This window comes from Antechinus flavipes, chromosome 4 (assembly GCF_016432865.1).
Source record: "Antechinus flavipes isolate AdamAnt ecotype Samford, QLD, Australia chromosome 4, AdamAnt_v2, whole genome shotgun sequence".
NCBI lineage: Eukaryota > Metazoa > Chordata > Mammalia > Dasyuromorphia > Dasyuridae > Antechinus > Antechinus flavipes.
In genome coordinates this window covers 328,377,045-328,449,133 of record NC_067401.1, presented here as the reverse complement: position 1 = coordinate 328,449,133, position 72,089 = coordinate 328,377,045, and the positions used below count along the sequence as shown (strand labels likewise).

At 33.8% G+C, this 72,089-nt stretch overlaps 1 long non-coding RNA gene across 1 annotated transcript; it reads right to left on the bottom strand.

Moving 5' to 3' along the window:
• Positions 1–37,403: 37,403 nt before the first annotated feature.
• LOC127562278 (uncharacterized) lies at positions 37,404–57,935 on the bottom strand. Its single transcript, XR_007953646.1, has 4 exons — positions 57,860–57,935; positions 49,600–49,686; positions 48,620–48,730; positions 37,404–37,637 (listed from the first exon to the last, which is right to left on the bottom strand). It is a non-coding gene; the product is annotated as an uncharacterized LOC127562278 (long non-coding RNA).
• Positions 57,936–72,089: the final 14,154 nt, after the last annotated feature.

Sequence of the window (72,089 nt, the reverse complement as noted above, 5' to 3'; positions counted from 1 at the left end):
CTTCCTGTAATTATAGAATTGAGCAAAATTAAATTGCCCCATGGGGACTGAGTCCATGGCTTCAATATATTCAAAATTAAAAGTTCTTTATTTTGATAACATTTTTAAGATTATAAGGCAAAATGATGTAATGAATAGAGAATCCTCCTTGAATATAGGAAGATGTGTATTCACAACCAGCCCATGAGATATAATACTAGCTATGTAAATTTAACATTTCAGTGTCTCAAAGAATTATCTAAAACAGGAATGATGAACTTTTTTTTATGCTTAGGGTCATTTGGATATTTATAATAGCATTCATGGGCCATATAAAATTATCACATGAAAGAACTTAAGTAATGGGAGATTTTTGTTCCTGCTATTGCCTTGGCAGGGTCAGACCAAATGATTTTGCCTACCTTATATGGTCTACAGGTTGGACTTTCCCACTCTTGCTTTAAAATTGTTAGTTATAATTGAATGCTATCTCCATCAGTGGATGGGAGATTTTGCATTTTGAGTGTTTTAACACAGATGAAATACAAAAACCAGATTAAAAGAAATTGTTTGACCTCATTTTAACTAGAAAATTGTACTGTGGATCCAATTGATAATACTATTCATAACTTATTTCCTTATAGACAGTTAAAGTAGAGAATTTAATATACTTCTAACATTGGGATTCTATTATGTGAAAACTCTATCCACTGAAGAAAATAACAACTGACAATATAGGTACAGCTTAGGGAGCTTCCTGAGACATAGAAGTTGACTAAATTTTAATTGTCAGAGACAGGATTGGAACTCAGATATTCTTGATACCAAAATTATATTTACTATGTCAGCCTGTCTCTACCATGAGATACTATGCTATTAGAATTTTTAAAAAGAGCCAATTATGTCTCTCCACAAAATTTAATATACCCAGAATTATTCTGAGTTAAAGTGGCATATTATAATGGAAAGAGCATTGAATTTTGAATGATCAGAGTATATTTGAACATCCATTCTGTTACTTAGCTCCTTTGTAACATTAGCTCATTTATCACCTCGATTTTCTCAACTGTAAAATAAATTATTTGTCCTTGATGATCCTAATGTCTCTTTTGGCTCTATGGTCTTATAGATTCTGTGACATAGTGAAAAAATCCACCCAGAATAGTATTGTCAGCTAATACATAGGATATTGTAATTTTTCACCTGTGCCTTCCAAAGATCAAATTCAAGGAAAGCATACTGATTTTCATTTTTCTCTTGATCATCAGACCATGAAAATGATATGAGGAATTGCTGAAAAGCACAATTTTCTTACAGATATAAATTTCTTTTGGATTTCTGAAAGCTTTAAAAATGCAATATAGTTTTAAATGGAGTACCAGAGTTCCCCTACAATTTAAATGTGAATTCTCAAACAATATGATCAACAATATGAGCTCATAGCTTATAAAAATGTTTTCCTTATGACAATCCTGCAGTATAAGAAAAAATGGATGGAAGGAAGGAAGAAAGTAAAAAAAAAAAAAAAAAGGAAGGAAGGAAGAATATGTGTTAGTTGAACCTGAAGGAATGATAGCTAAAAAAATAAAATTAGATGAGAGAAGAATGTTCTGGGAGAAAGGGAAAGAGAGAGAGAGAAGTAGAATGGAGTAAATTATCTGCCATAAAAGAGGCAAAAAAAGTTTTTGCATTAAAAGAGAAAAGTGGGACAGGACGGAGAGTGAGTGAACCTTACTCTTATCAGAATTGGCTTAAACATGGAATAATATACATAGTCAATTGAATATAGAAATCTATCTTACCCAATAGGATAGTAGGAGGGGGAGAGGATGAGAGAATAGTGGGTGATAAATATAAAGATTAGGGAGGCAGTGCTCAAAAGTAAAACAGTTTTGAGGAAGACAGGATGAAAAGAAAGATAGAATAGAATAACAGAGGGGAAATACAGTTAGCAAGTGTAATTGTGGAAAAAAGTATAGAAAAGCAAGAAATTTCCTGATAAAAGCCTGATTTCTTAAACATATAAAAAACTAAATAATATATATTTTAAAAAAGAGCCATTTCCCAATTGATAAATTACCAAAGAATATGAATAATTTTCAGATCTCTATAGCTATATGAAAAAACATTTCTAACTTAGAATTGATTGGAAAATTGAAAATTAAAAAACAATTCAGAAATATTATCACAAACTTATTAGACTATCTAACAGCACCAAAAAGCAAAATGATGAATGTTGGAAGGGATGTTGTTCGTGCAATTAGGACCTGGTTCAACTATTTTAATTTAAAAATTGGAACTATACCAAAAAGCCTATAAAAGCATTTATACCTTTTGATCTGGTAATACCATTATTAGTTCTGTTTCCCAAAATAGATTTAAAAAGGAGAAAGAAAAGTCTTAAATGAGCAAAAAATGTTTATATCAATTATTTTCTGATGGCAAAGAATTGGAAATTGAGGAAATGCCCATAAGTTAGGGAATGGCTAAAATAATTGTGGTATGTAATAATGACAGAGAACTCTTTTGTTTTAAGAAATGATGAACAAGATGCTCTCAGATAAACCTCCATGAAAATCTCCAGAAAGACTTTCATGAGTTGATGCCATAAGAAATGTACAAAGTAACAGCAATTTTGTAAGATAATCAGTTGTAACTGATAACTGTTCTCAGCAATACAATGATCTAAGACAACTCTGAAGGATTCATAATGAAAAAATGCTATCCATACCCAGAGAAAGGACTGATCATATTTGAATGCAGACTGAAGCATATTTATTTTTACTATATTTTTCTTAAGATTATTTTATGGGGGTGTCTTTTTCATAGCATGACTATTATAACAATGTTTTGCATGACTTCACATATATATCCTATACTGAATTTCTTGTGTTATCAGTGGGGAGGAGGGCAGTGAGGAAGAAGTAAGGAGAAAAAGATCTTGAGCTCAAAGTTTTATGAATTGAAATAAAAAATAGATTTATATATAGCTGTGAGAAAATATAATACTAAATTTAAAAAAAGAAATTGTCCAAAAATAGGAAATTTCTTGCTTTTCTATATTTATTCCAATTCTTAACAGTGTATTTTATATGTAAGTACTTATTAATACATGATTTATTAATTGATTTAAAAAAATTGTTAAATATCTTTTAATTCTATCATAACAATTACTCATAATTTTCTATTTCTTTGAAATAGAAGTTTTCAAAATGTAAAGACCAATTTAAAAATTGAGAATCTCAGGAACAGGATGACATAAATGTCTGGACCATTGCCCTTTCCATTTCTGTAATTAAAAAAAAAAGAAAAAAATTTGCAAAGCATCTAAATAGAAGCATAGATACTGTTAATTTGTCAAAAGGTCAATCAGCTCATGAAAAATATAGAATTATAATTTTCTCATCCACAAAGAGGAAGATAATTGATATATGTTCTCAGATAACCCTATAAAATACATAAAAACTCAGAGAAATATTTTTGGCAAAAATAAAGTTATCTTTTCTAATTATATTCCATCCAAAATGAATTAAGTAATAACAACATAATAACAATAAATAATAATAATAATAAATAAAATGGAAAGTTCCTCATGATAATTGAGAACACTTATTTGTCACCAAATATTGTAAAAGGATAATCCTTAAGGAACCAGTACTTAGTGACCCATGGACATCAGATAGATAAGTAGTAGAAATTATGTAGCATATTAATTCAGATACAAAAAGTTAGAACTTACCAGATGCCATAGAGAAATATGACCTGGCAACTAGAATTAAGCATCAAAAGTTCAATATCTTCCATACTAATAAAACCCCCCACAAATCTCTATATTACCAATACAGTCTTCAAAACATTGTGGAGAACTTCAACAACAAAATGAAACAGAATTGGATCATCACAGATAGTTCTTGCCTACAATTACATAGACATACCATTGATCACAAAAAATTAAAGAGAATCTTTTTTTTTAATCATCTGTCACTTCCAGTGTTAAAGAAGTAAATTAAAAGAATTAAATAAAACCTTTTTAAAATTTAAATGGGTAATGAAAGAAACTAAAATCATGAAGAAACAAAAAGAAGTAAATATTATTTTCTAATCAACTTATCAACTACAGGAATTGTTTGAAAATTTTTTTCAATAAGATAAGATCGTCCTATAGCTTGAAATCATTATTAAATTATCAAAAAGCATCCTTTTTTCTATCTGTACAATATTCTGTAGAAGATTAAATATTTTTAAAAAGCAATATAGCAACTTTTCCTTCTAAGGACTATTTCCATCTGAAATCCATAAAACAAGCTGAGAATGAAATACTAATGAAATCATTGATAATGATAACACATAATATTTATATAGAAACTTAAGTTTTTCAAAGCACATTACAAATTTTACCTTATTTGATCTTCTCAACATCCTAGGAAATAAATGTTATTATAATCCCCATATTAAATATTAGGAAACTTGGGGAAAATATTAAATAACTTGATCAGGCTTACACAACTGGTGCCTGTGTCAAGATTTGGAATCAGGTCTTTTTAATTCAGGATCCAGCAGAGTAGCTTATTGTTCTACCTAGGAATTTTCCAAATTAATGGAAGAAATTAAAAGCATATAAGAGGATGAGAAACATGTGTTATTATTACTTATTATAGAACAAAATTATACATAATAATGTTAAACATAATTATTATGTAATGTTGTATTTCAAATAACAATTATCAACAGCTATCTTTTCTTATGGAAGCTTCTTCTAATGTTATCACAATGTTATTTGGAATCAAAAAGTGAAAAAAATACCTTAATGGGAACAAAAGATGAATAGATATTAAAGGTTTTAAGCTTGAACCCAAAGGTCAAATAGAATCTAAAAATGAAGTCAATACTTTAAAAAATATTTTTGTTTTTCAAGGAACACTGATCATAAGATTATTAGTTGATCAAATATTTACTAATATATATTTGACATATCAAAAATTGGCTTAGGAGGCAAATGGTGCCCATAAGTTTAATACTGGGAAGGGGGGTAAGGAGGGAAAGGAAAAGAAAAGTATAATCTGGGGATAATAAGATGGCAGAAAATAAATTTGTAGTTTTAACTACAAATGTGAATGGGAAGAATTCTCCCATAAAACAGAGGCAGATAGCAGACTGGATCAAAAGCCAGAATCCCACAATATGTTGTTTGTAGGAAACACATTTAAGGCAGGGCAAAACAGAAAGTGCAGGTAAAAGGCAGGAGCAGAATCTATTATGATTTAGGTGACGTCAAAAAAGTAGGGGTAGCCATCCTTATCTCAGATCAAGCAAAAGCAAAAATCGATCTAATTAAAAGAGCTGAGGAAGGAAACTATATCTTGAAAAAGGGTAGTATAGACAATGAAGCAATATCAATACTAAACATATATGCACCAAATGGTGCAGCATCTAAATTCCTAAAGGAGAAGTTAAGAGAGTTGAAAGAAGAAATAGCAAAACTATAACAGTGGTATATCTCAACCTTGCATTCTCAGAATTAGATAAATCAAACCACAAAACAAATAAGAAAGAAGTTAAATAGGTAAATAGAATATTAGAAAAATTACTTATGATAGAACTTTGGAGAAAACTGAATGAAGACAGAAAGGAATACACTTTCTTCTCATCAGTTCATGGAGCCCATACAAAATTGACCATATTTTAGGACATAAAGACCTCAAACTTAAATGCAGAAAGGCAGAAATAGTAAATGCATTCTTTTCAGATCACAATGCAATAAAAAGTACATTCAACAAAAAGCTAGGGGTAAATAGACCAAAAAGTAATTGGAAACTGAATAATCTCATCCTGAAGAATGAATGGGTGAAACAGCAAATAATAGACATAATTAATAATTTCACCCAAGAGAATGACAGCAATGAGACAACATATCAAAATTTGTGGGATGCAGCCAAAGCAGTAATAAGGGGAAATTTTATATCCCTAGAGACTTACTTGAATAAAATAGAGAAAAAGAAGATCAATGAATTGGGCTTGCAACTTAAAAAAGCTAGAAAAAGAACAAATTAATCCCCCCCAATCAAATACTATACTTAAAATTCTAAAATTAAAAGGAGAAATTAATAATATTGAAAGTTTAAAAAAAACTATTGAACTAATAAATAAAACTAAGAGTTGGTTTTATGGAAAAACCAATAAAATTGATAAACCTTTGGTAAATCTGATTAGAAAAAGGAGAGAGGAAAATCAAATTAGTAATCTTAAAAATGAAAAGGGAGAACTTTCCATCAATGAAGAGGAAATTAACAAAATAATGAGTTACTTTGCCAAACTTTATGCCAATAAATTTGATAACCTAAGTGAAATGGATGAGTACCTCCAAAAATATAGGCTTTCCAGATTAACAGAGGAGGAAATAAATTGCTTAAATACTCTCATTTCAGAAAAAGAAATAGAACAAGCTATTAATCAACTCCCTAAGAAAAAATCCCCAGGACCAGATGGTTTTACATGAGAATTCTACCAAACATTTAAAGAACAATTGGCCACAATGCTATATAAATTATTTGATAAAATAGGGAATGAAGGAGTCCTACCAAATTCCTTTTATGATACAGACATGGTACTGATACCCAAACCAGGTAGGTTGAAAACAGAGAAAGAAAATTATAGAACAATCTTCCTGATAAATATTAATGCTAAAATCTTAAAAAAAGATATTAGCAAAAAGACTACAGAAAATCATCCCCAGGATAATACACTATGATCAAGTAGGATTTATACCAGGAATGCAGGGCTAGTTCAATATTAGGAAAATTATCAGTATAATTGGCCATATTAGTAACCAAATTAGCAAAAATCATATGATCATCTCAATAGATGCAAAAAAAGCATTTGATAAAATCCAATATCCATTCCAATTAAAAACACGTGAGAGTATAGGAATAAATGGACTTTTCCTTAAAATAATCAGTAGCATCTATTTAAAATCATCAGTAAGCGTCATATATAATGAGGACAAACTGCAAAATCATCAGTAAGCATCATATGTAATGAGGACAAACTGCAACCATTCCCAATAAGATTAGGAGTGAAACAAGGTTGCCCACTATCACTGTTATTATTCAATATTGTACTAGAAATGCTAGCTTTGGCAATAAGAGTTGAGAAAGACATTAAAGGAATTAGAGTAAGTAATGAGGAAATCAAATTATCACTCTTTGCTGATGATATGATAGTATACTTAGAGAACTCCAGAGATTCTACTAAAAAGTTATTAGAAACAATCCACAACTTTAGCAAAGTTGCAGGATACAAAATAAACCCACATAAGTCATCGACATTTTTATATATCACTAACAAAATCCAATGGTCAGAATCACAAAGAGAAATTCCATTTAAAGTAACTACTAAAATATTTAGGAATCTATCTGCCAAGGGAAAATCAGAAACTTTATGAGCAAAATTACAAAACACTTTCCACACAAATTAAGTCTGATCTAACCAATTGGAAAAATATTAAATGCTCTTGGATAGGGTGAGCAAATATAATAAAGATGACAATACTACCTAAACTAATTTGTTTAGCGCTATACCAATCAGACTCCCAAAAAACTGTCAAACTGGCTAGAATGACAGGGAAAGATAATGTGGAATGTTGGAGGGGATGTTGAAAAACAGGGACACTAATACATTGCTGGTGGAATTTTGAATACATCCAGCCATTCTGGAGAGCAATTTGGAACTGTGCTCAAAAAGTTATTAAATTGTGCATACTCTTTCATCCAGCAGTGTTACTACTGGGCTTATATCCCAAATAGATTTTAAAGAAGGAAACAATATCTGTATGTTCAAGAATATTTGTGGCAGCCCTTTTTGTAGTGTCCAGAAACTGGCAACTGAGTGGATGCCCATCAATTGGAGAATGGCTGAATAAATTGTGGTATATGAATATTACGAAATATTATTGTTAGTAAGAAATGACCAACAGGGTGATTTCAGAAAGGCCTGGAGAGACTTACACGAACTGATGCTGAGTAAAATGAGCAGGACCAGGAGATCATTATATACTTCAATAACAATACTATGTGATGATCAGTTCTGATGGACGTGGCCATCTTCAGCAATGAGATGAACCAAATCAGTTCTAATGGGGCAATAATGACTTGAATCAGCTACACCCAGCAAAAGAACTCTTAGAGATGACTAAGAACCTTTACATTGTATTCCCAATCCCTATATTTTTGCCCACTTCCATTTTTTGATTTCCTTCTCAGGCTAATTGTACAATATTTCAGAATCTGATTCTTTTTGTACAGCAAAATAAGGGTTTGGACATGTATGCTTATTTTATATTTAATTTAAACTCTGGAGAGCAATCTGGAATTATGCCCCAAAAGTTATCAAACTGTGCATACCCTTTGATCCAGCAGTGTTACTACTGGGCTTATATCCCAAAGAGATACTAAAGAAGGGAAAGGGACCTGTATGTGCCAAAATGTTTGTGGCAGCCCTGTTTGTAGTGGCTAGAAACTGGAAATTGAATGGATGCCCATCAATTGGAGGATGGCTGGGTAAATTGTGGTATATGAATGTTATGGAATATTATTGTTCTGTAAGGAATGACCGGCAGGATGAATACAGAGAGGCTTGGAGAGACTTACATGAACTGATGCTAAGTGAAATGAGCAGAACCAGGAGATCATTATATACTTCAACAACGATATTGTATGAGGATGTATTCTGATGGACGTGGATTTCTTTGACAAAGGAATCTAACTGAGTTTCGATTGATAAATGATGGACAGAAGCAGCAACACCCAAAGAAAGAACATTGGGAAACGAATTTCAACTATTTGAATTTTTGTTTTTCTTCCCAAGAGGAGACAGAAACTCTAAAACTTTTAGTGAGATGGAAGACCTAAGCCTTATTATATGTCCTTTTGCTATTCTCTTCACAACCTTGGCCACTATTTTCTAATATATTGGTGTACCTTTAAAAATTAAAAAAAGCAAAAACCCTAGAGACTTGCCATCTGCATTACTTGCCTTTCAAACTTCTGGGCCTTCATATCTACTCTTCATATAAAGTCATTTGCTTGTGTTTTCTTTTTCAATTGGAGTGTACTCTCATTGAGAAGAGTAATTGTTTCATCTTGAAATTTTAAGTACCCAACATCCATTGCAATATCTGACATATATTAAGCATTTAATAGTTTCTTTTTTGTTAATTCATGCATTCATCTGGCTGATCCTGGCTCAGAATCAAAAAGTTCAATGTTTTAAAACCTGCTAGAAGAATCAATGAATAAATATTTATTAAGCATCTATTATAAACTAGCCATTGTCTTCAGAGCTGAGAACACAAATTTTAAAAAATGAAATAATCTGAAGTGTTTTTTTTTTTATCACTACTAGGAAGGAGCATACATTTTGAAAAAGGAGAAAAAGAGATGTGCATATATGTACATATGGATAAATACATATAAAAAGAAAATACAAAGAATTTAATGACAAGATAATTTGTAAGGGAGGCATTAGTATTTGCATAAAATGGGTCAGGAAAGTCTCAGTGATATCTAAGGTGCCTCTAAAATCATAATATATCCTATGACATGATCTCTTAAAATCTCTGATGCAATTCCTTCATTTTACAGATTATTCTTTGGTGCATAGCACTTAAGATCCAAGATAGAATAGGAACGACAATGACAAGGATGTTTCAAGTTTGAGGAAAATTTTGAACCAAAATTGACTTCTTAGGAAGTTTAAAGCAGATCACTTAACTTGCACTTGAAACTATTTGTCCCAAGTTTTAAATTCCATTATAAATAAGAAATGACAAAACATAAAAAAAAATCTATTCTGAAAGGAAAAAAAAATATTACTAGAAATATTTCAAGAGGCATAAGAAGAATTGAATTGCCAGATATTATTTCTAGATCAAAGGTTTTAAACTTAGCCTCTTAAATCAGAGTTTGACAGAAATCATTGTCATCTAAAATATTCTTCTCACAATTGTACTAGCATTATTTATTTAATTATTTTCTAAGTTCTGATATTCCCTGTAAAGATTAAATTTATACATAGTACTTCCAAATAACTTGTTTTTCCATGTCTTTGGAAAAAATAAAATGAAATGAATATAGAATACCCTATAATCATTTTGGCATGGTGTCTTAATAAAATGAAATTTACAAATCTTTGTTTTGTTTTCTGCTGTCAATGATGAATTTGAACTCATAAAATTTCAAATCTCTCTATGGTTTACTTTCCATCATTCTAATTCAAACATTACCAGAGAAAACCTAAGTTCTTCCCTCTTTTCCTGCAAAGGAAAGAAAAAGCTGGAAGTCACTAGGGAACATAACTCATTATCTGATCTCAATGTTTTAAAATCTAGCCTAAGTGCTATCCTAAGCTTTTTATCATCTTCCCAGAATTTGTTTCTTCTCAGCAGCTACAGAGAAGATAATGTAGATATGTGGAATAGTATCTTTACTTATACTGTGCCTATTTTAGATTTACTGATTTGTATGAATGTTGCCTCCCCCACCATGGAAAAGTAAGCTCTTTAAGAGAAGAGAATTTTATCTGTCTTTGAGTGTATTTGGACTTAACATCATACAAATATTTTATAAATTTTAAAATTTCCTTTTTCTTGAAGTTATCTTAAACATTGAAGGCTATTTGATGTAATTGTGAAACTAAGGAGCTAATATATTACAGAATTTCTATTCCAAATGAACTCTATCCTAAAAAGTAATCATTCAAGCATATACAGCTAAATTATTTAGTCTCATCTCTAAAGCAGACAGACTTAGACTTTCATATCATGAGTACCAAACCTACAACTAACCATTTGGTGCTGGCTAAGAAATAGAGTGATGTATCAGTGGAATAGATTAACTACACACAACACAATAATCAAGAACTATAGCAATACAGTATTTAATAAACCCCCAAACTCCAGCTTCTGGAATAAAAAATGCACTATTTGACAAAATTTCTGGAAAAACTGAAAAATAACATATCAGAATCTCAGCATAGACCTATATCTCACACTTCATACCAAAATAAGGTCAAAATGAATATATTATTTTGGCATAAAGGATGATATCACAAACATTAGGAGAATAAGGGATAATTTACCTATAAGATCTTTGGAGAAGGGAGGAATTTATGATCAAAGAAGAATTAGAGTACATTGTGAAAGGCAAATTTTGATTACATTAAATTAAAAAGGGTTTGTTCAAACAAAATCAATAGAAAGAAAATTAAAAGGGAAGTACAAAGCTGGGAAAAAAGTCTTTACAGTCAGGTTTTTTGATAAACATCTCATTTCTAAAATACATTTAAAAATTGTGTCAAATTTATAAGACTCCAAGTCATTCCTTAATTGATAAATGGTCAAAGTATTTTAACAAACAATTTTCAGATGATGAAATTGAAGTCATCTATAGTTATATGGGAGGAAAGTGATAGAGAAATGCAAATTAAAACAACTCTGAGGTACCACCTCACACCTCTTATTTGATTAAGATGACAGGAAAAGATAATGATAAATCTTGGAGAGGATTGGGGATATCAATACATTGTTAGTGGAGTTGTGAAATGACCTAACAATGACTCTCTTCAATACTGAAATGATTCAAACCAGTTCCACTTGTTCAGTGATGAAGAGAACCATCTACACCCAGAGAGAGAACCATGGGAACAGAGTATGGAACACAACATAGCATTCTCATCTCTGTTGTTATTTGCTTTCGTTTTGTTTTCTTTCTCATTTTTTTCTTCTTTCTTGATTTATTTTTTCTTGTGCAGAAAGATAACTGCATAAATATGTATACACATATTGGATTTAATATGTATTTCAAAATATATGTATTTCAACATAACATGTATTGGATTACCTGCCAGCTAGAGGAGGAGGTGGGGGAAAGGAGGGGAAAATTTGGAACAAAATGTTTTGCAAGGTCAATGTTGGAAAATTTACCATGCATATGCTGTGTAAATAAAAGGCCTTAATAAAAATAAATAGGGGGCAGCTATGTGGCTCAGTGGATAGAGCACTGGCCCTTAAGTCAGAAGAACCTAAGTTCAAATCTGGTCTCAGACACTTAACACTTTGTAGCTATGTGACCCCGGGGCAAGTCACTTAACTCCAATTGCCTCAGTCAAAAATAAATAAATAAATAAAAGATAAAAATAAAATAGACAGATAAATAAATGAAAAAGAAAAAAAAAGATATAATCCAACAATTCTGGAAAGCAATCAGGCACTATGCCTAAAGGGCTATAAAACTGTACATAAACTTTGACCCAGCAGTGGCATTTCTGGGTCTGTATCCCAAAGAAATCATAAAGGAGGAAGAAGGACTCACATATGCAAATATATTTATAGTAGCTCTTCAATTGAACTGTAATTGTAAGTAATTGAATTATAAAGTAAGTAGATTTGAATTGTAAAGTAAGTATATGCCCATCAACTGGGAGATGGCTGAAGATATACCACATATACAAGTGGTATATGAAAATAACGGAATATTGTCGTTCTATTAAAAAAAAATGATGAACAAACTGACTTTAGAAAGGCCTGGAGAAATTTACATAGATTGATACTGAGTGAAAGTGGTTCAGTGATTTAAAGCAATTCCAATAGACTTTGGACAGAAAATGCCACCGGCATCCTGAAAAAGAATTTAGAAGATTGAATGTAAATCAACACATGCTATGTTCACTTCTTTTTTTCCTATTTTTAATTTGTCCCATGGTTTTTCCCTTTTGCTTTGATTTGCTTTGATTTTTCTCTCCCAAAAATGATTCATAAAGCAATGGATTTTATACATAAATAATTATAACTCAAAAAAGCAATTATAACACTAACAACTAGAAGGTGGAATAAAATATTTTTTTCACAACTCCAAAAAAATTTTTCAAATCATGAAAACCAGAAATGCAAATTTTAAAGATAAAAACTTCTGGAAAACTTGATGAAACTAATGGTACTCCTATGTTAATGTTTTACTTTTTTTTTAAATTTGTATTTACATGGGTCTCACATATCTGCTGTGCTGCAATATAACAGAAATAATTCAATTCAGTTAAACAAGCATGTATTAAGATTATACTGTGTTTGGGGTATTGTGCTAAACACTTGGGACCACAAAGCATAAAAGAAATAGTTTCTGCCTTTTCTGAGCTTATATTCAGATACCTAGTAAAAATCCATTGGCAATACTGTTGTAAGATTAAAATATCCTCAAAAATGAAGAATTCATGAGATTTATCAAATTGTACTCTCTGAATGTTTTGTTGAATTAAACTGAACATAAACTAAATACTTGTGTTACTTTCATAAATATAAGATTCTGTTACTTCTAGTTTTTAGTACAATATTGACATAATGAAACATTTGAAGTCATTATTCTTTCCAGCCATCTGCATTACATTCCCTGACAAATCCCATTATAACCAATTTCATAACAATGCAATATCTGCATGGGAAATAATTACCCAAATACCCTTTGATAATTTACTTATTTCAAGCAATTGTTGGTCTAATATCACCCACAATTATCACAAAATTTTAAGAGTCCTTTGAAATTTGTTGAGAAGGTTTAACTTATTAAGCAGAAGTCTCCAAAATGATTCCCAAATATGATCTAAATGGATTAAAGAATTAATTTATACCACAAAGAATTTTTGATTTATCTTGATTTTAAGGTATGTCTAAATATGAACATTGATAAGAATCATATTTCTACCAAAAAAATCTCCATTTTTATTTTTAAAATGAAAGATCACAAAATAATTCTGGCAAATTGTTTTCATTTTCAACTTTCAAAACTATAATAAACTTCAAAAGACTTCTTTCACTATCCAATGCCCTAAGAACCCAAAGGATTGATTGTTCATAATCATCTTTCTTAATGTTTGCCAGTATTTATTTATGTTGTTTATCTAGAAGTATAATGAATACACCACATTCTCTTCCCTTATATTAGTAAAAATTTAAATAGCTAAAAAGTTACTATAGATTCAATGCCTCTTTTTTAGGTATTGTAGGACAGGAAGAACCTCATAGGCATCTTTCCATCTGTTAGCTTAGGTAAACCCTAATAAGTACAGTTAGAAGGTAACTGCATAATAACAATAAAGTGAAAATAATGTAATTTAAAAGATGCTTTTCTGGATTCAGGTTGTTCTTCCATATTGTAGCAATTCTTTCATTCGAAGAATTCTCTATCAGGAGAACGCAATCTAAGACTATGAGGGCTGATCTTGGTGTAGGATCTATATATATATATATATATATATATATATATATATATATATGGCTGAAGCAACCCAGATTCTGACCAACAAGCCCTGATATTCTTGGTCGTCATTAGGCTCTAAAAGACATTTCTTAGAAAAGCCATTTCTGCATTGGTGGTTCCATTCAAATTGTATCTTGGCTGGGTTCTAAGGTAGTGCTATATTCTTTTAGAAAAAAAATATTTACTGTTCCTAGTATTTCCAAAACTGTTGGAATCCTTACTAACTGCTAAGTAATTAGAGTTGATCTAATCTTACAAGAAGTTGTTTTGGCCAGAACCTGAAACAAGGTACTAAGTAGAACTAATCAAGACAAGGCTTGTGTTCCCACCTTTACTCAAAGTCCACACCTTAAAGCTCTTTGGGCCAGAGAGCACTATGGGAGAAAACCCATAATCCCATTCTCTCAGAAGGTTCACATATAAGTCGAGACAGCCATTCCAGAATACATTTTTTCCTCTTGGCTGGCTGATCGCGCTAGACTCAAGAGAAACGACTCTGCTGCAGAGAACACTTTTGACGGACTTCAGTGGAGCTACGCCAGAAGCCCTCTCTCCGCGGCAAATTGGTGGCTGGGCCCCCCAGAAGGAGATAAGAGAGATCTTCCATCTCTGTTGGAGGCAGAAGAAGGCAGAGGCAGAGGCTGAAGGACAGAACCTTTGGATTTGGAGACATCCAAAGGGCTCTAAGCCTCTAAACCGGCTGTCCTCTGAGAACAAACTCCAACATTTGAACTCTTAACATTTGGCGCCCAAGCGTGGGAACCAAGGACCCTACTTTCATTGAAGAAGTCTCCAGTGACCAGGAACTGAGTGAGTACAACCTTTTTTGGCTGAAATGGGACAGATCCTAGGTAAAGATTCTCCATCCCCCACCCCAACCCCCCCAACCCCAGACCCACCCAAGAGTGGTGCTATAGAAAGCCTGCTTAAGCTGATAGAAGATCAAGGGCTACTTGTAACTTGGGGACAGACAGCTAGACTTCTGGCTACATTAAAACGCACCTCCCCTTGGTTCTTAGAGGAAAAGCAAATCTCTCTAAAAAACTGGGCATTGGTTGGTCAACAGATGTCTGCATATAACAATGAAAACGGTCCTCGTTCAGTTTCCATTGCAGTGTTCTATTTATACAATACAATACAGATGGCCTTAATATACCGGGATATCCAAAGGGGGAAGCCTGAGATAAAGGAGGAAGACAAAGAACAGATTAATGGCCATATCCCCACAGGACAGGGAGACTTAAGTGAGGCTCAAGGGTGGGGTGAATCTGAGGCAGCCTCAGCCCCACCTGAGGAGCAGGTAATTGACTCTCCTTCATCAACTCCACCCTCCGGGATGGAGGGAGGAGGGGTAGTGGGGGGGGCAGTGACAGCACCAGCACCTCCCCCCCAGCATCTAGCACCTTCCCCCCAGCATCCAGCACCTCCCCCCCAGTATCCAGCACCTCCTCCCCAGCATCCAGCACCTCCCCCCCGGCATCCAGCACCTCCCCCCCAGCATCCAGCTGCTCCTTTGAGTAGATTACAAAAGGGACTAATTAAGGCCAGAGAAGAAGGGAAAAATGTATCAGAATTTCAACACCACATTTTTCCTGTAATTCAACAGTTTAATTCTTCAGGTCAAGAAAGTAGAAGATACTCACCTTTTGATATAGAAATCCTCAAAGACCTGAAAAAAGCTTGCACTCTTTATGGGGCTACATCAGCTTATGTTAAGATGCTATTACAAAATTTGTCTTTTGAAATCTTGACCCCTAATGACTGGAAATCGATAGCAAAAATATGCCTAGAACCTGGACAGAACTACTTGTGGCTTTCTGAATATAGTGAACTCTGTAGGATACAAGCCCAACAAAATATTCAAAGTGGAGTTCATACTGCAATCACCTGTGACCTACTAACAGGTACAGGTCCTTATGCAGATGTCGCAGCACAAATTGGTTATTCTGTAGCAGCATATCAGCAAATTGCTGATAATGCTATCAAAGCGTGGGCTTCTCTTCACAATAAAGACGACAAAGGGGGGGCCTTCACAAAAATAACACAAGGGCCAAATGAACCCTTCGCTGACTTTGTGGGACGCTTGCAGACAGCTATCATAAGAACAAATGGAGAAAATGCAATAACAGACATCTTGATAAGGCAACTTGCTAAGGAAAATGCTAATGAGGTTTGCAGAAGAATTATACTAGGACTGCGCAAGGATGCTCCTTTAGAGGAACTCATAAGACGCTGTGCCACAGTGGACACAGGTGCCTTTTATAGCCAGGCTATGATGCAGACTTCCCAAAATCCAAACATGAGAAGACAGAATCCCTCTTGGCAAGGGACTTCCAGAGAGACTCGTAGATGCTTTCAGTGTGGAAAAGTAGGACATCTGAAAGCTCAATGTTGGTATAGAGATAGAATGGGAAGACAAGGTGGGAGAACAAGACCCCAAACCCCATGTCCAAAATGCAACAGAGGCTTCCATTGGGCCTCAGAATGCAGACAGATTCAGGGAAACGGGATGAGGGGCCCAGCCCCAGGGCCCAAGGCAAAAAACACTTGGGGCATGATGGCAGCCAATGGTGCACCCAGAGAGTGCCTAGAAGTCCAGTACCCAGACATGGCCAATCAACCAGAAAGCCATATGATGGGAGAAGGGGATTACACAGTCAACCAGCCAGGAAGCAACCTGATGGCAGAAGGGAATTACAATTGGGGAGAATAGAGCTGTATGCAGCTGGGACAACTGAGATACCCCCTGGAGAGGTGAAATCTGTTCCTCTCCAGCCTATGGATCCCTTACCTCCAGGCACAGTAGGCTTGACCATTTCACCTTCTTGTATGTACAAAACAGTGTCCATCCACACACTGATGTGGGAAACTGGGGAATGTGTAGATAATATCCCAGTCACTAATACAGGTAGTCAATGTGTGACTTATCACCCAGGAGACGTAGTAGCATCAGGGTTACTCATACAGAATCCTAATAAGCAGCCTCGTGATAGTCACCCAGGTTCTGACTCCAGACCACAAAAACCAGAAATATACTGGACAGCAGCAGTAACGGCTGACCGACCTATGCTCACTATCTATATAAATGGCCTACCATTGGAAGGATTGGTAGACACAGGTGCGGATCGTACAGTTATTAGAGGTGCCAGTTGGCCCAGTCACTGGCCAAAGATTAAAGCAGATACCTATATGTCTGGAGTAGGAGGATCAATAGCAGCTGAAGTTAGTGCTGCCCCTATGAGATGGACTTTTGAAGGCATAACAGGAGTTTTTACTCCTTTTATAGTTGAAAAAATCCCCATCAATCTGTGGGGAAGAGACGTTTTACAACAATTGGGGTTAAAAATGAGTACTTCGGTTTTTTAAGCAGGGCTGCTGTTGAAGGCCTGCCAACACTTTCACCTATTCCTATCCAATGGAAAACTGATACACCAGTGTGGATAGAACAGTGGCCCTTAAGTAGCGATAAAATTCAGGCCTTATTAGATATAGTACAGGAGCAGCTTGAACAAGGGCATTTACAACCTTCTCTAAGTCCTTGGAATTCACCAGTGTTCGTTGTAAAAAAGAAATCAGGAAAATGGAGGATGCTCACTGATTTAAGAAAAGTGAACGAACAGATGGAAACTATGGGAACTCTTCAGCCTGGACTTCCATCTCCTACTCAGCTTCCTAGAGAATGGCCTCTTTGGGTTATAGACATCAAGGATTGTTTCTATTCCATTCCTCTGGATAAGGAGGATATGAAGAGCCCAGTGTCAATTTAGCTGAGCCTTATAAAAGATATGAATGGACGGTTTTGCCACAGGGTATGAAGAACAGCCCCACTATGTGTCAAATGTATGTTGCTGCTGCTCTTGCTCCAATAAGAAAAGCATTTCCAAAAGTTATGCTATTACATTATATGGATGATATATTGGGTTGTGCACCTGAGGAACAAATTCTAGAAGCATGTCTACAAAAAACCATAGAAACACTAAGATACTACAAACTTCATATCGCTACAGAAAAAATTCAAAGGCATGCTCTTTTTCAATATTTAGGATATGAAATATATCCTAAGGCACTTACACTACAAAAACTGTCTTTAAGAACAGAGAGGTTGAACACCTTAAATGATTTCCAAAAATTAATAGGAGATATCCAATGGATGTGTCCAGTATTAGGTTTAACTACCAATCAATTGCAACCCCTATATGACATTTTAAGGGGAGACACTGCTTTAAATTCACCACGCCGGCTTACAAAAGAAGCTCAAGAGACCTTGAGAGAAGTTGAACTGGCTTTATCCAATGTAGTTGAGAGAGTAACTCAAAAACCCTTGGAAATATCAGTTTTTGCTACGAAAGAAGCACCCACAGCAGTCCTTCATCAAGGAGACAGTGTGATAGAGTGGGTGAACCTCCCAGCACAACCAGAACAAAGCCTTACGCCTTACCCAGTGCTTGTGGCTAGAATTCTATTAAAGGCCATTAAGCGAGCAGTACAATTATCTGGGACAAGACCTGACAAGATATATACCTTCTATACAAATGCACAAATTAATGTATGCTGTGAAACCATCCCAGAGTGGCAGATTTTATTGGCCATGGAATGTGTTGGTGTATTACTCTGCTGATGCAGTGATTGACACAAAACAATTCAGGTTCAGAGGATAAACTCTTTGAAATGATCTGAAAGATTTCTCCCTCTCAACAATTATTTGGTTGTTGAGGACAAGATAATCACCTGATTTTTTCCCATTTAATATCAGAATACTATTGCAGAACTTGGACTCTTCTGCTATTGTTTCTCACTCCCACTGTTTGATCCTTTTTTTTTTCTATCAATGAAATTATCCATTATATCAATTTTCACATGCAAATCATTATTGGTAATATTCTAACCTACTTATACTGACCATAAATTTTTCCATTGATTTTTCAGGCACCTACAATTTTGATAGATACTCAGCCATGTAGAATTGCTACAAGAATATTGATATCAAAGAGTAAGAGTTTTGCAACAGTGAGCACATTAGGATAATTGTGGAAACATTACACATTATCTCAAGTAACACAGTGCTGTTTCATAAACCCATTTCATTCTGGTGTCTATTTGTTTGCTTGTTGTGTAATAATAATAGCCATTGTAATAATTATCTGATAGCCAGCATTCTTTTTATACTTCTCTCTTTTACTGAGGCAGCTAGTGGATAAATGCTGGGCCTTGATTCAGAAATGTCTGAATCTAAATGTGACCTCAGACACTTATTATTCATGTGATTTTGGAAAAATTCATTAATATGTTTTCCTCAGTTTCCTCAACCAGAAAGTGGACATAATAATAGCACCCATCTACCTCCCAATTTGTAAGAATAAAATGAGATTATGTTTGTAAAACACAATACCTGGCACATGGGCATTACATAAATCCTGGTTATCAGCAATTAGAGGGAAAAAAAGGAGGAATAATTTTTAGGCTGGTCCTTGGATTGTATTTACATTTTGTTAAAAGTTTTTTTTTTTCCAAAACTTTGGGACTCCATTAAACTTCCTAGAACTTGCCTTTGGCTACCATTGCTTTGAAGAAACTAGACTGACCTACACAACATGATAAGGCATCACAGTAGGATTTCTATTAATTATCAAATACTGCTTTACATTCCAAATATCTCTAATTTTCCAGTTTTCTTTGATATATGTGATATCATTTCAGTTCTCATATACATACATGTGTGTGCAGATCTATTTGTGTTTAATGATAGTCTCTACAACAGAGGAAGGGAAGAAAAAAAGAAAAAAAAGTTACATGATAACTTTATTATATCTTAAAGGAATAGCAAGTTGTAAATAATAGATATAGAGTTTCACATACAATCATCTTTTCTATTATATTATGTTATGAAACAAATTGGTAATATGCAGTTTTACTGCAGGTTTTTACTGAATGAGAAAAGATAAGTAAATCATTTTGTAACATAAAATGCCATTTATTTTTATCATCACCATCATCATCATCTAGTATATGAGAAAGCTGAGACTCAGTTTAGTTAATTTCCAAAGATAATTACAAAGCTAGTAAGAATCAGAATTGATTCATATCTGAGCCTTATTAATGCAATGCAAGTGCAGTGCTTTTTCTATTGTACTTTTAAAAGAAGATTGACTAGATTTTTCTATTAATTTGCCTACAAGTTTGGACAGTAAGAATCACATTGTTTTGTAATACTGTTAAACATGTTAACAATTGACTAACTACGCATGGTTACTAAAGCAAAATTAATTTCAGAGACCATTCCCTTAATTTCAGAGATCATTCCCTTAAGGTCATTTAGCCAGTCTCTAAAAGCTAAACCTCATAGATGAGACTGTCCTAATCCTTGTGATATATGTTCTGTGATCTGAGGCAGAACCCAGCCCAGCTTGAAGATTTTATTTTTGTTTATAGAATAAACAGAATTAAATCTAGATAAATTCCAATCCTAAAGCATTAATCCCATATTCTTGCATCCTTCTGTTGCACTCTGGGGTAACCCAGCTTATGAAGGAGAAAACCAAACTGAGTAATCTATATAGATTTGTACTAGAGATACAAATGCAAGCAAGAAAGATAGTCTCTATCCTGAAAGAACTTATATTCTAGTGGAGGAAGAACACACACACACACACACACACACACACACACACTACCAAAAATAGTACTTTGGAAATGGTGGGTGAGAAATGATATAGAGGTCTTGTTCAGATAAGAAGAATCTGGTATCTCTTTTCCTACTTTTTATGATTATTACCTTTGTGTCCAAAGCAAATCATTTAAGCTCCCTGAATGTGAATTTCTTAATTGGTACAATAAGAATGCTGGACCAAACATCATCTCATATCCACTGAATCTCTAGATCTAGTCCTAAAGTCCCATTCATTTCTAAATCTATGTCATAAACAGTGAGAATATATTTCAGTTTCATTATATTTGGGAAAAGTAAAGTTCATTGAAAAGATGTGAAATGCTCAAAGTCATGCAAGATTAAATGATAGCACCAGGATTAAAACCCAATTTATCTAACTCTAAATCTTGCATTCTTTGCATTGAGTCATATTATGATATTTATTTTTGTATCCTCCATAATAACTAGAACATAATAGATAGTCAGTGACTATAAATTAAGTAAATAAACCAATATAAAGAATCACAGAAATCCCTTCCTCTTCATTCTTCTAGCTATATCTCACTTTATTCTCTATCCAGAAGAATACATCAAATCACCCTATTACATCCAGAAGTAACTCCACCAATCTTTGACTAACATGGGTGTGTGCAGCTCAAACCATATATGCCATAATATAGCTTACTTAGTTACTTAGTTCTTTGATTTCCCTCCTCTTCTAGGCTCTGAGATCAAATAAAAGAAAGTTCACAACTTATTATTTTTATCTGCTATTGTACCTAGGAGAATATATTGCATATAGTCGGTACTCAGTAAATATCTGTAAGGTGAATTTAAAATAATAGTAGCAGTATACCACAGAGAGACTAAAACAATTTATAGGCAACAATTTCTGAGTTATATCAAATATAATTTCAGTTGTTAAAATATTTTTTAGCTTTATTTTAGTCAATTCAGAACTGAATCCTGGAGAAAACTATTTTAATTATAATTAATCTATTTTTATTTATTATATTTCTTTGTTTATGTTTATTATACATTACATTATTATTTATTTAGTTCCCATTAGTAATTAATTAGGAATTCTGTGTAATAAAGTATTTCATATGAACCACATTACACTTGGAAGAAATCACAGATTTTTGTAGTTTGGGGAAATATCCAAATAACACATTTTACAGTTGAAGAAACTAAGGCAAGATAAATAAGTTAATTAGACCAAATCACACACTTGTTCTAGTTACTGAAAAATCTAGCTTTAAAAATTCATCCATCCGGCACTACATTATCTTTCTTTTCAGGAATAAATCTTTGCATAACCCTTATCTGTAAATAAGTGACAAACTACGGGAAACACTTGTGCCTATTTTTGCCTGCCTCAAGGTTTTCCAAAATGACAAATTCTCTAATGATTAGTGACATAATATTAAATATATATTAGCTCATCTTGGATAAATTTTAAATTGACACAATACAATCTCAAAAGCTGAACAATGAAGTGTGGGCATGTATTCTAATTTCATTTATAGGGTGAATTTCTCTCTTTCTCTTTCTTTGTATATGTATATTATATGTTTATGTATATATATACATGTATATATGTCCAGGCATGCAAAGACATACACTCTTCTGACTGACAAAGACAACCACAACAATTTTTTTTTCATTTTAACCAAGTTATGATTTTGATTACAGCATTTTGATCTGTTCCTTATTTGCTTTACTAAAAATATAGGTTGCAATGAAACTGTAGAATTCCCTGTGTATAAAAAATCTTAAATCATGTTTCTATTTTTTTCTAAATTATAATAAAAATAAATTTTTGTGATTTTACTTTCCTAGTAAAACCTTTTGGCATGTTTTCCTTGCTTTAAAATTCTTACACAATTTCATAGAGTTTACACACACACACACACACACACACACACACACACACACACACCATACACATGCAAAGAGACAAATCCATTTTACTTCTTACAACTGAACAGCACCTTTAGGCAATCCATTCTTCTGTATTAGTGCCACCATTATGTTTTATAAGTGACACATTATTCACTATCAATGCCATAGTTCACTGCTGGAGAGAAATGGGAACATCAAATTAGAACACAGTTGAAGTCATGGTCCTGCTAACGAATTGTGCCACTGAATCACTATGGAATTCAAAAACATTTGTATTGAATTTAAAATTTTAGTCATTAAGAACTAACAAATATATCTGTAAATAAAATAGAAAATTGTAAATGAACCTAAAAAAACATTTGTTCCTCTAAATATAAATGGATTATCCTACACAGACAAGTGGGAGTTGTCTTATTCTTGGCAAAAAAGCCCACTTCTTAGCAATATATTTCTCCAAATCTTGAAATTACATTAAATCTTTCAATATGATACAGCCTCCCATCAATTATCTCAGTTAAGAGAGTATTCGGGAGAAAAAAAAAAGCCTTTATACAAGAAACTCTCTTTTCAGGTGTTTCATTAGCCAGAAGTCCCTTTCAGCTGACACTTCCATATATCTCCATTATAATGGTAATTAATATTTATAATGATGACTGCAGGCCCAGAATTCCTTTATGATTTTTTAAATGATCACTCTTAATATAGTTCTGGTGTTTTATATTTTAGGATCATGTATTTAGATCTTCAGACTCCAAATGCAGAATTACTTTTTTCCTACAATCCGTGTCTTAATTATTTTGTCATAATTCTTTGGAATTTAGAAAAATTATGCATGGTGTTTATGCTAAGAATCTATCTATTTTTTGGTATCCTCATATCTACCTCCTCCCAGATATTGACCTTTTATACTTTGGATTTAGCCTTCCCATATATTTGCATCTATCCTGTCCCAAGACAGGATTGACTGTGTCTTCTGATCCTACTATGGTGACAAGCCATTTGGGAAGGCAGGATATCTATGACCTGGCCATATGAGGACATACTGTCTCAGTTTGCCTTTCTACATAAGGTTCATGAAACAATTGTGGAGATAAATATTATCCCTCCATATTGAGATGAAGATAAAGTGATCAGAGATAGGCAATCAATATAATTAAAGGCAGATTTATTGTGTTTTACCTGCAAAGAAGCATAAAATCCCATGACTAAAGTATTCATAAAAAACAGCCAAGAAACAAGTCTATGTTACATAAGCTTTCACTTGCTTCCGCAGAGGGTTTGGAAGCTTGCTAACAAAGAACAACCCCAGAAATGAGAGAATTTAGGGGAATAAACTATCATAATTATCTCATTATACACTTCCTTCAGGTCTTCGCCTGATGTTCAGTTATTGTCTCTCTAAAGTGATGCATTCTCTGAACTTCTATTGTCATATAGATTGAAAGATAAACCATTGAGGGATAGCTAGATGGTGCAATACATAGAGCATTAGCCCTATATTTGGAGTACCTGAGTTCAAAGATAGCCTCAGATCCTTAGTAGCTATGTTATCTTGAGCAAGACTCTTCCTGCCAATTGTCTCCAAAACAAAGACATGCTATTGCTATTCCTAACTCTATGCTTAACGGCTATCTATATTAGACTTGATACAGATTGAAACAAGAATTTTGTTTCCAAGGCCTACTCCCTGTTATATTTTTTCTGGCTGTACACCCTCTGTTCTTTGATAATTAAATGGAGAAAGTAGCATTCGGAACCTCTGCTTTCCAAGGAATCTGAGATTGAGATGTTTCTTTGTTGTGATCTAGTTCAGATGGATCTGAATCGGTCCCTGTTCGGGCGCCAAAATGTGGTGAGCATTTTCTTCTCAAAACTCAGCCAGGTGATAAAAGTTCAGATCTTTTATTATCTCCAATATAGCCTGGTTAGCTTAGAGGCCTATCTCTCTGCTTGGTTCCAAGAGCTCTCTCTGAATGTCGCCAAATCCAAAGGTCTGGTCCTTCAACCTCTGCCTCTGCTTTCTTCAGCCTCCAGCCAGCTCCACTCTTCATGTCATTCCGGTGAAATCTCGACTTGTAGCTTCTTCACTCTGAAGAACTTCCTTGACTGGCCCATTGAAGCTCTATTTATGCTCCTTCAAGAAAGGGATTGTGGGTTTTCTCCCATAGTGCTCTCTGGCCCAAAGAGCTTCAAGGGAGCTGTGAACTCATTGAACTCCAATGAGTAAAGGTGTGAACACAAGCCTTGTATTAATTAGTTCTACTTAGTACCTTGTTTCAGGTTCTGCCCAAAACATCTTCTTGATCTTGATGGTGAAATTAGAAATATTTTTCCTTAAATTTTTGTTGTATAAAATTGTGCATATCCTTTGGTCTAGCAGCATCTCCACTGGGTCTGTATCCCAAAGAAATCATAAAAAGGGGAAAGAAACCACACATGCAAGGAAGTTTGTAGCAAGTTTTTTGGTAGTGACAAGGATCTGAAAAATGAGGTCATGCCCATCGTTGAGGAATGGATGAATAAATTATAGTATATGATTGTAAAGCTCTATGCAAAATGATGAGAAATTTGACTTCAGAAAAGCCTGGAAAGATTTGCATGGACTGATGTTAAGTGAAGGGAATAGAATTAGGAGAACAATGTACACAGCAACAACAAGATTATGTGATGATTAACTCTGATAGACTTGGTCCTTTTCAACAATAAGATGATTCAAGGAAATCCCAATAGATTTGTGATGGAAAAAGCCATATGTGTCCAGACAGAAGACTATGGAGACTTAATGTGGATCATAGCATAGTATTTTCACATTTTTTTTGCTATTGTTTGTTAGCTTTTTTTCTTTTTTCTTTTTTTCTTTTTCTTTTTTTTTAGTCTTTCTCATTTTTTTCTCTTTCGATTTGATTTTTCTTGCATGGCATAATAAAAGTCGAACTATGTTTAGAATTACACGTTTAACCTATACTAGATTGCTTGCTGTCCAGGGGAAGGCAAAGTGGGGAACGAGGGAAAAAAAATTGAAACATAAGGTTTTGCAAAGGTGCCTTTGTATGCATTCTGAAAAATAAAAAGCTATTATTTTTTTAATTGCCCCAATGTCTTTGACCATAGTATCTTTTTTAGAATTTCCAGAAATCTTAGAAACAATATTCAGACATTATAATCTCTGCTATATGTCCCTTTCCTGGACTAAATGACTCATATGAAATTTAATATTTTAATGCATATGACCTTCCAAAGAACTATGTTTCACTGGATAACATGATCATCATTGTTTTTCCATAGCTAGAAATCTCAACTCCTAGTTAACAAGAAAATAGCCTATACTTTAATCCCTCTATCATTGATCAAACCAAACCTACCTGGAAATTTTATCCACCCGCTATTATAATGCACAATGTTTAATGGCATAAAGAAGAAGGAAGGAACAAAGGAAGGAAGGAAAAATAAAAGAAAAAATAATAGATGCTAGTTAGATAGGTAGATAAAAGCATAGATACACATAGTTAGATATGATACATATAAAATTTTTATATGGCATATGTGATTTTTTGAAGATAACTCTAAATATTCATTTTGGATTTCAAATCTAATTTCCAGATTGACCCCAGCAATGATAGTTTAAGGATACTATTTAAGTGAAATTTTCCTTTTGTAGTATAATATAATGTAGCTTATTTCCTAGTATTTTGAATAAAGGTCATTTTTTTTTATTCACAATTATTAATAACACAATATTAGAATTAGTAAAATCACAATGACATAAAATTTTAAAATATATGTGATCATTTATTTTTTCTTCACAAAACATTTTGTTTATTTGTTTATTTATTTGTTTTTAAAATATTACCACTTAGAAATATCTCCTTGTTCACTTTGGCAGTTACAGCCACAGGAGCAATATATCTCACTGGAAATTCTCCACTCTCAGACATATAAAGATGAATAAAAAGAAAGTGGTCAAGGACATCATCATTGTGAAGATGCCATCCCCTCTGGCATGGCTGTTGTAAGAATTGGAGGCTATGTGCAATCCCCATGACTTCTTGAACTTCAAAATCATTTTTTTCTGATAACATTAATAATGACTGTAAGAGGAGATTCTACAAGAACTGAAACAGGGCCAAAAAGAAAACTGTCACCAAATATTACAAAAAGTAGCAAGATGATTACAGCAAGAAACAGAGAAAAATTTCAACAACATGAAGAATACTGCAGATGATCAGACCTCACTCAGATATGCCTGCTCCCTCTGAGGGAGAAGAAGCCTCATCTGTATCTGAGCAACTAGACTGGGACCATGAGAAACTGAAGTAGCAAGTGTTTGTTTCTATTAGATTTGCACTAGATGAAATAATTGTCATAATTTGAGTGATCAAAGTAAGGATTACAAAGATGTCACTAGCCACTGACACTCAAAGAAAATAGCCTGAAAAACTTACTGGGACCTATATTAACTAGGCTATGTAGAAACTCAGTCTGCCCGTGTGACATTTTCTGTGGCCTGGTTAAATCAGAAGGGATGCCACTATTGCACTAAAATCAACACAAAGAGCAACAAGATTGGCCAGGGCTATTAGATCAAGAATAGGAAGTTGATCATAAACAAACAATATATTCATTGATTACAGTCTAAGACCATTAACACACTGGAGGGAGGCATTAGAAAGCACTGACTTTATAATGCTCTTAGGTTGTTTCATTGAGAATAAGAAACATGTCCTCACCCTGTGAAAATCTAGAATACAGTATGGATTGCATCCTGAAGAAGACTGACTTAAACTTTATTGATACCACTTCCAAATTTGTCCATAGTTTGTTCCAAACTATAGAAGGGAAGAAAGTTTAGTGGGACCACTCAAATGACTGTGTTGATAAAGATGAAACTGCCTAATTGGCCAGGTCAAATGTAACTAGTAAACTCTCAATGAATTCAGATTATTTTCTAAGCTAAAAAAACTTACTATTTACTTCTCTTGGGCCTTAATTTCGTTGACTCTTTTAATATTAGCTTTGGTGCTAGCTTCAGAGTAAAGGGGGCATAATAATTAGAGTGACAGAATCATGAACCAAAATAATCACTAACCCCATTTCCATTTATATTATCTCCAGGATAAAGGATAAAGTTTTCAGGTTAGCCTATAAAACCCTTTACAACTTTGCTCTTTCCTTTCTCTCCAGTTTTCTTTTGTTTATTTCCTCTATGAACCAGTGACACTGGCCTACTTTAGCCTCCTTCTTATTCTCACAAAAATATATAAAGTCTCTTGACCTTTTTTGTTAAATGTGAATTACTATTCCACAGCCAAATATCTAAAGTCTGATTTAGCATCAACATATCCCAAATGTTACCTCCTTTATCATTGATCAGACTAAATCAGCAGAAACCTCATTCATTTTACTGTTATGATGAGTACACTCTGCCTCTTCACCTCTACCTAAAGGTTTGTCTGACTTCCTTCAAAATTCATCCCTAATACCACCTTTCAAAGCCCCTTTTCATCCCAAGCAACTTTAATGTCTTCTCTTTAAGATTATCTTCTATTTTCATTAAATACTGAATGAACATGATTGTTTTCACTTCATCTCCCACTTTAAGATTTTATTTCTTTGAAGAAAGAGATAGTATATTGCTTTCTTTGTATTTTCAGGATTTAGCAAGTGTTGGCCACAAAGTAACTGTTGAACTTAACTGACTTTTGAAAAAATTAATTTTTTCTACAAAATGAGATAAGTACAAGATAATTTCCAAGGTCTCTTCAAATTCTAAACCCTAAGGGCTGATGGTGTATTTCATTTTGAAAATGCTAAAAATAAAAAAAAATTACAGTTAATTTTGTAACATATTTTTTTTTGTAAAACACACATTCATGTACACTTATACATATACTAAATGGAATAGCATTTAAATTTTACATGTTAGGAAAAGAATCAACATTGGCATTTAAGATCCATTTACAATCATCTGAAATGACCGGAGGCAAGCATTTTTGAAGGATCAAAGCTGAGCTGGAGCCAATTTATAACCAAGAAAAAATTATCACTTATATTGTGAAATTGTGAAATTGGTTCTTTAATAAGTTTTCCATAATAAGAAGTAGAAACAAGCATCTTTAGGCATGAGTAAGTCTTCCAAGTCCCTAAGACAATGTGGTATACACAGTGGGTGCTCAATGAGTATATGATAATGGGAATGATGCAGCTGCTCCATTGAATATATTCTCCCTATCAAATAAAAGTAGATACACAGCATGTCTAAATAACTTTGCCTGGCATGATAAACAAGAAATGTGAGCATTTTTAGTGTCCTTTCATAAAACCAATCTGATTACACTGAATAAATGGAGATGATTTTATTATTTGGCTCAAAATATAGTTGAGAAAACTTATTCTAAACCTACTCTGAAGAGGTAAAGAAAGATATAATCAACCCAAGATCAATGACTGTTCTGTTGTGCGATGTTGGATTTTTGTTGTTTGTTCCTTTATAGAAAAGGAAAGAGATGCTGAAATAGTTGTGATTTGGACTGGATCCCATTTAACTCAAGGGGATGTTGCAAGGAAAAAATTAATTAACAGATACAAAAAGTGTTTTAAAACAATTTTTGAAGTGCTTTACAAATATTTATTATTATTATTATTATTATTGTATATCAGGGGCAGATATAAATTCACATTCACTTGAATCCAAGGCTGGTTCTATTTCCACTAAACAACATTGTCTCTCATTCTAACAGTGTTTCTTCTCCTTTTTTTCTTCCTCTTCTACCACCAACATCTTCCAGAACTATCACTTCTGCATTAACAAAATGGTTTTGAAATCCTCAGTCCCTACACTATTATTGGAAAAAAAAATTTGTTAGGGCCTGGTCTTGATGTTGATATACATGCTTAGGTGTAGGGTTTTGATTTATAGTAGATTGAATACCCCAAAAATAATAGAATAGTAGTTGGAATTACCTTCAAGACAACTAATCATTTACAAGAGGAAAAAGAGTAACTCTACTCCAACTCCATCACTAAGTAGTAGCAATCCACAAGTCCATTTCATTGTAAAAGTAGGTAAAATTAGAAATGATGCTAAGGAATTCCAGTCACATAGGGACAAGCCATTCAGAGAGAGACAGAAACAGAGAAAGAGAAAGACAGACAGACAGAGAAAGAGAGAAGGAGAGGAGAGAAAGAAAGAGAGAAGAGCTCTGAGAGACAGAGAGAGAGAAGCAGAGACAGAGATAACAAAAGAGAGAGAGGGAGGGAAGGAGGGGAAGAGAGAGAGAAAAGAGAGAGAGAAAGAAGAGAGAAAGAGAGAGGAGAGAGAGTGTGTGAGAGAGAGAGAGAGAGAGAGAGAGAGAGAGAGAGAAAAGAGACAGACAGACAGACAGAGAGAGAGAGAGAGAGGGAGAGAGAGATATTACACAAAAACATTAGTGCTCTTTTAAGTGTTCAGTGACCAAAATAATCTTTCATTGATTAAAGACTTCTGTCTGAATAAAGATTTTTAAGGATAAATAAGGATAAAGAAACAACAAGTTTGTTTCTTTTTAGACATATATTAGGACCTTATAATGTAGGAATTCTTAAATTACTTTCCATAAATACCCTAAGGCATGTATGGCTAGATTTCAAGGGCCTGTGAATTTAGTAAGCAAAAAATAATTGCATCACTCCTTCAATTACAAACTTGTAAATATAAAAAATAAATCACAAAAGTATTAGCAGAACCTATATATAACTTTGTTGCCAATAGAAATGAATGACAGATATTTTAAAATCATATTAAACATTTTTGCAAATATCTAGAAATATATTTTATGCTTCTTCATAATTGCTACATTTATTGTACCACCTCTAGATCTTACTACAGACTATAGCATCTTAATATAAATGATTTTTTTTCTAAGTTCATGTGTGAACATTTTTATTTTTATAACATTTATATAGCATTTATATTTCTTATGCTTAGTCTATTGCCTGATATTTGTAGTAATTATTTAATAAATTCTTCTTGTTCTATATATTTAATTTTGTATTTAAAATATTATTCTGAGGTGTCCATAGGTTTTACCTGACTAACAAAGCAAGTTGTTGCACAAGAAAGTATTAAGAACCATTGCTTCAAAGCTAATAATGTAGTTGTTTACAATATTTCCAAAGGTGGCTATAATGTCTTCTCCAATATACCATCCGATTTCCATGACAGTTTTCTATCTAGAATGATTTCTCCTTCCTCCATCTATTTAAATTCTACTGATCCTTAAAAATGCACAGGATTCTCTTCCCTTCCTAAAGCCTTGCTCTGCTCTAGTCGATGGTGATTTATTTCATTTCTGAATTATTTTTATGTATAGTGTGTGTCAAAAAAATTAGCAATTATAGATTTGAAAAATTCTAAGATTATTCCACATCTTTTAGTTATGTCTAATGACTAAAACACAAGCTAGAATATTATGGTAAAGAAAAGATGCATACAAGCTTTATACAAAAAAAAAAATTAAGTGAGGACAAGCAACCATTAAATGAGTGAATCATGATGCTACTTGATCAGAATATTGAAGAAAGTGAGTATTTCATCAGTCAGAACTGTGGAATAATTTCTATGATTGAATGGAGGCAGGAGAAACAAATGAAATCAATGAACAGAAAATGAAGGAGTATGAAATATGGCTGAAATGGAAGTTTGGAGACAAATTATAAAAGTCCCCAGTTTTAAAAAAAAAATTAAGCACTTGAATTGATTATTTAGCCAACTTATGAGCAGAGAATAGCATGGATAAAGAATTACATTGTGAAGATTATTTTTGCCATCAATATAATGGATTAGAAAAATGAAAAACTAGAGTAGAGTTTCACTATCTTTTTTTGTTGTTGTTGTGTAGATCCCTGTGATTACTTAATAAAATTTATGGACTCTATCTGAAAATAGTTTAAACATGTAGAAATAGATGTATTTCATCACTTAAAATAACTATATTTACCTATTATAATGCATTTTAACTGTAATTTGAATAGTAATAGGACAAAATAATGATGATGAGGAGAACAAAGATGATGTCAATAAATTAATAAATAATAATTTAATAAATTAAAGATTAAAAACTTATCCTAATCATACTCCAATAAAACAAAGTTTCAGTTTATTTTACATGTATAAATAATATTTTGTATTCAGATTTCTATAGTTCCTGTGTTTACCTCAAGTATTTTACAACTTTTATAGTTTTGGTATAAACTTTCCCTTAGAATTCTTCATGGAGGGCTTTGTTCTAATTATACATAATGGTAATGATTTGTGGCAATTTATTGTTTTGTACCTCCAAAAGTAACTATTTAGTTTTAATTTGTAGGTTGATTTTTTGCTTTTTTCAAAATGATTCCTAATCTCATGTACAAGAAGCATATTCTCTTCACTTTTCATGTTTAACTTCACTTTTCATGTTAAATGCTAAAAGTAGCATTTCTACTTATTTTTAATAACAATGGAGATAACAGGAATCTTTATTTACCCTATATCTTCGTGGAAAGGGCTCTACATTTTCTCCAATACTTGTGATGTTTATTTTTGGATATATATATATATATATATATATATATATATATATATATATATATATATATGGATTATCCTTGATATAGAAGTGTTTCCCTCTCACTTATTATAAAAGTTGTTGTTTGAAAACCAATGCAGACAATTAAAAGGGAAGCAATAAACTGGGAATTTTTTTACATTAAAAGGTTCTGATAAACACATTATTTCTAAAATAAAAATAAAATTCAGTCAAATTTATAAGCATCCAAGCCACTCTTCAACTGATACATGATCACAGGAAATGAAGAGACTATTTTCAGATGAAAAAATATGAAACCATGTCTAGTCATATAAAAAGGTGCTCTAAATCACTATTGATCAAAGAAATGCAAATTAAGACAAGTCTGATGTACCATTACACTCCCCTCAGATTGGCTAAGAAGACTGGAAAAGATAATGATGTGAAGGGGGGTGTGGGAACATTGGAACACTAATACATTGTTGGTAGAGTTCTGAACTGATTCGGCCATTCTGGAGAACAATTTGGAACTATGTTCAAAGGTTATCAAATTGTGCATATAATTTGATCCAGCAGCATCTCTACTGGACCTGGTCTCTTTATCTTCCAAAAAGATAATAAAGAATGGAAAGGGACCCATATGTGCAAAAAATATTTGTGGCAGCCTTCTTTGTAGTGGCAAGAAACTTGAAATTGACTGGATGCCTATCAATTGGAGAACATCTGAATAATGTATGATATATGAATGTTATGGAATATTATTTTTCTACAAGAAAAGATCAGCAGGATTATTTCATAGAAGAATGGGGAGACTTTTATGAACTGATGCTAAGTGAAGTGTATAAAATCAGGAGAGTACTGCACCCAGAAACAACAAGATTATACAATGATCAATTTTTATGAGCATGGCTCTCTTTAACAATGAGATAATTTAGGTCTCGTGATGAAGAGAGTCATCTGCATCCAGAGACAGGACTATGAGGACTGAGTGTGGATCACAATATAGCATTTTTACTTTTTTTTTGTTCTTATTAGCTTGCATTTTGTTATCTTAGTTTTTTTTTTATTTTTGATTTGATTTTTCTTGTACAGCATGTTAATTATGAATATAAATATAAAAGAATTGCACATGTTTAACATATAGTAGATTACTTGCCATCAAGGGATGGAGAGGAGATAGGGAAAATTTGGAATGCAAGATTTTACAAGGGTAAAGATTGAAAATTACATATGCAAATGTTTTGAAAATAAAAAAAAGCTTTAATAAAAAAAAATTTGTTTGATGATGAAGTTCTTTATTTGACCGTATTTCTAGATGAGGTCATGTTTGGACTTTGTGGGTGTTTCTTTGTAAGCATTGCTTTTTAATTTTGCTTTATATTTCCATTTTTTTCTGTTGTATAACAAGTATTTTACTTAATCAACTTTCTATGAAAAACGGTTTTTATGTCATTTCTTTTTGTTCCATCTTCCAGCTATTTACTTTATATTCCAAAATTTTTTTGTGTTCTTCAAACTTCTTTTTGATTTTGTTCAATAAATTTTCTTCTTCTTTTACATTTGTTGCATTTCAAGTCTACAATTCTCTTTTTCACATCATCTATTGTTTTGGGGGTTGTCTTCATCACTTAAATTCTCAAATATCTTTGTTATATTTGAGAGATCTATTTCTATTATATTTTTGTTCTGATTTCTCCCTTTATGTCATATTTTTGATTCATTCTGAAATATTTCACAATTACTTTTTTGTCACTTCTAAGGATGTAAGGAGTCACTGTAGAGCATCCTCTCTAGAAACATTTTTGAGACTATTATCTAGCCCTTGAATGTTTGAAATCAAAGTACGTTTCTTCGTTGGATGTTCTTTGGTACTTTCCTGTTAATATCTTTCTTATTATTTTCCTATATTGGGTTGTTATAGAGTTTGAATTATTTTTCTCCTCACATATCTTGCTTTTGTTTGGGAAGCATGATTAAAGGTGCTTTCGAAGTTTTAAGTCTAGTATCAAAGGATTAATAAATAACTCTGCTTTTGTCATTTCACTCACTACTTACTACTTAATTCCCAACATATTTAGGCTATTGTATAGATAGGGTTTTCCTTTGCTCATGGGGAGCTTTTAGCTAGAGCTCAGTGTGTTGTGTTTGAGTAAGTCAACAAAATAAAGCTGCATAGTGCCTTCATCTCAGAACTACAGAATAAGGATTGTCTTCAGTTCATGTAAACTGAGTCTTATTCTTTTTTTTTTTTTTTTGATGAGGCAATTGGGGTTAAGTGACTTGCCCAGGGTTACACAGCTGGGAAGTATTAAGTGTCTGAGGTCATATTTAAACCTGACTTCAGAGCTGGTGCTCTTATTCACTATACCATCTCACTGCCCCAAACTGAGTCTGATTCTTGTTTTTGATAGATTAGGACTCTGAAATTCAATAGCCTCACTGAGTCACAGACTGGCATGCTAGAAAGGAATCAGGACCTCAGATTATGTGCCTAGACTAAGATTGAGGTACATGAGTGAGAAGAAGAGTTCCATCAAACTTGCATAAGGGACAAATCAGTGAAAAGTGAAAATTGTACAGGGGTTTGCACCTAGTCCTAGAATCAGGAATGTCTTTGGAATGGAGGAGCAGGGACTTAGTCCTTACCTGACCTGAGAGAAATTAGTGTGGGAGAGGGAGAAAAAAGAGGCTTTCCCTGGAAATAAGGTTTAAACTGTGCCTATGCAAGAGACTGAATAAATATATCATAAAATTGGGCTGGCTCTGGGATGAGGGGAGAAGTGTAAGGGGAAGGAAGAAGTAGCAACTCAAAAATAGACTGGGCTCTAAGATCCAATTCTTTGCCATTTTTAAATACTATCAAAAATATTCAGGGTATATTTTTCCTTTTTTACCCTTAAAATTCCCCTCACTATTATTTCCCACTTTTATGATGTGGGGTTAAGAAAAGTTTAAAGTTAAATTACTCAACCATCTTAATACCTCCTTAACAGAATTTTGTAGGAATAAAAGAAATGTCATCCTGAAACGGGTATTGGCATCTTGTAAAAGCTCAAAAGTAGCAGGCAGTATAATCTTAGATTCCACTAACACCAGAAAGAAAGTAAACAGTGCCATGGTACTTGAGTAAATCCCATTCTTTAAACAACTGCTTTAGAACCAATTCAAGAATTTCCTTTCAGGTACACAATTTATTATGATTCTTATCTGGAGAGAGAACATTCTTCTATTTGGAAACAAACATTACAGAGCACTTTATACTTCAATATATCAGAGTTGTGTGTTTCATGCAGTTTGTGAGACCACTATATCATAAAAACATAGCTCACTACCTTCTTTCACCTCTGACAGGCAGCTGATGAACCTGAGACATTAATGAAAATCAGACTGATTCTGGCTTGAAACTGATGTTTCACCATTAAAGAATTGGTTAATTAATTAATTAATGCATTGAAGAAGAAGGCAAAAACATGTATGGTGTTGATGTGTGTGGGGGGGGTTGGAATAGAAGGAAGCTGCCATTAATTGAAATATGACTTTAGAAGAGAGAGCAGCATATTCAGAAACTTGATTCCAAATGCCCCTGAGGATACACAGATGGAGTCTTATCCTATAAAGTGATTAATTTTGAAGGTTAATATTTGTACTATGACTTCAAAAAAAGTCTGTTGGCTCTGCCTATTTTCCCCAAAACCATCTGGCTAGTTTTAAACCAAAGCTTTTTTCTCCTATCAGCTTTCGGACCCAAATCATGAGAAACAGTAATCTGACCCTGGTAGGGTAGGCTGACAAACAACTGTTTGTGTATAATGTTGGTCTGCACAGATGTTTCCAAAGAACTCTGTTATCCTAGTAATGGGTGACATTTGTTTTATCTGCCATGTTAAGAATTTATGCATTAACAATCAATTTATGAGCAGCTATAAGAATTTTAAAATGTGGTCTCATTCAGAAAAATGACTTTTGACAGCATTTTCACAGATTGCAGTTGAGGGAAGAATAGACATATTTCATCTTCAGGCTTGAAGGCAGCTTAACTGCACTGAAATGTATCATCAACCATTTTTCATTGAAACTTCATTCTGATTAGAAACTAAAGCTGTTTAGAAGGGACATTGATAGGTCATCTGTGTTAAGTATGCTAGGGGGCAATGTAGTTCAATGTTAGAATTTGTGGTTCTTTTCAATTCAATTCAGTGCATGTGGTGCAGTGATTTAAAGTAGTATTAGTGGAGTTTTGTTGCAGCAAAAAGCCTGTTATTTGAAGGCCTGATTCTCTGTTGCCTGTTTTGTTGTTATTTATTACCTACAACATATTTCTCTAGAAATAAGAGTAGGTAAAATTAGGCAATCACTGACAGCATCAGTCCATTGTTTATTAATTAACAACTTCATACACTATCTCCCATTATCTTTTAACAGATTTTGTGCTTAAAATACCTGCTATTGAATAGAAACATGGAAATATTGACAATCTGTGAGGCTAAACACATGCCATAATAACATCTTTCACCATTATTGCTTCTGACCTCAAATTGATTTATGAATCACTGGTCACAAGGATGGCATTATTGTCAGAATATAAACTTAAATTAGGATATCTTGACTTTATGTTTGCAACTCTTTTTCATAATTGTGGAAATGTACTCTCTGTCTCAGCATTATACTGTGGAGGATTTTAAAGATGTTATAAAATGCTCCCTTGTACATGTAGTTTGCAATGAAGCCTTCCAATGACACTTCTTATTTTCTACTAAAATACATTTAACTTTCATAATAGCCAAAAAAAAAAGCCCAGGTGAGATTGTGGATATAGGATATACTTTTGAACCCCAAAAAGATATCGATTTAAAATGTGCATCTTACAATTCCAGCAATGTGACATTAGGGAAATTACTCAAATTCTCAATGTCTCATTTAACTATCTAAGACATTATGGAACAGATCATTTGTTGATTTTAATTCCTCATAGAAAATAGAAAATAGAAAAGTCATTTCCTTATATAGAAAATAATTTGGCAAAAATGAAGAAAATGCCCAAATTTATTGTACATGTTGTTGCTCTATTTGCCCACACATTAATAATTGACTAAAAACATTCCACATCAACAACTCTTAGTTTGGAATTTCAATTTCTGAATTTGCTATTGTGGCATCAATAGTCTGTTCTCTGAAATGCTTGGTGTGCTTCATTCATGTTTTCTTATTTTTTTCTGTTTACAAAAATCTGATTTCTATTCCATCTTCTTTTTTGACTGGCTGAAAGAAACAAAAAAAAAGTCACTATGAAAACATGCATAGTTAAGCAAAAATGAATTCTCAAATTGGGTGTGTCCAAAATATTTTCATCATCATTCCTTGGGAATCATGGTTTATAATTGTGCTGGTCTGAATTTTTCAAAGTTGAGTTATACAACGTTGTAAGAAAATTTTCACAATTTAATCATCAGATTCCCCCAAATCCCCAAATATTGTTCATTTCTTTCTGTACCAATTCATACAAATCTTACCAGGCTACTTTGAAACTATTTCTTTTTTATTTCTTAAAGTATAATAGTAGTCCATTAAATTTGCATATCATAATTTGTTCAACTATTCCTCAATTGAGGGTCAAACCTATTAGTTTCCAATTTGCTACTACAAAATGTCTGCTATCAATATTTTTGCCCATTCAGGTCTTTTTCTTATTTCTTGGATCTCTTTCCCATCATTGTGTTCAGTTCTTGTGCCAGGGCAACCATATATTCCCAGATAGGAAAAGAAAAGGCAACTACTGACAAAAACTACTTATAACCTGGGTCCCTGTGAACAAGCAAAGTGTCCCAGGCTTACAAAGCAAGCTCAGAGTATCATGTCCTGAATGCTATATATTGCCTTGTATACCAGACCAGACTTGTATATTGACCTTGGCTCAATGTCTTTATTTTGTTTATCTGTTTATCTCTATGAATTTTATTAATTTATCCCTTACATTACTCTTGGTGTTTGCTTTCATCTCCCCTGTCCCCTCCAGACTTTCCTCTTGTTTTGAGTTTATCTGCTCTGACCTTTTCTGGGTTTCAGCTCTTGGCTTATCTTTGGCTGATTTGTGAACTAAGCCAGCTAACAATTGCTTGCCCTGAGACCTGTGATCAATACAGAATGAATAATTGAATCAATCTTCCTGTCTCTGTTTAGGATCATATTCTCCACCTACTCAGAAAACAGTTGCCCTCTATTAAAAAATCTTCAGAGCATACTTCATGCTGATTTTTGATAACGACTTACTATTAATACTTCTCTTTTTGTGAAGAGATCTTAAACCAGCATAATGGTAATTCCAATTACTACAATAATGATGATAACAATAACAATAATGATAATGATAATGCACTAACATTTATCTACCACTTACTCTATACCAGGTACTATGGAAGTAATGTACAATTATTTTCTCATTTGATACTCACAACTACAACTAATAGCATATATAGATGCTATTATCTCCATTTTTCATTTGAGGAAATTAGTGAGAGCTTAAATGATATGCCTAAGGTCATGTAGCTATTAAGTTTCTCAAGCTGTGTTTGAAGAAAACTTTTCCTGACTGCAGTTCCAGTGTTCTATTCATTGGCTACCCAGATGCACAACATGATTTTTAATGTGATATACATTTTCCTAAAGCACAAGAGGCAGCAGGATGTAGGGGGAAGATCTCAGCACTAGTATTTAGGAAAGTGAAAGAACTTATATTTGAAACCTGCTTCTGAAAAATGCATTATCATAAACAAATCATTTAACTTACCAGGAACTTAGAGTTAAGTCATCCATAAAGAAGAGACCATAATTCAGGCACTGACATCTTTGTAGGATTGTTGTAGAAGACAAAAAAGAAATAAAATGGTGTACTTGCAGAATCCTGTTTTCCACCCCCAAAAGGTTTTTTGCCTCCTTCCATTTCACAATAGTCATACAATCAACCTTTCAGTTGAATTCCTTATCACATTTCAACTCTTCTATTGAAATACTATACCCTCAAGGATCTCCCACAACAATCAGTGTTCTGTAAAGCTGTGCTTGCTCTCTGATCTCCAAAGTTTTTTTTTTATATTTTTGATTAAAGCTTTTTATTTTTTAAAACATATGCATAGATAATTTTCAAAATTTGCCTTTGCAAAACCTATTGTTCCAAATTTTTTTTCTTCCCTTCCCTATCTCCTTCCCTAGAAGGCAAGTGATCCAATATGTTAAACATATGCCATTCCTCTATACATATTTCCACAATTATCATACTACACAAGAAAAATCAGATCAAAAAGGAAAAAAAAATAAGGAAGAAAATAAAATGCAAGCAAACACCAATAAAAAGTGTTGTGAGTTTTTTCTTCTCAAAACGCAGCCAGGTGATAAAAGTTCAGATCTTTTATTGTCCCAATATAGCCCGGTTAGCTTAGAGGCCTATCTCTCTGCTTGGTTCCAAGAGCTCTCTCCGAATGTCACCAAATCCAAAGGTCTGGTCCTTCAGCCTCTGCCTCAGTTTTCTTCAGCCTCCAGCCAGCTCCAACTCTTCATGTCATTCCGCTGAAATCTCGACTTGTAGCATCTTCACTCTCCGAAGAACACTTCTGCCACCAGCCAGCCAAGTGGAAAATATTCTGCCTTGCCTCGGAGAGAGGGCTTCTGGCGTAACTCTACTGAAATCTGACCGAGAGCTTCTGTCTGTTTCTTTTATCCAAGAGGGAGGAATTGTGGGATACGAGAGAGAGGGATTATGGGTTTTCTCCCATAGTGCTCTCTGGCCCAACGAGCTTCAAGGGAGGTGTGAACTCATTGAACTTAGTTCTACTTAGTACCTTGTTTCAGGTTCTGCCCAAAACATCTTCTTGTAAGATTAGATCAACTCTAATTAGTTAGCAGTTAGTAAGGATTCCAACATCTCCCCCTTTCTTTTGTTTTAAAACATAGGGGGTTTCTGAAGGGGTACACATAAATCCATCAATATGGGCCAGAACTTTGTAACAGATATACATGGTATACATAAATCCATCAATATGGGAGGCATTATACATAATTTACAAAAGCACACAGCAATATAACACAGGCTAGTGGTAATGTAACAAATAACATGAATCAACATGAAAATTTAACTACTGCAAAAGTCTCATCAACAATCTTTCATCTCAAGAAATCCAATAATTCTTGCAATTGCTTAAAATACATAAGCACATAGTAATATAACACAGGCTAGTAGTAATGTAACAACATAAATCGACCTGAAAATTTACAAATGTCCATAAGTCCTAGAAATAGTCCATAAGGAATCCATTGTCCATTAGTTCATGTGCCAGGAATCTAATAATTCCTGTAAGCTCTGAAGTACTGCAAAAAGTTTCATCAACAATTTTTCATCTCAGGGACCCCAATGATTTCTGAAGATTTTAAGAATCCTTTTGACAGTCTCATTGTCAGCCATCTGATTCTTTCTTCATCTGTGGAAATATAAGCAGATCCTCTTCCCCAAGCACTTAACCTATCTAATTCTCTTCTATTTACCACTTTTGGGATTTCTCCTCATCATCTGGTAATTACATTGGAGCTGTTTGCATTGGATATTGTCTTGTTGTCTTAAAAGGCCTGTATTCTTCCCAACTGTAATCCTGATTGCTTTTCTGTTGGTTGATGACATCAGAGTTCTGAATTTCTAAAGTCTCTCTGGGTGTAACCTCAGCTGCTATCATGCCCCACCTGTCCTTTGATTGATACTTTGGAGCTGGGCCCTGCCTCTCATTCCTCTGGGTCAATATACATTTAGAGGCCCAATGAAAGCCTCGGTTACATTTTGGACATGGGGTTTTGGGTTTTCTCTCACCCTGTCTTCTCACTCTATCTCCATATCTACAATGAGCTCTCAAATGTCCAATTTTTCCGCAGTGAAAACATCGACGAGTTTCTCTAGAATTCCTCTGCCAAGAAGGACCTTGTCTTTCCATGTTCATCATAGTCTGGGCATAATAAGCATTTGTGCCCACTGTGGCACAGCGTCTAATGATTTCTTTTAAAGGAGCATTTTTGTCTAGCCCCCATATAATTCTCTTGCAAATCTCATTGGCATTTTCCTTAGCCAAATGTCTAGTCATTATTTCTGTTGCTGCATTGTCTCCAATGGTTCTTATTACAGCTGTTTGTAAACGTCCCACAAAATCTGCAAAAGGTTCATTGGGACCTTGCTCTATTTTTGTGAAAACATTATTTCCATCTTTCTGTCCAGGGAGAGAATTCCAAGCTTTTATTGCAGCCTTAGAAATTTGCTCATAGACTCTTATGGGATAATAAATCTGTTCTGAACTCTCTGCATACTGACCTTCACCAGCTAGTTGGTCAAAAGTAATTTGTACAACAGCTCCTTTTTGCCTATTGCGTCCCAAACTAAAAGGAGTGTATTTTCTCTCTTTTTGACCTGAGGAGTTGAGCTCTTCAATCACAGGATATGCATTTATAAAATCAGATATATCTTCTCCTTCATTTTTTGCTTTAATTAATGCTTTTTCTAATCTTGTCAAATTCTGCTTTACAGGAGAAGCTGACTGTGTTTCTGTCTCTCTCCCTCCCCCTTGTTCTACCCATGAAGGGTTAATTGCGGGGGGAGGGTCATGAGATGTGGAATCATCTAATTCCTCCTTCTGTGAAGTATCATACTCAGAATTGTAATTAACTCCATTCTCATCTGATTTGTCCTCCTTTTCACCTAGTAAAGTTGGCACTTCCTCCTGTACTTTCCTTTTCATCATTCTATCACTTAAATAACTTCTTATAGCCAATTGTATTACATTATATGTATTAATTATTGAGTTAGGCCCATTTTTATCATAGAATTGACAAAGATCCACTTCAATCAACCATTCATTCTCACAAATCCAGGCCAGTGGATTCAGCTTGCAATAACAACTCAATACCTAAGAACTAGTTGTACTCTGCATCTGATAGAAAACATTTTATTTTAAAAATAAAACTTACTCTTGTAAATTGGAAGGTCAGGAATGTAGTGGTTTTATGATTCAATGACTTTGAAATTTATTGAAACATGCCTTAGCTTAAACGATTTTGTGTCATCGAATAGTATTATTAGAAAACACCCGAGTAATGGGGGGAAATAATTACAGGTTAAAGTGTTTTCTAATTGTGTTCATAAATTCATGAATTTACCTTGGCAGGTAGACTCCCAAATATTTTGTATTATCTACATTTATTTTAAATAGAATTTCTCTTTGTATCACTTGCTCCTGGGCTTTGTTCATAACATATTAAAATGCTGATGATGTATGACAATTTATTTTGTATCATGCGCAAAGTTATATTCTTTAAAGAAAGGTATGATAATGTAAAAATCTTTTCTAAATTCCAGTGGTTCCTTATTGCTTGGAAGTTACAATATATACTCCTCTGTTTGACTTTTAAATACTCCAAACTTGGACCCCACATATTTTATTAGACTCATTATATACATGGTGTCCTAAAAGTCTTAGTGAAGTCTTCACTTTAATAACTTTAGAAGAACAAATCCTGCAAATTAATAAAAGTGATTTGAAATTTTTCCCATTTATTTTCCTTCTGTATCACTGAGTTGGGTGAATTTTGAATAATTGTTTTTAAATTTTAATTTTAAGACGTGTCAACTGATGCATTGTTGGTGGAGTTGTGAACGAATCCAACCATTCTGGAGAGCAATCTGGAATTATGCCCAAAAAGTTATCAAATCGTGCATACCCTTTGATCCAGCAGTGTTTCTATTGGGCTTATATCCCAAAGAAATACGAAAGAAGGGAAAGGGACTTGTATGTGCCAAAATGTTTGTAGCAGCCCTGTTTGTAGTGGCTAGAAACTGGAAAATGAATGGATGCCCATCAATTGGAGAATGGCTGAGTAAATTGTGGTATATGAATGTTATGGAATATTATTGTTCTGTAAGAAATGACCAGCAGGATGAATACAGAGAGGTCTGGCGAGACTTACATGAACTGATGCTAAGTGAAATGAGCAGAACCAGGAGATCATTATACACTTCGACAACGATATTGTTATGAGGACATATTTTGATGGAATGGATTTCTTTGACAAAGAGACCCAACTGAGTTTCAATTGATAAATGATGGACAGAAGCAGCTACACCCAAAGAGAGAACACTGGGAAACGAATGTGAACTATCTGCATTTTTGTTTTTCTTCCCAGGTTATTTATACCTTCTGAATCCAATTTTCCCTGTGCAACAAGAAAACTGTTCGGTTCTGCAAACATATATTGTATCTAGGATATACTGCAACATATCTAACATATATAAAACTGCTTGCCATCTAGGGGAGGGGGTGGAGGAAGGGAGGGGAAAAATTGGAACAGAAAAGAGTGCAAGGGATAATGTTGTAAAAAAATTACCCTGGCATGGATTCTGTCAATATAAAGTAATTATTAAATAAACTTAAAAAAAAAAAAGACGTGTCAAATTGTTATTTTTCTATTACTTTTGTGATAGCTTCTAGATATTACTTACTTCTCCATACATTTGTATAGAAAAGGTTCTTTTGCTTGTCTATCTCAATTAATTTGTCTATCTCTCATTTTTTTTCTTGTGGTGTCAAGTCAAAACTGTCGCATGTGCATCACAAAAATTTAAAGCTTGGATTACAATGATTTTCAATCATTGAACAGCAGATGCAAATTTTTACAATAATCATCTAAAGCAATGTTCAGCAAAAGACAGTGGTTATTTTTCAAAAAGAATGATAAATATATGTATTTTAAAATGTAAGTAATTAACCTTTCAAATGTAATTTGTTTTATGTTTGCAGCATTTCTTCTTTTAAAGTTATTGAAGCTTAAAGTAGCTGGCTACAAAATAAATCCCCATAAATCCTCAGCATTTTTATACATCACCAACAAAACCCAACAGCAAGAGATACAAAGAGAAATTCCATTCAGAATAACTGTTGATACCATAAAATATTTGGGAATCTATCTACCAAAGGAAAGTCAGGAATTATATGAGCAAAATTATAAAAAAGTCTCCACACAAATAAAGTCAGACTTAAATAATTGGAAAAATATTAAGTGCTCTTGGATCGGCCGAGCGAACATAATAAAGATGACAATACTCCCTAAACTAATCTATTTATTTAGTGCTATACCAATCAGACTTCCAAGAAAATATTTTATTGATCTAGAAAAAATAACAACAAAATTCATATGGAACAATAAAAAGTCGAGAATCTCAAGGGAATTAATGAAAAAAAAAATCAAATGAAGGTGGCCTAGCTGTACCTGATCTAAAATTATATTATAAAGCAGCAGTCACCAAAACCATTTGGTATTGGCTAAGAAATAGATTAGTGGATCAGTGGAAAATGCTAGGCTCACAAGACAGAATAGTCAATTATAGCAATCTAGTGTTTGACAAACCCAAAGCCCCTAACTTCTGGGAAAAGAATTCATTATTTGATAAAAACTGCTGGGATAATTGGAAATTAGTATGGCAGAAATTAGGCATGGACCCACACTTAACACCATATACCAAGATAAGATCAAAATGGGTCTATGACCTAGGCATAAAGAACGAGATTATAAATAAATTAGAGGAACATAGAATAGTTTATCTCTCAGACTTGTGGAGGAGAAAGAAATTTGTGACCAAAGATGAACTAGAGACCATTACTGATCACAAAATAGAAAATTTCGATTACATCAAATTAAAAAGCCTTTGTACAAACAAAACTAATGCAAACAAGATTAGAAGGGAAGCAACAAACTGGGAAAACATTTTCACAGTTAAAGGTTCTGATAAAGGCCTCATTTCCAAAATATATAGAGAACTGACTCAAATTTATAAGAAATCAAGCCATTCTCCAATTGATAAATGGTCAAAGGATATGAACAGACAATTTTCAGAGGATGAAATTGAAACTATTACCACTCATATGAAAGAGTGTTCCAAATCATTATTGATCAGAGAAATGCAAATTAAGACAACTCTGAGATACCACTACACACCTGTCAGATTGGCTAAGATGACAGGAAAAAATAATGATGAATGTTGGAGGGGATGCGGGAAAACTGGGACACTGATGCATTGTTGGTGGAGTTGTGAACGAATCCAACCATTCTGGAGAGCAATCTGGAATTATGCCCAAAAAATTATCAAATTGTGCATACCCTTTGATCCAGCAGTGTTTCTATTGGGCTTATATCCCAAAGAAATACTAAAGAAGGGAAAGGGACCTGTATGTGCCAAAATGTTTGTAGCAGCCCTGTTTGTAGTGGCCAGAAACTGGAAAATGAATGGATGCCCATCAATTGGAGAATGGCTGGGTAAATTGTGGTATATGAATGTTATGGAATATTATTGTTCTGTAAGAAATGACCAGCAGGATGAATACAGAGAGGACTGGCGAAACTTACATGAACTGATGCTAAGTGAAATGAGCAGAACCAGGAGATCATTATACACTTCGACAACGATATTGTTATGAGGACATATTTTGATGGAAGAGGATTTCTTTGACAAAGAGACCTGAGTTTCAATTGATAAATGACGGACAAAAGCAGCTACACCCAAAGAAAGAACACTGGGAAACGAATGTGAACTATCTGCATTTTTGTTTTTCTTCCCGGGTTATTTATACCTTCTGAATCCAATTCTCCCTATGCAACAAGAGAACTGTTCGGTTCTGCAAACATATATTGTATCTAGGATATACTGCAACATATCTAACATATAAAGGACTGCTTGCCATCTAGGGGAGGGGGTGGAGGGAGGGAGGGGAAAAAAATTGAAACAGAAACGAGTGTCAATATAAAGTAATTATTAAATAAAAAATTAAAAAAAAAAAGACTGGAATCTTTGCTTAACTATAGCTTGCTTGAGGGAGGTGAGAGAGAAGAAAGGAGGAAAAAAAAGAATAAAATTTTAAGAATGGCAGAGAACAAAAAGACAACCTACAATGAAGTAAAGGAAACATGGACACACTCAAATATAAATTCTTCTGCCATTATATATTCTTTTTTGAAATGGTTACTTATTATTATATATTTTGAAGCCTCCCTGATGTTCTTCTAGACACATGACAAAGTTTTGCATTGCTTTGTATTTCTTTTCTGTTTTTATTGTTTTTCTTAATAAAATAAATATATTTTAAAATCAAGGATAACCATAGCACTTCACAATTATCAAAACTTTTAAAAATTGAATCTATTTTTTTCACTCAATGAATTACTACTTGAGTCAAATAGTGAAAATGATATTTATTGTAAAGAGGCAGCAAAGCTGAGTGGAAATAATGCTAAATTTAAATTCAAGTAAATGATTCAAATTATCATGTGATACTAAAAAAAAAAGACATTTTATTTCCAAAATAATAATTATATTTATTTGATTTATGTACTTAAAATATTAGCTTGAGAAAGGATCTATTGGCTTTGCCAGATTCCCAAAGGGATCCATGATGCACTCATACAAAGATTAAGTATTCTTGATACAGTGGTAAATATTAAGGCATCAGTGGAAGAATAATTTGTTAAATGAATGGATTTTTTTTTAATGAGTAGCTTAGGATCATTTACAAAACTAAAATATTTTCCAAACGCAGTCTACCTTAATCTTTTCTCATTCTCCTATTCAATTCATTGTTCATTTGCAGTACCTTTCAAAGACAGATGTATAGAAGAACTAAGTTGAGGGGCTCCTCATCAATTTGTCAATAATATTTATTAAATGCCTAATATATGCCAGATACATATGCACTGGAAACACAACGTAACAGAAAACAAATACATGTCTTTGCTAATATTATGTATAACAAATTGGGTTTTTGTCACTTACTTTAGAAAATATTTCTGTAATGGAAAATAGCATTATTCCCAACACAAATAAAAAGGCAGAAGTTACTATAAAGTACAACCACCTTCTCTCAGATTTCCTCAATCCACATGATTATTAGTACCAGAGAAGGCATAGGTCTTTGCTCCAGATTATATCTATATATTGCTGCTCCAGATTATATCTATATGATTCACTATTTCTCTGTCTGACCTTTTCTTGGTCATTTGGTCTACAATTACCTTCCACATCAATTCTTTTTTTCTATGTTCTGGTTCTCACTCTTTAGCGGATATTTCCAGATGAGCATGGCTTTGCTCTCTATTTGGACTGTGTGTGATTTAGCTTTGCTCAAATTCCTCACTCAGATTGAAACAGGAAATCTTCATTTCTCTGTAGACATTGTTTATGATTCTGTCACTACTATTCTAATGTTTTTGTGTTTTTCTCAGCAATATTTTAAAGCTCTTATAGTAGCCAGGGTAACATCTAGCTGTTCTGTTCATTACCAGATAGCTTTGTCTAGATTCTAGATAGTTTGTCTTAGTAAGAATTATAACCTCACCACTCCAATATCAAAAGGACATACTACTTGTTTGGTCTCTATAGTCACCCATCTTAATGGTTTCCAGTCCTGATTCCTGACTTATTTAGGGTAACTTCCTTAACATCTTAAAATTCTCAGTATAAAATGTTAATTCCTCCCACATCCACATACTAACATCAGCTAACACATGTGGACACTAGAGAAACTATTTTCATTTCTTTCTACCTATCTTTTCAACTCTTGCTATTCTTTTATACCTTCTTTTCTATATAAACTTCTCCTATAAGGCAAGTGACATGGTAAAAAAAAAAGGCATTATAAAATACTTCATCCAATCATAAACAGAAGTATACACATTGTGTAATAAGAACCAGGGAAAACAGATAGACAGTCCAAGATGAAATAAATACACAACTTAGACATGGTATCAAAAAGTTACAGAATCATAAGTAAGTGATGTGTTTCTAAAGAGCAAATAAATATTAAAAGAAAATTATAATATATGAATATAAATATAAAATAATTTATTTTGTGACAGGAAAATAAAATATTATTATCTTCTTAAGTTAAGTGCATATAAATATATTTTGGGGATATAGATGATAGATAGAAAATATAGAAGCAATATATAAACAGGTGACAGATAATTAGATATATAGCCAAGTAGATGAAGACCCAAATTTTTTGCAATGAAATTCTGGGTTTATTTCTCAGCTCTGCCACATGCTGATTATATGTCTCTGGGCAAATCAGTAACCCAGGAAGCAAGACACTAAAACAATTACCAATCTACAAAGATGGAGGGAATTTTCTCACATAGGAATGTTCTACACTAATCAAATCATAGATCTGTACCTGCTGAATCTCCTCTTCCTTTTCCAATAAAGTGGGGGTAAGAGTAGTGGAGGAGGTGGTAATGGTGCTCATGCTTCTGGGAGTTTGTATACAAGTCTCTTCATGTATTTCCTAGAAGACATAGAATGTAGAGAATGAGTGACAGAAAAATAACTTGAGAAATAAGAGAAAGAAGGAAGTAGGACATTACATAGGTGACTGAAAAAAAGTGAAAATGGAAGTAAAAGAAGGAATAAAAGAATTAAAGGAGAGAAGGATAGATATACAGAGAAAGAGGGAGAGGGAGAAGGAGAGGGATAGGAAAAGGAAGAGAGAAAGATACAGAGAAGCAAAGAAGAAAAAAGATAGATGCAGGTAGAAGGAAACTATTATATTGAATGCATTTTTAATAACATGAGATGTCTTGCTGATAACTGTATTGTGTGTGAAATCTCTCAGTAAAGATATTTGCATTGCTCTTTATAAATGGTAACAGTTTAGCAGGCCAGATTGTTTTGGGAAATGGAGGGGGGGACATTCTATTAGCTATAGTGAGGGTGGGGGGAATGGCTGGGTGTGAAAGAAATTAGTTACAGGCAGATAGGGAATATCTGTGTTATGGTGGAACAAAATTTACATGCAGAGAACCTTGGGGTAATTTACACACTCTAATCCTCATTAGTTGTGTAAACTTGGAGAAGGTACTTCACCTCTCTGAACCTGAGTTTCATTATCTGTAAAACTGAAATCAGATTGACATGATCTGTAAGGTTTCTTCTAATCCTTAATCTATTATCTTCCTGCTAATAGATTTTGTCTGGGATTTCTGATAGAGTCAATATACCTTGGTGAATAAAAATGATGTAACTGTACCTAAATGTTGGTTAAAAGAATCCTGTTAATGAATAAGAGTTAAACTTTCTTTCAGAAAGAAAGGGAACAATTCTAGAAATCAAGAAGAGATTATATCTTGGAAATAATAGAATTGAATAAATTCATACCTACTTTAATTGAAGTTTCTTGTGATTTTAGTTAATTTATCCTACTTGATCTTTTTTGGTTTGATACTTTGCCATTTCTAATCCTTTCTGGAAGTAAATAATTATAAATCATTGATTTAGAAGCAGCATTACTTGTAATGATTACATTTTTATTTATTTTTTATTTTATTAGTTAATTATTTTACTTAAACTTTTATAAAGTTAAGAATTAAAAGTTTTTTTTTTTTAAGTCTAAATCTGAATAGTAAAATTTCTCTTACTTTAAGAGATATGGTTAAACTGCAGTGCAAATTTACTTTCTCCATTATGAGTCTAATCAATCTCTCATCTGCTCTAATCAGTTGCCATTTTCTATAATAATATTGCCAATTTGCACCAATATTAAAGGTTTCTATTTTTCTAGAATCACACACACACACACACACACACACTCATACCTACACACAATCCCCTCCACACACATACATATTTATTTTGGGGGGTGGGGCCAGGCTATTGGAGTGAAGTGACTTGTTCAGGACCACACAGCTAGGAAATGTTAACTGTCTTAGACCAGATTTGAACTCAGGTCCTCCTGACTCCATGACCAGTGCCCTCTGCTCCCGCATATTTATTTTGTTATAGGTGCTCTAAGGTTGCAACTTTTTAATTTAATTTAATCAATTTATCAATTGATTATTATTAATTGATAATTAAATTATCAATTGATTATCAATTAAATTAAATTTAGTTTAATCAAAATTCTGCATTTCATACTGTTCTATCTTGTTTGGTCACAAATTCATCCCTTCTTCATAATTCTGACAGGTAAATTATTGTTCTTCTAATGTGATTATGGTATCACCCTTTATGCCTAAATCATGTATCCATTTTGCCCTTATCATAGTATGTATGTTGTAAAATGTTGGTCAATGCTTAGTTTCAATTGTTTCCAGTTTTCCTGGCAGTTTTTGTTAAATAGTGAACTGGAGTCTTTGACTTTATCAAACAGTAGATTACTATAGTCATTGACTACTGTTTCTTGTGTAACTAACTGTTATACTATTTTATTTTGTATGCATTTCCAAATAGTAAAAACTGATTTTTCAATGGATATTATTGCAGTCAAACTTTTGTTTGCAATCAAACACAGAATAACTCAGATATGAAATTTTAATATAAGGGATAATGAGAGATACAATTGTTGTTTGTATGACTTTAACCACTTCTCTAATATGGATAACATGGCTAGTTCCTAAATCTTTCTCATTGGAAAGGTACCAGATAATGCTGTTTTTAATGATCATGCCCAAACCATTTACATTAACAAACTATTAAAAAGCAGAAAATTCATCCCAAGAAATAAATGATTGATGAGAAGACTATGAAAAACAACAACAAAATGTATGATGACAAAATGGAATCCCTAGCTAGCAATTTTAATTTGGTCCAATAGCTTTTAACTTAAAATCTTACCAATCTGTTTTGTAAAAAATGTACCTTTGTGCCATTTTTTATGGAAATTCCTGTATTCCCTCCTACTTGCTGCTTCTAGTGTTTTAAATAGTCCATTAATCAATTTTATTAATTTAAAAAATTGATTTCCTCAAGGCAGGAGCTATTGTAATTGAAACTGCAAGGATATAAGAAAGAAGCTATCTTCACAACAGCAAAGTGAAATGTAATATTACTATATATGTATGTAGGCACACACACACACACACACACACACACACACAATATGAAGGGCTCTCTAGGTAGCTGATAAGCTTTTTAATCATAGTGTTTGACTTCTTATATCTGATTTGTTGCCCCTTACATGGCAGGAGGATGGACTTGGAGGCACTTTTATCTCTAATTTCTTGATAAGCACTACTATCAACTTGACAGCCTGGACTGATTAAATATCACCATTCACATGCAAAGCATAACTACTGCCTTTAGGACTGTCTGAAGCTAAAATTAAATGTAAATTAACACAAACACACACCCCACTCAGCTTCTTCCCCATCTCTGCTATGCTTTGTGTTTTGTTTTTTGGTGAAGAGATGAATCAGGTACAAACCACATTTTCCCACATTAATACTTGAATAGCATCAAGAAGGGATATACCAAAGTATGTGAACCCAATTAAGAATTTGGTTAAGCAGAAGAGGACTTGGCAGTTGCAATAAGTTAAATGGACCAGCAGACAGATACCCCAAAGTGAACAGGATTCAAATAAAGCATAGAAGCCCAAATCAAAGTTTCTAAATCAGAAAAGGTTAGGATATAAGTAAGGGATATCAATAATACAAGTGACCTAACAGTAGTAAGAATGGAATTTAATAGTAAGTCAAAGGGAAAACTGTTATATTCTGTTAATTCAGTCACAGTTGTGTCATTATCGTCTACCCCTATTAATTTTGAGAACTTATCCAATTTTATCCTCCCTATTTATTGACCCTTCAGATACTTTACACAATTGATTCTTTTATTAAAAAACTTTGATCTTTTTCTTGAGATCATTCAATATTCTTGAATTAATGATAATCTGACTTCCCAACAACAATATTAACCACATATCTGGGCTTCTCCACTATTTGATGCACCTATTCTCATGCTCCTGGATATACAAAGGCCAGAGAGAGTTGGAATTTCTCTTGCTTGTCAGTTACACTTCCAGATCCTCTTGCCATTATTCAGAAATTTTCCTGATTTCTCAAGGAGTTATTTTCCTTCCTTTCCTAAGAAGTTTAGTAACTGCTTAGCCATTTTTCTCTTCATACTATATCCTTCTCTACTTGGAAACGTCTGAAAGAATCACAGATAAAGAAAAAAAAAGAAGAAACATTTAAATTTATCAAATTGAACTTTCTCATTTTAAAGACAGAGAAACTGAGGTTTAAACAAAGGAAATTACTTGTTCAATTTCACAGATAGCTAACAGAGCTGTTATTCAAACTCAGTTTCACTGCTATGAAACCTAACATTCTTTCTACTTCTCTATGTGACGTTCCCTAAAACTCCTCACATTCACAATTAATCAACCTTTTCAGCTCCTGAGAGGTATACTTTCATCCTCAAATGCTTATAGATATGCTTTTGATATCGACCTCTCTGTCAATCATGACTTCCATAATTGAGAACTCTGAATTGATTCTAAATTATTGCAACACCTACCCTTCTATCTCTAACTTTGCCTTATATCTCCAAAAATGTATTCTTTTTTTCACTTACTTATTCTAAACACTTCACCTTTATTTCCACTAAAATGAATTCTTTGCTTCTCTTCCTAACTCTGGACTTACCTGGCTTCCTGTTCAGTTCAACTCAACATCTTCATCATGAAATAAAGGTAAAATTAGGGAGTACAGACAAAATAGGGGAGAAAAGGCAGGGGATTTCCTAGGTTCTCCCTAATTCCCCTCCAAACAACTTTAAATAATACTTTAAAATATAAACCAAATGGGGGCAGAGCCAAGATGGCAGAGAGGACACACACTTGATTCTGAGCTCCCTTCTACCCTCACTTATTAATTACCTAATTCTGCTTCAGAAAAGTGCTAGTAGAATCCACAAATATTGGGAGTACAACAAATTACCAGCCAAAGATAACTTGGAAGATCACCAGAAAAGGTCTTTGTTTGATTGGGAGGGAGGAAGCTAGCACAAGCAGAGAGGCAAAACACAGAGGCCAGCCCATGCTGAGGAGACCAGGGGCAGGGTGCAGTCTCCATGCATGGATTATTTGCAGGGAGGACTCTACCACAGGTTATCTGCTCTGATTTGGTTGCAAAGCAGTAGATCAGCAGAGAAGTTACACAAATGCTAAAAGTAGAGTGTACCCCAAAACGCCAGAGTTTAACAGGACCTGGCTATACCCACTGAGCTCTGGGAGTGGCTCAGCACATCCACAGTGCAGTTGCTCAGCTGCAGTCCACAACGTGGACCTCTGTCCAGGGCAGTGACACTTCTGCTGCTTGTCCCAGGGCAGCTGCTGCTCTGCAGCTCAGCCACGTATCTCAGGGCAGCTGCTGTTCAGGGCTCTGCACGGAGCAGTTGCACTTCCTGAACAGGCTTCTGCCCAGGACAGTCACACATCTGCACAATGGGTTTATTTCTAGGGCAGTTATACTGCACCAATAGGAGCTCTTCCCAGGGCAGTAACACTTCCACAGCAGCATGGCTATGCTTTGCAGCTTGTTTGCAGGACGACTGCCGTCTATCTGTTCCTGTTCTGTAGAGGAAGCTGAGAACCTCCTTATCCTAAAGGCAGAACTTAAGGGCTTTAAAAAATGAATAAAAAGCCAAACAAGCTCTAACTATAGATGGGTTCTATACAGAAAGAGAGCAGATTTCCAACCCTGAGGAGACTAATAGCAGACAATCTCCAGACAAAATCCCATAGGAGGATATAATCTGGGCCTCATCACACAAGGCTTTCCAAGAAGAAATTAGAAAAAATCTTAAAAGAAAGCTAGAAGAAAAATGGGGAAAGGAAAGAGAAGCTCTGCAAGAGAGTATGGAAAAGGCATATAATTAATTAAAAGAAAGATTTGAAAAAGAAAACAACTACCTGAAATGTGAAATGGAAAAGGTAAAGAACTCCCAGGGAAACAAAATTTGTGAACTGGAAAAGATAAAGAACTCCCAGGAAAGAAGGATTTGTGAATTGGAAAAAGAAAATAATTCATTAAAAAAGTTAGTGAGATGGAAAAAAATTCCATAGAGCAAAACAACTCATTTAAAAACTCGGGTGGACATATACAAAATTAAGTAAAACAAGTTAATGAAAAAAATAACTCATTAAAAATCAGAACTGAAGAAACAGAAAGAAATGATTTGTGGAGACATCAGGAATCACTCAAGCAAAACCAAAAAAGAAAAAAGAAAAATTGAAAAAAAATGTACTTGGAAAAAGAAAAGAAAAGACTTGGAAAAGAGATCTAGGTGAGATAATCTGAGGATTATTGGACTTCCTGAAAATTATGATGAAAAAAAGAGCCTAGACACCGTTTACAGGAAATCATCAAAGAGAAATGCACAGGTGTAATAGAATCCAAAGGTAAAATAGGCATTGAAAGAATTCCTTGAACAGCTTCTGAAAGAGACCCTAAAATAACCTCAGATCACGATGCAATAAAAATTACATTCAACAAAAAATTAGGGGTAAATAGACCAAAAAGTAATTGGAAATGAAACAAACTCATCCTAAAGAATGAATGGGAGAAACAGCAAATCATAGACACAATAATTTCACCCAAGAGAATGACAACAATGAGACAAAATACCAAAATTTGTGGGATGCAGCCAAAGCAGTAATAAAGGGAAATTTTATATCTCTAGATGCTGACTTACATAAAATAGAGAAAGAGAAGATCAATGAATTGAGCTTGCAATTAAAAAGCTAGAAAAGGAACAAATTAAAAATTCCCAATCAAATACCAAACTTGAAATTCTAAAAGTAAAAGGACAGAACAATAAAATTGGAAAAAAAAAACTATTTAATTAATAAATAAAACTAAGAATTGTTTTTGTGAAAAAAAAGCACAACAAAATAGATAAACCTTCAGTTAATTTGATTAGAAAAAGGAAAGAGGATTATTAGTCTCAAAAATGAAAAAAAGGAGAAATTTCCACCAAAAAAGAGGAAATTAAAACAATAATTAGGAGTTACTTTGCCCAACTTTATGCTAATGAATTTGACAACTTAAGTGAAATGGAGGAATACCTACAAAATATAGATTGCCCAGATTAACAGAAGATTAAATAAATTACTTAAATAGTACCATTTTGGAAAAAGAAATAGATCAAACTATTAATTAACTCCCTAAGAAAAAATCCTTAAGACCAGATGGATTTGTATGTGAATTCTACCAAACATTTAAAGAACAATTAACTCCACTACTATACAAACTATTTGAAAAAATAGGGAAGGAAGGACTCCTGTCAAATTCTTTTTATGAAACAGACATGATACTGATACCTAAATCAGGTAGGATGAAAACAAAGAAATAAATTTATAAACCAATCTCCCTAATGAATATTGATGCAAAAATCCTAAATAAAATATTAGCAAAGTGATTATAGAAAATCATTCCTAGGATAATACACTATGAACATTTAGTATTTATACTAGTAATGTAGGCCTGGTTTAATATTAGGAAAACTTTTGCCTTTAGCAAAATTCACTATCTCAATAACCAAATTAACAAATCTCAATAGATGTAGAAAAAGCATTTGGTAAAATCCAACAGCCATTCCTACTAAAAATAATAGAAAGTACAAGAATAAATGTACTTTTTCTTAAATGAGTCAGTAGCATTTATTTAAAACCATCAGCAAGCATCATATATAATGGGGATAAACTGGAGCCATTCCCAATAAGAATAGGTGAAACAAGGTTGCCCACTATTACCACAACTATTCAATATTGTATTAGAAATGCTAGCTTTGGCATTAAGAGAAGAAAAAAGAGATTAAAGTAATTAGAATAAGTAATGAAGAAACCTAATTATCACTCTTTGCAGATGATATGATATTTAGAGAACCCTAAAGAATCAACTAAAAACTATTAGAAATTATCCACAAATTTAGCAAAGTTTCAGGATATAAAATAAATCCATATAAATCATCAGCATTATCATACATCACTAACAAAATCTAACAAGAAGAGATACAAAGAGAAAATCTATTTAAAACAACTCAGTATGGTAAATATTTAGGAATCTATCAGCCAAGGGAGGGTCAGGAACCATATGAGCAAAACTTTCCACTTTCCACATACTTTCCACACATTTTCCACACAAATTAAATCATATCTAAGCAAATGGAAAAAAATATCAAGTGCTCTTGGAATATAATATTCCAAGCAAATATAATAAAGATGACAATACTACCTAAACTAATTATTTATTTTGTGCTATACAATTCAAACTCCCAAGAAACTATTTTACTGACCTAGAAAAAGTAATATTCATCTAGAAGAACAAAAGGTCAAGAATTTCAAGGGAATTAATGAACACAATGCAAATGAAGAAGCCCTGGCTATACCAGATCTAAAACTATACTATAAAGTAGTGGTCATCAAAACCATTTGGTACTGGCTAAGAAATAGACTGGTTGATCAGTAGAATAGATTAAGTTCATAGGACAAAATAGTCTATAACTATAGCAATCTATATATTTGCAAAACAGAAAAGAAATAACTCAGAAGAAAGGTGATTTTGTGCAGCTATTTTCAGAAATGGCTTCATGTATTTGAGATCCTCAGCACTAGAATTTCTTACTTCCTTGTCCTAGCATTAACACCTTTCCAATGCTTAGACTCTGGTCATTTATACCACCTGGCATGTTTTCATTTCTATATGACTGCATTCTACTAGAACAAATCACATAATCAGTGCAACAGATACACATTTGTCTAAACCCAACTGAGCCATCACTATGCTACATAATAATTTTTCCTTTATTATTACACTGCTTGTCAGTGGACATTTTTATGTTTTTCCTCTCCCCTAATGTCATCACAGCCTTCATTTACATATCTTTCTAGTAATAATCTGTATCTGAAACTTTACTCAGAAAAATTGAGGCAGGAACTGTGAGCTCCTTCACTCTCCTTACTTCAAATTTCAACATCCATGTCACCATTCACTACTTCTCTTATCCTTTGTTCTCATCTATGAGAAAAATGTGGCCCATATCCTTGCTACTGTTAACCTTTGGGGCTTTACTCCATCTTTTTCCATATTCTCTGAAAGTTTAGATAATAAATTCCTCCTCTCCCAATTTCAATAACTTTATTACTACTGTCTCCTTCGCTAATATTTTGAAACCTTTACAGGATTTCGCCTTCCTAAAATCAAAATATAGCAAACAGAAAAAAAGATCACTCCCAATACTCTCATGCCATACTGGATTATTTTGTTCATTTTGTTGTCAAGCTCCCAGAGTTTTCTACTCTCATCTGGTCCTCTTCTTTTTTACCCATTTTTCTTAATGCTTTCACATTAAGTTTTCTAAAGCCAAAACTGTATTTGACAACATACTATTAATTGTTCAATCTAACATCCTTCTCTCTCTGAATCTTTATCTTTCTTGAAGTCACAGAAACTCTTAAAACTGTTGAATCCTGGGGTTGAGACAAGATGGCAGAGTAAAAGAGGCCAAGATGGGAGGACTTTGACTAAGCTATTCCTAGCTTCCCTCAGAATCAACACCAGATGAAGCCTTTGAATAGAATTTAAAGTGACAGAACTCACAAATATTTGTAAGTAACAAATTTCCAGGAGAATACCTCTTGAGAGGTCTTCAGAAATGACTCGTCTCAATTAGGTGGGAGGAACAATATGGTCCAGGTAGGTGCAGTTAAGACAGGCCTAGAGTAGAATCTAGTTGAAGGTTCTTAGCTAAAATTCAGCAGCCCTGATTGGTTCAGAAGCCAGTGGATCAGAGCTCCAACTAGCTGTGAGACGTCCCAACTTTCCATAACTTTATTAAGTAGCTATAGTAAAACAGTGAGCTTTCAAATTAATCAATACATAATTTTTAAATATAATCTATACACAGGACAGCATGAGAGATCATGGGAAAACAACCATAAACCTAAATTCTGACTTTAAGGAGTTTACTGTTTACTGAAGGGATATGTATGTGCACAGATAAAACAAAAATTAATTTGAACATGGTGAGAGTAGTTATGGGAAGCGTTTATATTTAATGTAACATTAGATGAAACTTGAAGATGACAAGTCTAACCAGTGGAGAAATGAAAAGTTTCAACTATGAAGGTAAATAGAGCCCCTAATCTCCAATATAACAAGCTGGACTTGGCCACACTCATTCAGCACATAAAAGAAGCTAGCAGAACAGGCACCACAGCAGCTAAATCCCTGTTGCCCTGTAGATAAAGCTTGGAGCTTTCTTCCCTTTAGCCTAGGAGCAGACTCCAAGCTTCAAAATAAGCAAAAAAGAGCTATTGTGGAAGCAAGGAAGAATAGACCTTAAACTCCTAAGGACACTAAAGACAAAATGCCTCCAGATAAAACCTGAAAGGATGAATTGAGTTGGTCTCTAAATCAAAAGGCTTTCTTGAAAGAAGTAAAAAAGAATCTAAAAAGAACAGAAGAAAAATGGGTAAAGTTAATGAGAGCTTTGCAGAACAGTTTTGAAAAGGAAACACAAATTATTTAAAGAAAAACTACACTATAAAAATAGATTTGATGAAGTAGAAAAAGAAAACATCTCCTTGAAAAACAGAACTGGGGAAATACAAAGAGAACAACTCCCTAAAAAATAGAATTGATGAAATGAAAAATACCCAATGCACAAAACTGATGAATCCTCTCTGTTTTTATACATATACAATTATTGTTGAGGGTATCACCAACCTCCCTGTAAAATACCTCTGTATTTTGAAATTGTTCTAGATTCTTCTGTCTCCCTCATGGTGCTCCACATCTCGCCACTCAGCAAGTCTTGAAATTTTATCACCACAACATCCCTTGTATTTATAGGTTTAGCCTCACTACCCACATAATCTCTCACCTATTTAAATCACTCAAACCTTCCCTTGATGGTTGCAATAGTTTTTTATTTGGCATAAAAATTTAGAGTTTCCTACCTAACTCATTCTTTAGACAGTTGCACAAATATGATTACTAAGGCACAAATCTGATTTTGTCAGTTCCCTAACCAATACCATTTAGTGTTTCCCTATTGTGTTTAGGATAAAATACAAGCAAGTCCGCTGGTGTCTGATTTTGTCCATTATCTCCCTTTCATCTACTGTTCCAGCTTTATTGCCTTTTGTATATTCTTCACTACAAATCAACTGAACTGCACTTATATGAAAATTGCCTGCCTTTACTGCTTCTATAGATTTGAAAAAAAAAAAAAAAAGGCTGCCATCATTTTCATAGTTGAGGCTTTTCATTTCTTCACTAGATTTATCATCTTCAAGTTTCATCTAATGTTACATTGAATATAAACTCTTCCCATAACTACTCCCATCATGTTGAAATTAATTTGTTTTTATATATCTGTGCACATACATATCCCTTCAATAAACAGTAAACTCCTTTAAGTCAGAATTTAGGTTTTGGCTTATATTCCCATGATCTTTCATGCTGTATTGTATATAGACTACATTTTTAAAATAACTTTTTATTGATAGAACCCAAACCAGGGTAATTTTTTACAGCATTATCCCTTGAATTCAGTTCTGTTCCGATTTTTCCCCTCCATCCCTCCACCCCCTCCCCCAAATGGCAAGCAGTCCTTTACATGTTGAATAGGTTACAGTATATCCTAGATACAATATATGTGTGCAGAACCGAACAGTTTTCATGTTGCACAGGGAGAATTGAATTCAGAAGGTATAAATAACCCAGGAAGAAAAACAAAAATGGAAGCAGTTTATATTCAGTTCTTTCTTTTGGTGTAGCTGCTTCTGTCCATCATTGATCAATTGAAACTGAATTAGCTCTCTTTATCGAAGAGATCCACTTCCATCAGAATACATCCTCAAACAGTATCATTGTTGAGGTATATAATGATCTCCTGGTTCTGCTCATTTCACTTAGCATCAGTTCATGTAAGTCTCACCAGTCCTCTCTGTATTCATCCTGCTGGTCATTCCTTACAGAACAATAATATTCCATAACGTTCATATGTCACAATTTACTCAACCATTCTCCAATTGATGGACATCCTTTCATTTTCCAGTTGCTAGCCACTACAAACAGGGCTGCCACAAACATTTTGGCACATACAGGTCCCTTTCCTTCTTTAGTATCTCTTTGGGGTATAAGCCCAGTAGAAATATTGCTGGATCAAAGGGTATGCACAGTTTGATAACTTTTTGAGCATAGTTCCAAATTGCTCTCCAGAATGGCTGGATGTGTTCACAATACCACCAACAATGTATCAGTGTCCCTGTTTTCCCACATGCCCTCCAACATTCCACAGTATGTTTCCCTGTCACTCTAGCCAATCAGGCAGGTGTGTAGTGGTATCTCAGAGTTGTCTTAATTTGCATTTCTCTGATTAATAATGATTTGGAGCATATTTTCATATGTCTATAAATAGTTTCAATTTCTTCATCTGAGAATTGTCTGTTCATATCCTTTGACCATTTATCAATTGGAGAATGGTTTGATTTCTTATAAATTAGAGTCAATTCTCCATATATTTTGGAAATGAGGCCTTTATCAGAACCTTTGATTGTAAAAAATGTTTTCCCAGTTTATTGTTTCCCTTATAATCTTGTCTGCATTTGTTTTGTTTATACAAAAATTTTTCAATTTGATATAATCAAAATTGTCTATTTTGTGGTCAATACTGATCTCTAGTTCTTCTTTGGTCATAAATTCCTCCCTCTTCCACAGGTCTGAGAGGTAAACTATCCTATGCTCTTCCAATTTATTTATAATCTCATTCTTTATGCCTAGGTCATGAACCCATTTTGACCTTATCTTGGTGTACAGTGTTAAGTGTAGGTCAATGCCTAGTTTCTGCCATACTAATTTCCAATTTTCCCAGCAATTTTTGTCAAATAATGCATTCTTATCCCAAAAACTGGTGTCTTTGGATTTGTCAAACACCATATTATTAAAGTTATTGGCTGTCTTGTCCTTTGAACTTAACCTATTCCATTGATCAACTAGTCTATTTCTTAGCCAATACCAGATGGTTTTAGTAACTGCTGCTATATAATATAAATTTAGATCTGGTACAGCTAGGCCACCTTCATTTGATTTTTTTTTCATTAATTCCCTTGAAATTCTTGACCTTTTGTTTTTTCCATATAATCTGGAAATTAACTATTTCCATATGAACTTTGTTGTTATTTTTTCTAGTTCATCAAAGTAGTTTTTTTGGGAGTCTGATTGGTATAGCGCTAAATAAATAGATTAGTTTAGGGAGTATGGTCATCTTTATTATATTTGCTCACCCAATCCAAGAGCATTTAATATTTTTCCAGTTGGTTAGATCAGACTTAATTTGTGTGGAAAGTGTTTTGTAGTTTTGCTCATAAAGTTTCTGATTTTCCCTTGGCAGATAGATTCCTAAATATTTTACACAATCAGTAGTTACTTTAAATGGAATTTCTTTTTGTAACTCTAACTGTTGGATTTTGTTAGTGATATATAAGAATGCTGATGACTTATATGGGTTTATTTTGTATCCTGCAAGTTTGCTGAAGGTGTGGATTGTTTCTAATAACTTTTTAGTAGAGTTTCTGGGGTTCTCTAAGTATACTATCATATCATCAGCAAAGAGTGATAATTTGGTTTCCTCATTGCCTTTTCTTATTCCTTTAATCTCTTTTTCAACTCTTATTGCCAAAGCTTGCATTTCTAAAACAATATTAAATAGTAACAGTGATAGTGGGCAACCTTGTTTCACTCCTGATCTCATTGGGAATGGTTGCAGTCTGTCCCTGTTACATATGATGCTTACTGCTGGTTTTAAATAGATGCTACTGATTATTTTAAGGAAAAGACCATTCCTATACTCTCAAGAGTTTTTAATAGGAATGGATGTTGGATTTTATCAAATGCTTTTTCTGCATCTATTGAGATGATCATATGGTTTTTGTTAATTTGATTATTAATATGGCCAATTATATTGATAGTTTTCCTAATATTGAACCAGCCCTGCATTCCTGGTATAAATCCTGCGTGATCGTGGTGTATTATCCTGGGGATGATTTTCTGTAGTCTTTTTGCTAATATCTTATTTAAGATTTTAGCATCAATATTCATTAGGGAGATTGGTCTATAATTTTCTTTCTCTGTTTTCTTTTTTTTTTTTTTTTGAGTATTCTTTTTTTTTTCATAGTTGATCATCATATATTCTTTTTTTAAATTTTTTTTTTATTTTTTATTTAATGATTACTTTATATTGACAACATTATTCCTTGCACTCGTTTCTTTTCCGATTTTTTTCCCCCTCCCTCCCTTCACCCCCTCCCCTAGATGGCAAGCAGTCCTTTATATGTTGGATATGTTGCAGTATATCCTAGATACAATATATGTTGCAGAACCGAACAGTTCTCTTGTTGCATAAGGAGAATTGGATTCAGAAGGTATAAATAACCTGGGAAGAGAAACTAAAATGCAGATAGTTCACATTCGTTTCCCAGTGTTCGTTCTTTGGGTGTAGCTGCTTATGTCTGTTATTGATCAATTGAAACTTAGTTAGGTCTCTTTGTCAAAATATGTCCTCATACAATATCGTTGCGAAGTGTATAATGATCTCCTGGTTCTGCTCATTTCACTTAGCATCAGTTCATGTACGTCTCGCCAGTCCTCTCTGTATTCATCCTGCTGGTCATTTCTTACAGAACAATAATATTCCATAACATTCATATACCACAATTTACCCAGCCATTCTCCAATTGATGGGCATCCATTCATTTTCCAGTTTCTAGCCACTACAAACAGGGCTGCTACAAACATTTTGGCACATACAGGTCCCTTTCCTTCTTTAGTATTTCTTTGGGATATAAGCCCAATAGAAACACTGCTGGATCAAAGGGTATGCACAATTTGATAATTTTTGGGGCATAATTCCAGATTGCTCTCCAGAATGGTTGGATTCGTTCACAACTCCACCAACAATGCAATAGTGTCCCAATTTTCCCGCATCCCCTCCAACATTCATCATTATTTTTTTCCTGTCATCTTAGCCAATCTGACAGGTGTATAGTGGTATCTCAGAGTTGTCTTAATTTGCATTTCTCTGATCAATAATGATTTGGAACACTCTTTCATATGAGTGGTAATAGTTTCAATTTCATCCTCTGAAAATTGTCTGTTCATATCCTTTGACTATTTATCAATTGGAGAATGGCTTGATTTCTTATAAATTTGAGTCAGTTCTCTATATATTTTAGAAATGAGGCCTTTATCAGAACCTTTAACTGTGAAGATGTTTTCCCAGTTTGTTGCTTCCCTTCTAATCTTGTTTGCATTAGTTTTATTTGTACAAAGGCTTTTTAATTTGATGTAATCAAAATTTTCTATTTTGTGATCAGTAATGGTCTCTAGTTCATCTTTGGTCACAAATTTCTTTCTCCTCCACAAGTCTGAGAGATAAACTATTCTATGTTCCTCTAATTTATTTATAATCTCGTTCTTTATGCCTAGGTCATGGACCCATTTTGATCTTATCTTGGTATATAGTGTTAAATGTGGGTCCATGCCTAATTTCTGCCATACTAATTTCCAATTATCCCAGCAGTTTTTATCAAATAATGAATTCTTTTCCCAGAAGTTAGGGGCTTTGGGTTTGTCAAACACTAGATTGCTATAGTTGACTATTCTGTCTTGTGAACCTAGCCTTTTCCACTGATCCACTAATCTATTTCTTAGCCAATACCAAATGGTTTTGGTGACTGCTGCTTTATAATATAATTTTAGATCAGGTACAGCTAGGCCACCTTCATTTGATTTTTTTTTCATTAATTCCCTTGAGATTCTCGACTTTTTATTGTTCCATATGAATTTTGTTGTTATTTTTTCTAGATCATTAAAATATTTTCTTGGAAGTCTGATTGGTATAGCACTAAATAAATAGATTAGTTTAGGGAGTATTGTCATCTTTATTATGTTTGCTCGGCCGATCCAAGAGCACTTAATATTTTTCCAATTATTTAAGTCTGACTTTATTTGTGTGGAGACTTTTTTATAATTTTGCTCATATAATTCCTGACTTTCCTTTGGTAGATAGATTCCCAAATATTTTATGGTATCAACAGTTATTCTGAATGGAATTTCTCTTTGTATCTCTTGCTGTTGAGTTTTGTTGGTGATGTATAAAAATGCTGAGGATTTATGGGGATTTATTTTGTAGCCAGCTACTTTGCTAAAATTATGAATTATTTCTAATAGCTTTTTAGTAGAATCTCTGGGGTTCTCTAGGTATACCATCATATCATCTGCAAAGAGTGATAGTTTGGTTTCCTCATTGCCTACTCTAATTCCTTTAATATCTTTCTCGACTCTTATTGCCGAGGCTAGTGTTTCTAATACGATATTAAATAATAATGGTGATAGTGGGCAACCTTGCTTCACTCCAGATCTTACTGGGAAAGGTTCCAGTTTTTCCCCATTGCATATGATGCTTACTGATGGTTTTAAATATATGCTCCTGACTATTTTAAGGAAAAGTCCATTTATTCCTATGCTCTCAAGTGTTTTTATTAGGAATGGATGTTGGATTTTATCAAATGCTTTTTCTGCATCTATTGAGATGATCATATGGTTTTTGTTTGTTTGGTTATTGATATAGTCAATTATGCTAATAGTTTTCCTAATATTGAACCAGCCCTGCATTCCTGGTATAAATCCTACTTGGTCATAGTGTATTATCCTGGGGATGATTTTCTGTAATCTTTTTGCTAATATTTTATTTAAGATTTTAGCATCAATATTCATTAGGGAGATTGGTCTATAATTTTCTTTCTCTGTTTTCAGCCTACCTGGTTTAGGTATCAGTACCATGTCTGTGTCATAAAAGGAGTTTGGTAGGACTCCTTCAGTCCCTATTTTTTCAAATAGTTTATTTAGCATTGGAGTTAATTGTTCTTTAAATGTTTGGTAGAATTCACATGTAAATCCATCTGGTCCTGGGGATTTTTTCTTAGGGAGTTGATTGATAGTTTGTTCTATTTCTTTTTCTGAGATGGGACTGTTTAGGATATGTACTTCTTCCTCTGTTAGTTTGGGCAAGCTATATTTTTGGAGGTATTTTTCTATTTCATTTAAGTTGTCGAATTTATTGGCATAAAGTTGAGCAAAGTAACTCCTAATTATTGCTCTAATTTCCTCTTCGTTACTGGTGAGTTCTCCCTTTTCATTTTTAAGACTAACAATTTGATTTTCCTCTTTCCTTTTTTTAATCAGATTTACTAAGGGTTTGTCTATTTTGTTGGTTTTTTCATAGAACCAACTTTTAGTTTTATTAATCAATTCAATAGTTTTTTTTACTTTCAATTTTATTGATCTCTCCTTTTATTTTTAGAATTTCAAGTTTAGTGTTTGACTGGGGGTTTTTAATTTGTTCCTTTCCTAGCATTTTTAGTTGCAAACCCAATTCATTGATCTTCTCTTTCTCTATTTTATACAAATAGGCCTCTAGAGATATGAAATTTCCCCTTATTACCGCTTTGGCTGCATCCCATACATTTTGGTATGATGTCTCATTATTATCGTTTTCTTCGGTGGAGTTATTATGTCTATGATTTGCTGTTTCACCCAATCATTCTTTAGTATGAGATTATTTAGTTTCCAATTATTTTTTGGTCTACTTCCCCCTGCTTTTTTGTTGAATGTAATTTTCATTGCATCGTGGTCTGAAAAGGATGCATTTACTATTTCTGCCTTACTGCATTTGAGTTTGAGGTTTTTATGTGCTAATATATGGTCAATTTTTGTATAGGTTCCATGAACTACTGAAAAAAAAGTGTATTCCTTTCTGTCTCCATTACATTTCCTCCAGAGATCTATCATATCTAACTTTTCTAGTATTCTCTTTACCTCTTTGACTTCTTTCTTATTTATTTTGTGGTTTGATTTATCTAATTCTGAGAGTGCAAGGTTAAGATCTCCCACTATTATAGTTTTACTGTCTATTTCTTCTTGCAGCTCTCTTAGTTTCTCTTTTAAGAATTTAGATGCTATCCCACTTGGTGCATATATGTTTAATATAGATAGTGCTTCATTATCCATGCTGCCCTTAAGCAAGATATAGTGCCCTTCCTTATCTCTTTTAATTAGATCAATTTTTGCTTTAGGTTGATCTGAAATCAGGATGGCTACCCCTGCTTTTTTGACTTCACCTGAAGCATAGTAGTTTTTGCTCCAACCTTTTACTTTTAACCTGCATGTATCTCCCTGCTTCAGGTGTGTTTCCTGTAAACAACATATTGTAGGATTCTGGCTTTTAATCCATTCTGCTAACCGCTTCCTCTTTATGGGGGAGTTTATCCCATTCACATTTATGGTTAGAATGACAAATTCTGTATTGCTTGCCATCTTGTTAACCCCAGTTTATGCTTTTCTCCCTTCTTTCCCCTTTCCCCCCCTTCCCAGTATTAAGCTTGTGAGCACCACTTGCTTCTCACAGCCTTCCCTTTTTAGTATCCCTCCCCCCGCCTTAGAGTTCCTCCCCCTATCTTACCCCTTTCCCTCCCAGTTCCCGTATTCCCTTCCGCTTAGCTTATTCCTTCCCTTTTCACTTTTCCCTTTTCACTTTTCAATAAGGTGGGAGAAGTTTCACCATAGATTGACTATGTCTTAAGATTTTTCACTTAAAGCCAATTCTGAAGGCAGTAAGATACCCACTATATTCATCCCCCTCCCTTCTTTCTCTCAGATATAATAGGTTTCCTATGCCTCTTCATGAGATGTACTATCCCCACTTTACCCTTTTTCTGATACAATGTCCTTTCCACATCAATTTCTAGAACAAGGTATACATGTATTCTTTATACATCTATATAGTCAAAATATAGTTCCCAAGATTAATCTTTACCTTTTTAGATTTCTTTTGAGTTCTATATTTGTAGATCAAACTTTTTATTAAGTTCTGGCTTTTTCATCAGAAATAGATGAATTTCGCTTACTTCGTTGAATGTCCATCTTCTTCCCTGGAAAAAGATGCTCATTCTCGCTGGGTAAGTTATTTTTGGTTGCATACCAAGTTCCTTAACCTTTCGGAATATCATATTCCAGGCCCTTCGATCTTTTAATGTGGATGCTGCCAGATTCTGGGTGATCCTTATTGTGGCTCCTTGATACTTGAATTGGATTTTTCTAGCTGCTTGCAATATTTTTTCCTTCATCTGAGGGTTCTGGCATTTGGCCACTATATTCCTTGGTGTTTTGATTTTAGGATCCCTTTCAGTGGGTGATTGATGAATCCTTTCAATGTTTATTTTTTCCTCTGTTCCTATGACTTCTGAGCAGTTCTCTTTGATAATTTCCTGGAAAATAGTGTCCAGGCTCTTTTTTTCATCATTCTTTTCTGGGAGTCCAATGATTCTCAGATTGTCTCTCCTGGATCTGTTTTCCAGATCTGTTGTCTTCCCCAGAAGGTATTTCACATTCTTTTCCATTGTTTGATTTTTTTTTGGATTTGCTTGACTGATTCTTCTTGTCTCCTCGAGTCATTCAATTCCAATTGTTCAATTCTGATTTTCAGTGAAGTATTTTCTTCGCTCACTTTTTTAACATCTTTTTCTAATTGTACAATTGAGTTCTTTTGTTCTGTGGAATTTTTTTCCATTTCGCCAATTTTGTTTTTTAGAGAGCTATTTTCTGTTTCCAGTTCACCAATCCTATTTTTCAAGGATTTTACTTCTTTATCCACTCTCTCTTTAACTGACTTCTCCAGGCTCTTTTGCCAAGCCTCACTCTGCTTTTCCCATTTTTCTTCTAGCTCCCTTGTGAGAGCTTTTTTAATCACTTCTATGAGGTTCATCTGTGCTGAGGAACAGATGATCTCCTCCTTTGGGGATTCACCTGGGGACTGTCTGTTTTTAGTCTCCTCAGGATTTAGAGTCTGCTCTCTATCTGTATAGAAGCTGTCAAGGGTTAAAGTCCTCTTCAGCTTCTTGCTCATTTTGTCTAATAATCAGAGACAAACTAGCAAAGAAAAACAGAAAAAACTGGAGTCTTTCTTTGGGGGAGGGGCTATGTGTGTTATCAAGCTTCCTCTCCAGACTACAGGGGGCAGCAGTGAGGCACTAGCAGGACTGTGCGCTCTGAGATCCCAAAGCGTGCTGAGTCACTGTGGGGGGGGGGGGGTGGCCAGGTCTCGAGAGACTCCAGCTGTTTGGGGTTGTTTTTAGCTTCTCTGCTGAGCTGCTGACTTGCTGCCGGAGCAAAGTATCCAAACCTGTAGCGAAGCTCTCCCCGCAGAGATTGCTGCGATCACTCCCCACCTCCTCTCCCGTCTGTTCCCGTGCTCTCACTGCCGCTGCCCTCAGCCTGCGCCCTATCTAAAACCGCCCCAGCCCTCCAGTAAAGACAGACCTTTCTTGGCGAATCTCAAGGATGGCTTCTCTTGGTAACTATATGTGGGTTTTTTTTCAGTCAAGCATTGATTCAGAGGCTTGTAATGAAGTGGATAGTGAGAGAAAGCGCGGAGCTTATGCAGCTGTGAGCCTCCTCTCCGCCATCTTAACCGGAAGTCCTCTTTCTCTGTTTTCAACCTACCTGGTTTAGGTATCAGTACCATGTCTGTGTCATAAAAGGAATCTGGTAGGACTCCTTCATTCCCTATTTTTTCAAATACTTTATAAAGCATTGGAGCTAAATGTTTTTTGAATGTTTGGTAGAATTCACATGTAAATACATCTGGTTCCGGGGATTTTTTTTTTTTTTAGGGAGTTGATTAATAGCTTGTTCTATTTCTTTTTCTGAAATGGGACTATTTAAGCAATTTACTTCCTCCATTGATAATCTGGGAAGCCTATATTTTTGAGGTAGTCATCCGTTTCGCTTAGATTATCAAATTTATTGGCATAAAGATGGGCAAAGTAACCCCTTATTATTTCTTTAATTTCCTCTTCATCAGTGGAAAGTTCTCCTTTTTCATTTTTAAGACCGCTCATTTGATTGCCCTCTCTCCTTTTTCTAATCAGATTTACCAAAGGTTTATCAATTTTATTGGTTTTTTCATAAAACCAACTCTTAGTTCAATAGTTTTTTTTTTTTTTTTTTTACTGTCTATAGTATTAATTTCTCCTTTGAATTTTAGAATTTCAAGTTTAGTAATTGATTGGGGGTTTTTAATTTGGTCTTTTTCTAACTTTTTAAGTTGCAGGCCCAGTTCATTGATCTTCTCTTTCTCTCTTTTATTCAAGTAAGCCTCTAAGGATATAAAATTTCCCCTTATTACTGCTTTGGCTACATCCCATAAATTTTGATATGATGTCTCATCGTTGTCATTATCTTGAGTGAAATTATTAATTGTGTCTATAATTTGCTGTTTCACCCAATCATTCTTTAAGATGAGATTATTTAGTTTCCAATTAATTTTTGGTCTATTTACACCTAACTTTTTGTTGAATGTAGTTTTTATTGCATTGTGACCTGAAAAGAAAGCATTTACTATTTCTGCCTTCCTACATTTAATTTTGAGGTCTTTATGTCCTAATATATGGTCAATTTTTGTGTAGGTTCCATGAACTGCTGAGAAGAAAGTATACTCCTTTCTGTCACCATTCAGTTTTATCCAGAGATCTATCATACCTAATTTTTCTAATATTCTATTTACCTCTTTAATTTCTTTCTTATTTGTTTTGTGATTTGATTTATCTAAATCTGAGAGTGCAAGATTGAGATCTCCCACTATTATAGTTTTGCTGTCTATTTCTTCTCGCAACTCTTTTAACTTCTCCCTTAGGAAGTTAGATGCTATACCACTTGGTGCATATATATTTAATACTGATATTGCTTTATATTCTATAGTACCCTTTAGGAAGATATAGTTTCTTTCCTTATCTCTTTTAATTAGATTAATCTTTGCTTTTGCTTGATCTGAGATAAGGATGGCTACCCCTGCTTTTTTTTTACTTCACCTGAAGCATAATAGATTCTGCTCCAGCCTTTTACCTTTAGTCTGTATGTATCTCCCTGTTTTAAATGTGTTTCCAGTAAACAACCGATTGTAGGGTTCTGACTTTTGATCCAGTCTGCTATCTGCTTCCTCTTTATGGGAGAGTTCATCCCATTCACATTTATGGTTAAAATAACCAATTCTGTATTTCCTGCCATCCTAATACCCCCAGATTATACTTTTCTTTTTCTTGCCCTCCTTCCGTTCTTCCCTCGTATTAAACTTCCTGGTCCCACTAATGTCACTCAGCTCTCCCTCTTTAGTATCCCTGTCTTCTCCCTTTGGATCCCTTCCCTTTTCTTGTACCCTTCCCTTATTACTCTTTTTCCTCCTCCTTTTTCCTCTCCCACTTAAATCTTTGTAATACAAATATGTCAATTGTTTCCTCTTTGAGCCTACTCTGATGAGAGTAGGATTCACACAATGTTCCTCCCCCTCTCTAAGTTCCCTCATATATGATAGGTTTCCTTTGCCTCATTGTCACATGTAGCTTCCCTCTTTTTATCTCCCCTCTTTCCTTTTTCTGACACTATCCCCTTTCCATTTCTACTTCCCTTTTTTATGTTATATCGGTAAAAACAAATTGTACATATGGTCTTTATGTATATCCACAACAGAAATACAGTTCTCAAGAGTTCCTTTTACCTTTTTCTACTTCTCTTGATTCCTGTTGTTGGAGATCAATTTTTTTGTTTAAGCCTGTTTTTTTTTTTTTTTTTTTCCTTAGAAACAGATGGAATTCCTCAATTTCCTTGAATGTCCATCTTCTTTCATGGAAAAAAATACTCAGCTTAGCAGGGTAGTTTATTCTTGGCTGCATTCCAAGTTCTTTTGTCTTTCAGAATATCTGATTCTATGCCCTTCGATCCTTTAATGTTGAGGCAGCCAGATCTTGCGTGACCCTTATTGTGGCATCTTGGTATTTGAACTGTTTTTTCCTGGCTGCTTGTAAAATTTTTTCTTTAGTCTGGAAATTCTGAAGTTTGGCCACAATATTCCTCGGAGTCTTTATTTTAAGGTCTTTTTCAGAAGGTGTTTGATGAATTCTTTCAATGCCTATTTTCCCTCCGGTTCTATTACTTCTGGGAAGTTCTTTTTGATGATTTCTTGTAAAATATTATCTAGGCTCTTTTTTTCATCATAATTTTCTGGTAGTCTGATGATCCTCAGGTTATCTCTCCTAGATCTATTTTCTAGGTCTGTTGTTTTTCCAAGTAAATATTTGACATTTTTTCCCCAATCTTTCATTTTTTTGGTTTTGCTTGACTGATTCTTGATGTCTCAATGAATCAGTCATTTCTATTTGTTCAGTTCTAATTTTTAGTGAGTTATTTTCTTCATTAGCTTTTTTTACTTCTTTTTATATATGTTCAATTGAGTTGTTTTGCTCTATGGAATTTTTTTCCATTTTGCTAGGAAGTTGTTTTCTTTTTCCACTTTATCAAATTTTTCTTTTGGTGAGATATGTGCCTTTTTTGTACTCTCTTGCATAGCTTCTCTTTCCTTTCCCCATTTCTCTTCTAGCTCTCTTTTAAGATTTTTAATAGTCTCTTCTAGGAGAGCCTTTTGTATTGGAGACCAACAATTGTCTGGAGACTGTCTGCTATTAGTCTCTTCAGGTTTGAAAAGCTGTTCTCTTTCTGTATAGAAACTATCAATCGTTCTTTTGATTTTTTTTTACTCATTTTGTTAAAGTCTGTAAGGTCTGCCTTCATAGCCAGGAGGTTACCAGCTTCCTCTGCAGAGCAATGAAAGGTATATGGATGGGTAGCTGTCCTACCAACCGGCTACAAAAAGCATGGAGTACTGGAGTGCTCTGGGAAAGAGTTCCCCACCCGAAAGTAACTCAGGCCTTTAGGGCTGGACTGGGAAAGTACCCTTCAAAGAACCCCTGC